General features: G+C 35.3%; 2 protein-coding genes across 4 annotated transcripts; one reads left to right on the plus strand and one right to left on the minus strand.

Annotated features, from left to right (window-relative positions):
- Positions 1 to 9,795: 9,795 nt before the first annotated feature.
- LOC127848512 (endoplasmic reticulum resident protein 44-like) lies at positions 9,796 to 36,728 on the minus strand. Of its 3 annotated transcripts, none has more exons than XM_052381013.1 (13): positions 36,576 to 36,728; positions 34,424 to 34,496; positions 30,620 to 30,729; positions 28,293 to 28,338; positions 27,014 to 27,198; positions 26,573 to 26,688; positions 24,309 to 24,369; positions 20,448 to 20,564; positions 19,959 to 20,070; positions 18,727 to 18,874; positions 17,826 to 17,937; positions 12,167 to 12,524; positions 10,028 to 10,176 (listed from the first exon to the last, which is right to left on the minus strand). In XM_052381013.1, exons 1-12 carry the CDS (start codon positions 36,636 to 36,638, stop codon positions 12,210 to 12,212), a joined length of 1,458 nt encoding a protein of 485 aa, XP_052236973.1. In that variant the 5' UTR covers positions 36,639 to 36,728; the 3' UTR covers positions 10,028 to 10,176; positions 12,167 to 12,209. The 3 variants fall into 3 exon arrangements, with proteins under 3 accessions (XP_052236975.1, XP_052236973.1, XP_052236974.1); XM_052381014.1 differs by having other exon boundaries at positions 10,040 to 10,176; positions 12,190 to 12,524; XM_052381015.1 differs by lacking the exon at positions 12,167 to 12,524 and having other exon boundaries at positions 9,796 to 10,176.
- A 2,344-nt stretch (positions 36,729 to 39,072) lies between these two features.
- On the plus strand, positions 39,073 to 50,994 carry LOC127848148 (cysteine-rich venom protein Mr30-like). The gene is made up of 11 exons (XM_052380450.1): positions 39,073 to 39,359; positions 39,890 to 39,936; positions 41,231 to 41,339; positions 41,920 to 41,996; positions 42,938 to 43,025; positions 43,477 to 43,622; positions 44,715 to 44,800; positions 45,279 to 45,376; positions 46,987 to 47,091; positions 48,617 to 48,733; positions 50,501 to 50,994. The coding sequence occupies exons 1-11, from the start codon at positions 39,314 to 39,316 to the stop codon at positions 50,731 to 50,733; spliced, it is 1,152 nt and encodes a 383-aa protein (XP_052236410.1). The 5' UTR covers positions 39,073 to 39,313; the 3' UTR covers positions 50,734 to 50,994.
- The last annotated feature ends 395 nt before the right edge of the window (positions 50,995 to 51,389 follow it).

Consider the following 51,389-nt stretch of genomic DNA (forward strand, 5'->3'; position numbering starts at 1 on the left):
ACGCTTGTATGTAGTGAGGAACCATTGAAATTCTGCAACTTCACAAAACATGAGCTGAAGTGGAGTATAACAACTCAATGACCTTTTTTAAATATATTTATTGTCTTGGCGAATATCATTTGATTATATACCAATAATAGTGAAAAACGTATTTAACAAGTTAAAAACATGATGGCAATGATGGCCCTGACACGCTGACCTGATATCAAGGTACACCTTTTACTTCTCTTGACCCTTATTCGAACATGGCATTGATATTGACAGGATCAGCATATTTTTACCCTGTTTAATCGAGATTGAGTCATGCATGTGGTTTCTGTAATGGTTATAGTGATTTTTTAAGATTGTACCTGGTGACTTCATTTTTAGTGCATATGGTCGAGATTTGAACATGGTCTACATATTGTAAAACGACATATTCTGACCATGTTTCATCCTGGCCATACATGTGGCTTCTAGAGAGATTACAAATGTTTCCTAAGATTTCATCTAATGACCTAGATGTTGGAGAAACTTGACCCTGATTCAAAATCGGTCTAGATATTGTCACGTTAAGCGCTCTGACAAAGTTTTATCAAGATATAGTTATAAATGAGATATGGCATCTAAAGTGGACATAGATTTGACCTTGTGACCTGATTATTTAATGCATGCCAACCAGATTCGTACTTGGCCTAGACATTGTCAGGATTAACAATCTGATCAAATTTCAATCAGATTAAGGCAAACATGTTGGTTACATGGTTCTGGTAAGATTTGACCCGGTCACCTAGTTTTTTATGAAGGTCACGTAGTGTCAAACTCTTAATAAATATTGCTATGATAAAAGTTCTTATTAAGTTTCATCAATATTGAATCATTAATTATAGCTTCCTCAGTGGTAGAAGGTTTTTATAAAACATTACCTGTTGATATAATTTTCGAACACACGTAGCCTGATTCGAAATCTGTCTATCTATTTTCAAGAAAAACATTCTGTACGCGTCTCATCAAGATTGACTAATAAATGAGCCTATATGGGTGTAACACGTGTTTTCTCAGATTTGACCTGGTGACTTAGCTTTTAGACGCATGTGACCCAGATTCAAACTGTGCCTACTTATTTTCAATATAACCTTTCTGACACAGTTTCATTAAGATTGCGCCGTACACGTCGCCTCGGTAGTGTTTTTCTCCAATATTTGAAATGTAACTTAGTGACCAAGGTTCAAACAGAGCCTAGATATTGTCAATATTAACATTCTGACCAAGTGTCATCAACACTAGTTAAAAAAGTGCCCAAAAGTGCTATAACTATAACTAAAGAAAAACTTTTATTACAAAATCCCACCATCGGCACCTCGTGCTCAGATGTTCTAAACACAAGATTTTTCAGTGTTTTGCTCTCTAGATACGAAATTGACTCATCAACAAAATTTATTTATTTCATATACAGATATATTAGTTATTAGATTGCAACAAAACAACGGCATGCTCTGATCACTACTGAAACATTCATTTGTATGGCTGTTACGTTTAAGTTCCCTGCTGATTTTGCACCAAAGGGTCTATAGTCTTCCCTCCATCTGTCTATCCGTACTGAACACGTAAAACACCTATTGATATAACTAACTATACTTAACTACACTTCAATAGTGATAAAATTAAAAAGCAGGACAAAAAGCATGTGACGATGAATATACGGTATATGTTCCCGGCTAAAAACGTCTGATATGTCAACATACAGCAACCCGAGCACTACTACAGTTGGATGCACACTTGGCCACTTTTTTCTAACGCACCGCGCACTTGGACTTTTCATTTCTCACACCTGAGACATTCGTGTTTTGAAAAATTCGTGTTTGAAAAGGATTGCGTTAGAAAGTTTAAATAAAAATGCAAAGCACAATCAATATGCGGCAAGGGTTTTTCATTTATACATTAACTGTGTTTACTAATAGCATGCAATGTTTAAAAGTGCATAAAAACAGTAGATACAAAACGAATGACAATCATTTTCATTGCTCCAATGGAAATACTTTATAAAGTCATGTATACGTCTTAATGTGCATTCTTAGCGCATGCTCATTTGCACAAATTTTAAAGATGTGCTCCATTCATTGATCTTGAACCAGTTAATTCCTTTCCCATTAGGCATGGAATCTTTTTCCTTAAAGTATTTACCGTTTAGATGTGCGTTGAAACAGTCATTAAACCACCAACCTCCCACAAATACGCATGCACAACAATTACTGTCTCGGTCATTATCTCTATCGAAAGTTGAAAACGACTGACCGCTGTGAACATGACCATAACCATAACAAGCCGATAATAAACAGTCTCCTGCGTCCCCAGTGTATCCAGACAGATGGAGCTTATATTTCTCGGACTCTGATGATATCTTGAACTCAGAATACAGCGCATATCGCTTTGTTCCATTAAACATCTCCATATCAATCCTCAGCTGTCTCGGTTTGCCCTTAGTCAGCTGGTAGATATGTTCATTGCCAAGCCAGAATTCGCCACTCAAGTCACCGAAGCCAGCTTTGTAATTTGCCCAAGTGCGGTTGAAATCTACAGACCCGTCTTTTCTCCTCTGTATAACCATCCATCTCTTGTTCTTGGAGTCCACATCACAATAAACGTTCATGCCCTGTGGATACTCCTCGGGATATATTGTAGATTCACCACTCTTAACTACACTATCACAGGATTGGGGAAATAAGAGACTAAGATGCCGATTTGTATTATAAGATTTCATTCGACGTTTTCAGATTGGCAGTATCTGATGTAATCTGAGATATTTCCTGTAATGCATTCAAAGAACGATTCGTCAATGACTCATTTAAATGAATTAACCCGTCGTTGAAATAAGCACGCGTGTTATTTATATCTTTTTGAAACACGGCATATCTGTGGGTAACCGCCATGGTTTCACTTTTAATGGTGTCTATATCTGAACGTAATTTCTTTTCTGAACTGTTTAATCTTGATTCGACTGTATAGCACTTTTCGCTGACGTTTTCAATTTTAAAGTCCTGTAGTTTTCTCATTTTGAAATTCCAAAATTGTGACATATTTTATGGTGTTTATTTCTGAACGTAATGTCTTTTACGCATTGTTTAATCTAGAATCCATGTTAATAAACTTTTCGCTAACATTTTCGATTTGAAAATCATGTCGTTTTCTCATGTCGTAAAATTCCTTTCGAAGCACAATATTTTCAGATTTTTCTCACTTAAATGCCATCATTAAATTTTCATAATGACTCACAATAGCTCCACAATCACACGACGCCTGTTGTGGTTTAGAAACTTGTTCTTCGTCATTTCTTAAAACCTGTCCTGAAGATCCCGTACGCCTGGTAAAAAGCTCAGATATGTCCTCTTTTATAAAATCCCTTTCTTCGTTCAGATCCTTTTGTAAAATTCTTTAGTCTTCAATCACATCATTTTGCATCATGAATACCTTTTTTTCAAGTATATCCAATCTTCTAACAATTCTAGATGTTGATGTTTCACTTGACATTTTTGAAGCAACAGTTTGAAACAATAATAAGTATAGAACGTACAAGACCATTTTGTTTTAAAAATACATAACTTCTAAGAACCATATGTGTAAGGCACAGTAGTGAGACGAAGCTCTGTATATGAAAACACAAGAAACGCACGGCTTCAATATATCCGCCACTCCGCTACCTGGCAAACATTTATAACGGAAACCCAGACGCTGAGCTTAAACGTCTGCCGCTATCTCTGTTTTGCATTATGTTGCTTAGCAACATTCATTCACAAAATACGTGGTTCTAGTAATTGATATCAACGAATAATGTTTTCAAACGTGCAGCGCTACATATTTTCTATTACATGAACAGACAGATAGTGAAAGAGTTTCGCGTTTTAAGTGGCATATCAAAGTCGACTTGTACCTCTGAAATACTAAGTTAAACAAGGGCTGTTTGTAAAACATGCATGCCCCCCATATGGGCTGTCACTTGTAGTGGCAGCCATTGTGTGAATACGTTTCTTGTCACTGTGACCTTGACCTTTGACCTAATGACCTGAAAATCAATAGGGGTCATATGCCAGTCATGATCAATGTACCTATGAAGTTTCATGATCCTAGGCATAAGCATTCCTGAGTTATCATCCGGACACTATTTAACTGTGTCGAGTCACCATGACCTTGACCTTTGACCTAGTGACCTGAAAATCAAAAGGGGTCATCTGCGAGTCATGATCAATGTACCTATGAAATTTCATGATCCTAGGCGTAAGCGTTCTTGAGTTATCATCCGGAAACCATTTAACTGGTTTGAGTCACCTTGATCTTTGACCTAGTGACCTGAAAATCAATCTGCGAGTCATGATCCATATACCTATGAAGTTTCATGATCCTAGGCATAAGCATTCCTGAGTTATCATCCGGACACTATTTTACTGGTTCGAGTCACAGTGACCTTTACCTTTGACCTAGTGACCTGAAAATCAATAGGGGTCATCTGCGAGTCATGATCAATGTACCTATGAAGTTTCATGATCCTAGGTGTAAGCGTTCTTGAGTTATCATCCAGAAACCATTTTTCTGTGTTGAGTCACTGTGACCTTGACCTTTGACCTAGTGACCTGAAAATCAATAGGGGTCATCTGCAAGTCATGATCAATGTACCTATGAAGTTTCATGATCCTAGGCGTAAGCGTTCTTGAGTGATCATCCGGAAACCATTCGGTGGACGGACCGACAGACCGACGGACGGACCGACCAACATGTGCAAAACAATATACTCCCTCTTCTTCGAAGGGGGGCATAAATATCAATAGCACATCTCAACATTGAGACATTGTTAAATATGACAATGTTATTAACAAAAAAAATTCGACAAAATAAAATTAATTGTTAAGTGCATTTTCTTAGGTTCATGTAAATAACAGTTATTATATTATTTAAAGAGGACTTTAACGCAGCATGTACTACATGGATAACTATGTATCGACCAGACTACATTTGTAAAACGATTCATTTAAGATGTATTTTATAATTATCATGCAATTAAAATTACTTTAAGATTGAGTACTAGTATTATAATTACATGTTTTGCTCTATTTAGAATTAGAAAAAAAGATATTTATTTGGTTTTTTGGAACAGTCATAATATTTTCAATTATAGGGAATATTTTACGGCATCAGCTCAAATATTGCCTTTTACTTGTTTAATATGAATCAATAATTATTAATAATGGCTTTACTGTGCCCAAATGTAATTATAATATCTGTAAAATATATCCTGTGTTTATGCCTCAAAACGCTTAGAAAACGGTTAAAAAATGCACGTACAGCAGGTTTTTCGTTAAAGAAGAACGACAAAGAAAATAACAGAATTTCTGTTCGGTATAAAAATTGAATACCATCCGAATATTTTGGGCTATAGTGCGGGGTATAATATTGGGTTGCTCCCGATTGTAGCACATTCAGAAATCCAATACTACGTTCAAGTAGGTGTGAAGAGGGGTGTGGAGGAAAAGTTATAGGTCGGTTCATGAATGGCAGTCCACAAGTATTGGACAAACTTGCATGCGTTATTAACATAATTTAAGTATTATAAAACTGTTATTTAATATTAATGTACAGAAAACCAACATATTCAGGGTCATGGTGTTGTAAAATATTCATTCGGAAGGGTTAGTGTCTGCTTAATGAAGGCAAATTATAGGAGCATTCGTACTCTTGGTCAGTACATCAAAACAAAACTAAAAATGTGTTTCAATCATATTTATTTAAACACTTTAAATGTACAAATCAGAAAGTTAATTTATGCGAACCATTAACAACTATGTACACCAATATACACGAGTAATTTTACTTATAACTGCAAGCAGTCGGAATAAGAGGGTAATATATTATAAAATGTATAATGACTGAACATGATTCCAAACTGTTTGATAGCTTCAAGTTGATAAATGTTTATAAAGTAACATTCCTATTCTTATAATTCTGAGAAATCAATTTTTATTATGCGCTTAAAAAATGCCGAAACAACGCCAAACAATTCCGAAATGTGTCAAATGAAAACATTTGATTCCAGGTTTAACAATGGTATTAAAGACACGCTATAAGAAGCAACCTGAACAATGCACATCCCTGGTTATTTCAATCACAAACAAAAATGTACTTTAAGCAATCACTATCTTTAATAATATGAAGGCACCAACATTTTCAAATCAATTAATTAATAAATCACCAATTACCATAATTCCAGTTAGTAACCATACATTTAGGGGAATATCACGGTTCAGCTCTGCTTGCAGGTTTCTCATATTAATTATAATGTGTTTGATTGGTTTATTTAGTTAGATTTTCACTTTTATAACTGAATTTCGGCAATATAATGGAGGTCAGTTAACCAACTTTAACCAGTGTCCAGGTAAGTGGGTTTACTAGGCTAAATGCATATATACATATGCCATTACTTGACAACTGACCTACTTTAATCAGTTGGTTGGGTGAGAAAGGCTGTACAAATGATTTCACAATCAATATTAGCCGCACTCTGTGAAAAGGGGGTTTAATGCATGTGCGAAAAGTGTTGTCCAAGATTAGCCTGTGCAGTCCGCACAGGCTTATTAGGGACAACACTTTCTGTCTTAACTGGAATTTTTGCTTAGAGACTTTCTTTAAAAGAAAAATAACAAAAGTGGAAAGTGAAGTGCCTGATTAGCCTGTGCAGACTGCACAAGCTAATATGGGACGAAACTTTACGAACATGCATTCAACCCTCTTTTTACAGAGCACGGCCCATACGTTATGTTGCCAGGCCATGGATTCTACACCATCAATCCTCTGATTTGTTATCCAGTACTGTAACCACTGAGCAAGCCAATGAAATATATACTCAAAGATGAAAATCAAACACAAGTTGAACAAGCGATGTGTTTGTGAAACACTATGTCCCCATATATTTGACCTTTGACCTTGAGGGATGACCTTGACCTTTCACCACTCAAAATGTGCAGCTCCATGAGTCACACAGGCATGCCAAGTATCAAGTTGCTATCTTCAATATTGCAAAAGTGTACATTAAATGAGCAGTTTTGACCCATATATTTGACCTTTGACCTTGAAAGATGACCTTGATCTTTCACCAAATGTGCAGCTTCATGAGACACATGCATGCCAAATATGAAGTTGCTATCTTCAATATTGCAAAAGTTATGGCAAATGTTAAAGTTTGCACAAACAAACAAAGCAACAAACCAACAGACCGGGCAAAAACAATGTCCCCCACTAGAGTGGTGGGGGACATAAAAACTGTTGTATCCACTGAAAATATAAATAGTCAGATACAATAGTTCCATGCTCAACTCTCCCAATAATATTCAATAAAACTGTAACAGTATTTACAATTTCACGCTGTTTTTGCTTGTTTGTTTGCACTTAAATGTATTTATATTTATACCAGTAAAGTAGTATAAAGGTTGTGGTTCTTGTGTGTTTTTATAATCAAATGTTATCTCCAACATATAAATTAAAATGTTTTTATTTGATACAAACCGATTATTTGAATAGATTAAGATTTTACTGTTTATTATATATTGTAATAGAAGACAAAATGCTCATAAAGATGACGTGACAGAAACACTGCATGGAATGTACATGAAAAGTGCATGTTGTTAATAAAAACAAAATTAGGCAAATTTACTTTAAGGACTCCATAACAAAAGAAAGGCTTTTCTCTTAATTACTGAATATAGAATTTAACTTAAAATACTACAAATTATAGTGATCTTTATGAAACTGTTGTTATTATTATTATTATAGATATTAAACATGATAAGGTGACCATTAAAATGTAAACAAAATTCAACTAACACAAAATCAACTAATATGGCGTCTTCACTTATATTTCATTAACATCAACAATTCTTTTTTTGTTATGTCAAAAGTCATTAAAAATTGTAAACAATATCAACTAATATGGCCTGTTCACTTATATTTCATGAACATCAACAATTATTTTTTTCTTATGTCAAAAGTCATTAAACATTGTAAACATATTGCAAATTAAACGTTTAACATAGGCACTCAATACATGTAACTACTTTTTGTCATGTTATACATACTGAGAATTCTGACAAATCCTTCGATTGAACAGCTCTATCTTTTTGCTTTATTCACACAACTATAGCAGACAAATAGTAACCAGACACACTTCACTATTTCATACATTCATATGTGAACTTTACAACAAATTACTATTGCAATAGCATAACAGTACTTGAGGGGTAGTCGCAACTCTGGATGGGAAAACATAAAACATAATTGGTGTTAGTTAGCGATAAACAGCAAAAATCAGTATCAATATCATTATCAATCATGTGGCTTAAATTATCATTGGTTAGGAATTTATTATCCAGAAAAATTATTACAATACCAATTATTCCCAATGTGTAATTTTTTTAAGACCAAAATACCGTATACAAAAAAGTCATTTTTATCCAACATAATCCACACACATACATCCTGCGTTTGTTTTGCAATCTAGATAATCTTGATACTACACTTTATGAGATTGCAATACACTGTGCAATCTAGATAATCTTGATACTACACTTTATGAGATTGCAATACACTGTGCAATCTAGATAATCTTGATACTACACTTTATGAGATTGCAATACACTGTGCAATCTAGATAATCTTGATACTACACTTTATGAGATTGCAATACACTGTGCAATCTAGATAATCTTGATACTTCACTTTATGAGATTGCAATACACCTTGCAGTAATCAGACACTCAACATTTCCTGGAAAACACAAACTATGAAGACCATAACAAACAAACATTTTAAATCAATATTATCAATAAATAATAACAGAGGAGAAATGATTGAAACATTATGAAAACCATATCAAAAGTTCAAATGCAGCAATATTTGCAAATCAAATAGATTCACACTCATTCTTAAGGAAAAAAACAACCAACAATAAGCACACAAATCCCAATATATTTAAAACACAGACAATATCTTGTTTTTTGTCTAACAGAGAATTCTGGTATTGTGAGAATATTTGGTTAATTATCGATATTACTTTTCAATATCAATCAATAAACTGACATAAGTTTATAGAAGTTAAGATGCAATTAGGTCCACAAAATTCAAGGGTTGTGGTATTCAATACAATCTAACATATATAGTTCCTTGTCTAACAGAGAACTCTTGTATTGTGAGAATATTCTGTCGATAAAGGTTGTTACTTTTCAACATCTATAAACTGACATAAGTGTATGGAACTTAAGATGCAATGAGGTCAACAAACAATTATAATGAGAAGTAAATTACAATAAAAATAATGGATGATTCAATTTATAAAAAATACACATTTATACACTTACAAACAGAGCCATACAAACAAGCTGATAGAAAACTGGGAAGCTTCCATTCCATACAATAGAACACATACAAAGAATTAATATAAAACTGTAAAGAATTCATTCAACAGAACCCACAGACAAGCAAATTAAAATAAAACAAACACTTTCAGACTCCATCCAGACATAGAAGTTGCTGTAAAAAACGATTCATTTAACAGAACGCAGACGAGCAAATTAATATATATATATATATATATATATATATATATATATATATATATATATATATATATATATATATATATATATATAAAACATTAACACTTTAAGACCCCATGGAGACAACAAAATGCAATCAAATTAATATAGGCCTTGCTCTGTGAAAAAGGGGTTTAATGTATGTGCGTAAAGTGTCATGCCATATTAGCCTGTGCAGTCCGAACAAGCTAATCAGGGACGACACTTTCCGCTTCTATATCTTTTGTTTAAAGATAGTCTCTTCTTAACAAAAATCAATTTTAGGCAGAAAGCGTTTTCCCTTATTAGCCTGTGCAGACTGCACAGGCTAATCTGGGTCAACAATTTACGCACATGCTTTAAACTCCCTTTTCGCAGAGCAAGGCTCATATAAAACGGTAACACTTTCAGACGCCATCCAGACACAGAAGTTGCTATATAAAGATCACAGGTTCTACAACTCATCTCTCTCTCGTAAGACGGTATATCTGTTCTCCGAGGGGGCGAGCTTCCTGAAGGCGGACTCAGGGGGGCTTGTGAGCGTGTCTGGTTTGTCGCTGTCATGTGGGATATGGCCTCCAGTGCTCTAGAAAACAAATAAAATATGCAAATGATTTGTTTATATCTGAGCCTTGCTCTGGGAAACCAGGGTTTAATGCATGTGCGTAAAAAGATACTTTTCACTTCCATGGTACTTTCCGTTTTTTCTTAGCAAAACAAAAAAAGTTAAGGTGGATACTACTGTCATCCCATTTTCAAAGTGCGCATTTCAAATCCAAGATAGCTTAAGGATGTTTCTTTTTGTTTGTGTTTTTCTGTTATATAATTACTTGAATTGGGGAGATAATGACAGGGCTTGACACTAACTTCTACAGATTGGTGTCCACAGGGAACCCTGCCTATTAAAATTAGAGCAAAATCCTGGGAAAAATTGGTGTCCCGCACCAAAATTTGGGGGTCTCGGGTTCCCAGGACACTGTTAGTGTCGAGGCCTGAATGAAATATTTTTCATGACCAATAAGCTACATGTATGGATTGGCATATAATCAAGCTAGAAATGTGGAAAAAACAACAAGATTGAGCAAATTTCTTCAGATATAAATTTGTTTTTGTGTGTGTATGTTTGAGTAATATTGCATTTACTTATCACTGGACATTAAGGGAGACTAATGTATATTTTTCATAAAAATACTTGGCATAAAATTTAGCTAGCCGTGTTCAAAGAACAAAATGCCCTGCAAAATGGAAACGAATATGCATCAAGTTTTGGAGAGAAGAATATGTGGATCTACAGTTAGGGGTAAGAGTAACTTCCCCTTCATTTTATAGGAAACGGCTAGGGCATAATAATATGTTACCGTAGTTTAGATACTTCTTAATTTGTTTTTTTACCATGAATATTACTTAGTAATCTACTTGAATTAGTTAGTATGCTCTTACATGGTTGGTTAAACAAGTTGTCTGTGCTTTATTGCCTCAGAGTATATAATGTAAAAGAAATTGTGAGAAAATAGGAAATAATTTAAAGAACATCATAGTGAAAAATAAAATAATAGGCCAATACATAATTTTAACACATGCACTTCAAGAAATACTGAAGGAAATCAGTTTGTATAGAGAAACATTCAAATGTGTTGAAGCCTAGTTAATAGAATATTTTTCCCCCACTTTGGGGTATTTCGCTCAGTGTCTAAGAATGACCAGATGTCTAATACATGGGACACTATGGTTAGTGCAAGGTTGAACTAAACTAGAAAAGGTGGCGGGTAATTGCGGTTACATACACATTTTCTAGATGCAAAATTAGTGCAGTAATAATAGTTAGTGAATTTATAGACCACTTAGAGTACAAGTACAGTAGTTTCAAAAACAAAAATAAAAACATGAACAGACTTAAACATCCATACAATTCAATAGTTGAAAACACTCAGAGCACTTATTTTTCTTAGGTATAAGGCACATTACACACAGCACCATGCATACTAATCTAGCATCATTGCAAATGCGACTATATTGCACCATGCATCATCCCACTATAGCAGACACACTACATGATAATTGTTCACAGCAAACATTACTCAAACAAGCATCAAACACCTTAACATACTGGGACATCTTAATCACCCGCTGCAATAATTTTATGGTTTTGACATCCCGGGGAGCTGACTTTTGACTTCTATAAGCTATTACCCTAGTTTGCTTGCATTGCATGAACCATTTGTTTCTGCATGTCTGATTTCATTGAAAGCCTGTCTCGAGTCCATTTTAAGGGTAGAACCAGTACTTTCCTAGAGACCATGACTGAAAGAGCTCCCAGAGTGAAGATCAAGCCAAGGCCCAACTGAGTGCAAGACCAAGAACACCAACTTCACTGTTCCAACCCTGTGATCATACACAGTTTTCATTTAAGATTGCTAATGAAAATTATCTGAATGAATGAATAATCAATTTTGACACAAACAATTAAATCTTAAGAATTCTTAACAGATAACAGCCGTTTTATTGACAAGTTAAGCTATGCGATAAAACAATAATTTATTGTTATCTTAAATACAAATAACAATTACATAACTCACAATAAGGCACACAAGCCCCTGACCTTTGACCTTCAGCCCTCCACTACAGTTCATCATCAAATTTCAACATAGTGTATCTCTGACCAGAGGGCTTCAAGTTTTTGAACACCGACTCAGGTGGTGAGGTGAGCACTTCCGCCTTCACCGTTGGCTGGTCCTTATCATGCGGCAGATGACCTTGACCCTCTGGTTGCCCCTGGTTACCATCTGGTTGGCCTTGGTTACCGGCTGGTTGACCTTGGGTATTGTCTTGTTGTCCCTGGTTACCGTCGCTAGCGGCAACACTGGCTGATTCCTTTCCCTCTGAAGGGGCCTGGGTTGGTGTTGGCACAGGATAATCTGTGGGGGAGGCAGCCGGCTAGCAGGGGAAATTATATACCTTTAGTTCTTAAGATTTCTTTTCATCTAAGAGATAAAAATAGCCTAGTCCTCCATAACCTTGGAAACCCTTGCCACTAATGCACCACAACCAAACAGAATGATGATGCTTGAAAGAACTGGCCCCATCTAAGCAGAAATAGGACCCAAACCTAAACTATTCCAGAGAAAAACATGAAACACCGGAAGCATACAAGGTAAATATATACTCAGTTCTATACAGCCAGAAAAATGATTAAAAAATTTGGAACTCATTATAAAAAAATCTGTGTGGTTAAAGAAATATCACAACAATTTACTGTATAAAAATTAACCAGTAGGAGGAGTGTTCAAATATTGATGCTTCTTAGCATTAAAATTTATCTTTGATGGATTTAATGACATCTTTACAGGGTCCCTCTGAAGTAGACACTATTAACAGCTAAGCACATTTTCCATCTTCTTATGCAATTATAAGAGACTTTTTCATAGTCTTTTGTAAGTATTTTTAGTATGAAGACACTGAAATATAGCAGAACCTAGATGTTTGCACTTGACAAATTTAAGACCAGAAGGTTGTTCGAGCCTTGACAATATCATTTGGCGGTGCTTCATTTTTTAAAACTATTGAATGAGTTTTCGTAAAACCTTAGTCTTCAAAAGCTTTCAATTCAACATATTTTTGTTAAAGCCACCTGAATAGACCAACCCTGTTTTGTAAAGAATATGGAATACATTACCTTCTTGACACTTAGCAGGGCTTCCCCTAGCTCAAAAATGTATGTAGCCTAATTCGCCTTGCTATGGCACATTCTTATTTTTTTGGCTATTTTATAAGTTTTAATGAAGAAAAAGTTGTAGCCAAATAGAATTTTCTTTAGCCAAATAGGTGAATTTGTAGCCATTGGTTAATTTGGCGAATGGCAGAGTAAGCCCTGCTTAGGTCTGCTTTGCAATTCACAGTCATTTCCCAGACTTTGTTGCCCATATTTTGTTTCGAATCTTTTTTTAGGCTCAAACAAGATGTGTTTGTGAAACACAATGTCCCCCTATATGACGTTTGACCTTGAAGGATGACCTTGACCCTTCACCACTCAAAATGTACAGCTCCATGAGATACACATGCATGTCAAATATAAAATTGCTAGCTTCAATATTGCAGAAGTTACATTACATGAGCAATTTTGACCCATATATTTGACCTAGAAGGATGACCTTGACCTTGACGTTTCACCACTCAAAATGTGCAGCTCCATGAGATACACATGCATGCCAAATATCAAGTTGCTATCTTCAATATTGCAAAAGTATTCATAAAATTAGCGATTTGGGCCACATATATTTGACCTCTGACCTTGAAGGATGACCTTGACCTTGACCTTTCACCACTTAAAATGTGCAGCTCCATAAGTTGCACATGCATGCCAAATATCAAGTTGCTATCTTCAATATTGCAAAAGTATTCATAAAATAAGCGATTTGGGCCACATATATTTGACCTCTGACCTTGAAGGATGACCTTGACCTTTCACCACTCAAAATGTGCATCTCCATGAGATACACATGCATGCCAAATATCAAGTTGCTATCTTCAATATTGCAAAAGTATTCATAAAATGAGCGATTTTGGCCACATATATTTGACCTCTGACCTTCAAGGATGACCTTGACCATGACCTTTCACCACTCAAAATGTGCAGCTCCATGAGATACACATGCATGCCAAATATCAAGTTGCTATATTCAATATAGCAAAAGTTATTGCAAAATGTTAAAGTTGGCGCAAACCAACCAACAGACCAACCAACCAACAGACCAACCAACAGACAGGGCAAAAACAATATGTCCCCCACTACTATAGTGGGGGACATAAAAAGTTAATCAATGTCTTATCACCACTGACTACATTTGTTCATTGTAGTTTGAAAATTGTTTCAGCAACATTTGAAGGCCTTACCCGCTTACAATTTTCTGCTCATCTGTCACAAGATGGGAAATCCATCTTGCTAAAATCTTTCCCAGTTCCAAATTATGCTTGAGTATTGTAAAAACTGCATATGATGAGATGCCAAGAATAAATAAACATTTGATTGAAGGCCTTTCTTGCATCAGATGCAAGTATTCCTTTCACTCTAGCTAACCAACTTTGAAGATGTTGCTGTTTTCGGTCCACGACCATTTGGTGCATCTTGTATTAAAACTAAACTGCATTTGAAACCAGCAAATAACTGCAGTGTTTTTTTTCACTTATAGGGGAATGGTGGCGGGGCCCGTCGAAAGGGGAAAAACGTGTCGTTTTTTAGGAAAAGGGGAAAATTAAAAAATCACTCTTTTATATGTAATGATATTTATTATATGAATACACATGTATGTAGGAATGTAATATTCACAGCTTAATGTCTCTGTCCTTTTTCTTAAATATATATCAATGATTTTTTCATCATTAGTTTCAGACAGTTCAGCCGTCATGCACAGTCTCAGTTTTCCTAGCCAATTTGAGTGTAATTGGAATTTTTTTATTCGATAAAATGGCAAATTTGAACATTTTTTATCAATAAAATGGACCAATTTGGAATGTTTTTATCAACAAATATTGACACAATATAGATACATCAGGCATTTTCCTGGCAATTTTGGGAAAAAATGCAATTCATGTGAAAAGTCCACTGATTTGGGAAAAACTAATTTAATATAACTCTTTATAATAATAAAAAATCATATTAATTATAGTTATATACTTTGTTAGTTGTTTATGAAATAAATTTGAGATAAATTTATCATTAGACAGTTTTTTATAAAAAAAATAATTGTTTTTTTTTTTTTAACTTTTGGAGGGGATTTTTTATACAAAATTGGGGAAAAACATATACTCTTTTTTGAGGGGAATGGGGCCGAATATCGGCCCAGAAATTGCCATAAAAAAACACTGAACTGTAGGAAATACATATTGTAGTATGTTTATGAACATAACATACTTAATCAAATTATCTTAACACTCTTTGTAATGAATACAACATGTCTCCTAATATAGAACTGTATGTCAATGTAGGCAAGTTATAGCGAAAGATAAACAGAACATATTTTAATGGGAGTGTTATGAACTTATAACTAACATCTATATCAACCAACTAACGGTTTGCTTGGGATTTGCGCACTATTGTCTTAGATACCGTTCTACATGCATTCATACTTGAACACTCCTTGTACATGATCTTACATAAATATCATCTCCTTGTACATGCACTTACATGAATTGCATAAAATAAATTAAGCTTCACTCCAAAAACAGGGTTTAAAGCGTGTTCATTAACTGTCGTCCCAGAATAGCCAGTGCAGTCCACACAGGCTAATCAAGGATGACTCTTCGCTTTTATGGTATTTTTTTGTTTACGGAAATCTGTTCTTCGAAAAAATCCAGTTTAGACGGACAGTGTGTTTTCTGATGAGCCTGTGCAGACTAAACAATCTAATACGGGACAACACTTTACACACATGCCATGAAGCCTGTTTTCTCAGCGCAAGGCTCTAATGCATGAAATGAACATGGTACTAGCACAAAGCATGCAGATATGAAAAACAATTTAAGCAGGAATGTTAATACTGGTGCACCATAACCGGCAGCCATGCAACATTGTGCAACACTATACATGATGTCACTAACAGCAACTTGATGTAAAGTATGAAACTGTTGTATAAGAAAAGATCTAGAATCACAAAAGGTATAGGGCACTGCTAAAAAGGGCGAGAGTGGAATCTATAAAAGTCTGGTGAAATTTTCATTTGCTATACTGTGATACTGTGATAGTGATATGAATCATTGAACAGAAATGTTTGGGATGATTGTTAATCCATGAAATCAATTGTTCTACAAATGTTTACATTCCAAAAGCTTAAATTAGATTTTATACAAAAAATCCAAAAAATGTTAATGCAGCTATTGTTCCGGAATTTACAAATCCATGAAATTTAATGTGAGCATTATACAATATATCTACAATATCAAATTAATTTCTTGTTCACTAGTTAATAAAAGTCCAAGCTTAGTCTTTTCATTTTTTAAATACAAAAATTGTTAAATAGATGTTCACACATTTTACATTGGCCATTACTGATGGGCAGCAGAGGGGAGGGGAGGCCAAAATGGGGGCAGGGGGGGGGGGGCAGCATAAATTCAAGTCTAATGTATTAGTTTAAATATTTGCAAGTGACATGAATGAAAACAACCAAAACAAGTTAAACAAAACATGAACCAAAATCAAATGAAAGTGAAAAATAACCATTTATTGCAGCTCACCAAATGCAGAATTGGCTACTTTATTAACACCAAATAAGTTATCATGTCCTTTTTACACTAATACATATTCATGCCATACCTATCAATATCACGGTGCCTATACCACGTGACTTTTTAAGATATGTGTTGGGAGAATAAAGCGCGACCCAGATAACATTTTTAAAGGTGTCTTTTAAAATATTTCACTATTTTTAATGGAATAAAGTGGAGAGCCCGCTCATTCGTGAGAGTTTTCTATAGGTGTCATGATCTTTATAAACAAATAAGTATTTCTTCAGTAAAGTGCAACCGCGCATTTGTAATATGAAGTCCCCACACAGATCCGACATTTTTCTAACCGTCCAAACGCGCGGTTGCACTTTACTGAAAAAATACTTATTAGTTTAAAAAGATCATGATACCTATAGAAAACTCTTACGAATGAGCGGGCTCTCCACATAATCCCATTAAAAATGGTGAACTATTTAAAAAGAGATCCTTAAAAATGTTAACTGGGTCACGCTTTATTCTCCCAACACAGATCCGAAAAAGTCACGTGGTATAGGCACCGTGAATATAGGTCACATAACATTAAGTCCTTTTTACACTAATACATTTTAATTCTATATCTATCAATCTAGTTCACAGAAAGCTAACAAGCCTTTTCCTGGCATGTCTTCAGTTTCGTTAAAGGAAGACAGTGCCCTTTTCCCAAAGCAAAATCGTAAAACAATTCCCAATTTGAAAAAAAAAAAAATTGTTTTCAAATAAGTGTCTAATGATCATTATATCTCAATATTACTTCAATAAAATCTTAAAATTATATAACTATAATTTACATAATTTTATAAATTGAATTCTTATAAAGAGTTATATTAAATTATTTTTTACCATGTGAACTTTCCTCGCGAACACCCCCAATCCCGGAACCGAATTTTAAACTTTTTCCCGAAACGGCCAGGAAAAGGCCGGAAGCCTACCACAACATACCCATATACGGTCACACTGTACTGGTGAGGATCAGCTTACCTCTTGGTTGTCTATCTGCGCAGGCTGCGCAGGGTCCGGTCCATGGTGGAACTCTCGGTGCAGCTTGCCACTGTGCAGGTCATCAATGAACTTCTTCAATAGGCCTGGAGTGCTGTAACAGACACATGGGAGTTGTAGTCACAAATGTGGGTGATGAAACAGACATGCGGGAATTGTCACAAATGTGGGGGATGTAACAGACACGTAGGAATTGTAGTCACAAATGTGGGGGATGTAACAGACACATGGGAATTGCAGTCACAAGCGTGGGGGATGTAACAACACCTGTGAATTGTAGTCACAAATGTGGGGGATGTAACAGACACGTGGGAATTGTAGTCACAAATGTGGGGGATGTAACAGACGCAGGGGAATTGTAGTCACAAATGTGGTGGATGTAACAGACATGGGGGAATTGTAGTCACATATGTTAGGGATGTAACAACACTGCGAATTGTAGTCACAAGTGTGGGGGATGTAACAACACCTGCGAATTGTAGTCACAAATGTGGGGGATGTAACAGACATGGGAGAATTGTAGTCACAAATGTGGGGGATGTAATAGACATGTGGGAATTTTAGTCACAAATGTGGGGGATGTAGCAGACATGGCAGAATTGTAGTCACAAATGTGGGGGATGTAATAGACATGTAGGAATTGTAGTCACAAATGTGGGTGATGTAACAGACATGGGGGAATTGTAGTAACAAATGTGGGTGATGTAACAGACATGTGGGAATTGTAGTCACAAATGTGGGGGATGTAACAGACACGTGGGAATTGTAGTCACAAATGTGGGGGATGAAACAGACATGAACAAATATAAGTGACAAATGTGGGGACATCAGAAGCCCTGAGTTTTCACTAAGAGATCTATATTGCTTTGCCCATGAGACTTACTCCAAGTCCTTTTTCACATCATGAGGGAAGAGGTACATGTGCCTGAAGCTGTCAATGGCAAGTACAGGCAGGTCGTTGGACGACTTGCCCAGGTGGTGTAACGGGTGGGTGAATTTTGACCCATCTGCTATCAGGAAATTGACAGCATCTGAAACAGTAACACCATATGAGCCTCCCTCTGGGAAAATGGTGCTTAATGCATGTCTGTTAAGTTTCCAACTGCACAGGTTAATCAGGGGCAACACTTTTCACCTAAAATGGATTTAAGACAAAGATTTCTATAAATGAAAAATATCATAAATGCCAAAACTGTCTTCCCTGATTAGCCTACGCAGACTGAACAAGCTAATCTGGAACAACACTTTACGCACATGTATTAAGCCCCATTTTCACAGAGCACTTCTCATATACTACAACTGAGTGGGGTGCACATATGACCAGAGTAACCCTTACCCACTCTGAAGCAAAGAGAAAATGGCTTTTGCAACCAGCATAAAACCAGAACAGCCTGCGAGTAACTTCGCAGTCTGTTCAGGTTTTATGCTGTTTGCTGCTTATCAGTATCTAAGGGTTTGAAATGAAGTCTTTAGAACTTGACTCTAGTAATAAAGGTCTTTAATTAAATTTAACTTTCTAAGAGACCACAAATGCATCAAAATACGTATCTAAGTGGTAAAGGGTTAGGCATTACTTGCTATGTTGGTGCACGAGTGGATGAAATCTGACCAAATTGTATCACTAAAAGGACCACATGAAGACATGTCTAAGTTTGATGGATAATTGCAATACTTCGCTTTCACAGTGGATGGGGGGGGAGAGACAGATTTACCCTTTTAAAAATTAATTACCATGCATTAGCTGACCACTGCTCAAGAACGACATGTTCAAAGTGTACATATGATTCCTGTTTCAAACAACAAAGTTTCAGCCCTAGTTACTTAAAATGTGAATGTTCGATACAAGTATGCTTTCATTGACGGCAGGGGGGATTTTGGGTGAGACAATAACTATCAAACCAAAAAAGACTAAATTTATAAAGGGGTATATAAACATAACAATTTAACTTAATTGGATTTACAACTATGCCAGCAATGACAAAATCTATTGAAAGCTGTTTGGCTCCTCAATATGACTTCAATTATTTCTTTCATTTGGATATTCTTATTCTAATAGAATGTACTATTTGGATGATGAAAGCAATAACAATTTAACAAAGATACTGTCCAACTTACTTTTATCTCCCAACAACTCTCTCTGCACTGCATTGTTGAATCTCTCTACAATTTCTGTATCTTCAAGCTTGTGAAACAGAATCAAGAATGGCAAACCCTCCTCTGTTAATTCCTGCAATATGCAACACATTACATAAATATAAGCCGTGCTCTTGGAAAACCTGGTTTAATTCACGTGTCAAGTGCCCAGTTTAGCCTGTGCTTATGACACAAGCTTTCATGTGACGACAATTTCAGCCTGGACTAGATTTTCGTAAAGGATAGACTTATCACAGATTAGCCTGTGCTGACTGCACATGCATAAATTCCCCTATTCTTAGAGCATTGCTCGTGAAAAGCAAACTTTAAAAGCAAATAGTAGTAATATTATAAATATTTCCACACTTCTATGTTAAAAGTGTTCACAATTAAACTAATTAGCACATGCACAACATATTAAATTTCAAAACAACAGACTTTCTATAGACAAAATAGAATATTAGAGCATACCTCAGCATTTTCAAAAGTGATTTCACGTACTAACGGCACACATCTGTCGTGCATCCACTGCGCCATGAAATCAAAGTTGTGGGTCTCCCCAGTGTAGCCTACGTCCTCATGACGGGTCTACATACAAAACAATCGTATATTTAAATCTGAGAAGCTACGAAACAAAGAATGTACATGTGAGCATTTAGTACATGGTTAAAGAATAAAGCTGGGATGTCAATAAAGTTTGAACAAATCGATTTGTATAATAACCTAGGCAATTTTATGCAAATCATTTTGTTAAAACTTTAATGATGACTTGATTCAATATATATTGAGCTATGTGTACAGTTATGTTTTATATGTTTTGTTTGTATGACTTTGTATTCTGTTAATATGTCATTAATGTTTCATGTTTATTGCTAAAGTATTTTTTAAAATCAATTCCAGTTTTGTATCAAAGTGCATTGAATAAATTAAAATATCAAATCAATGTGTGCATAAAATTTATAAGATTCAATTTAGCCAAAGATCTGTTTTCTCAAGTGAATTGATTTTTTAGATGCACCATTCACATGTAAATTTCATGAAAAAAAAAAGCCTAAAGGACTATCTTTTGTTCACAAGATTTAGTTTTACATAACATTGTAATTTAACATAATATATAATCTACTGTTTTGACAAATAAGACCAATATACATTCTTTACAGTAAAATAAATGAGAAATTATTCAATGTAACTGAATACTCCGGATAAGTGAATAACTGTACATGACCAAAGAGCTTTTAAATGAAATGAAATCTACTGTAATACAATTGTGACAATATCTTCCCTGTATTTGTATGCACAGTTTGTTACACTTAAAAACAAGAGCTGTCAGAGGACAGCGCGCTCGACTATTCGAGTGCTTGACTGTATAATGTAAGCCATCATGGGGAAATTGTTCATATTCAATAATTTATTAGACGATCTTTCAAAAATAAAAAAAGGAAAAAAAAAAAATTTTTTTTTTTTTTTTGGGGGGGGGGGTAGGGGGGGTTGAGAGGGGGGTATAATGTGGGGTGTAGTCATTTATTAAACGATCTTTCAAAAACAAGAGGGCCTAAAAGGCCCAAAGTCGCTCACCTGAGATAACAAGATATTATTGGGACAAATCTTCTGACCAAGTTTCATGAAGATCGGAAAATAAATGTGGCCTCTGGAGTGTTAACAAGGTTTTACTATAGCCATATAAGGAAAAATACCCCGCCCTTTGGAAGCCATTTTTTTCAAGCAAACATAATTATTTTCAAACTCATCCAAGATATCATTGAGACCAATCTTCTGACCAAATTTCATGAAGATTGGACAATAAATGTGGCCTCTAGAGTGTTAACAAGGTTTTACTATAGCCATATAAGGAAAAATGCCCCGCCCCTGGTGGCCATGTTTTTAAAGCAACCAAAACCATTTTCGAACTCATCCAAGATATCATTGGGACAAATCTTCTGACCAAGTTTCATGATGATCGGAAAATAAATGTGACCTCTAGAGTGTTAACAAGGTTTAACTATAGCCATCTAAGGAAAATAGCACTGCCCCCGTAGTGGCCATGTTTTTCAACCAACCGGCATCATTTTTGAACTCGTCAAAGATATTATTGGGATTTCATGCGAGTTTCATGAAGATCGGACTATAAATGTGGCCTCTAAAGTGTTAACAAGATTTTACTATAGCCTAATATTGCCCTATAAGGAAAAATGCCCCGCCCCTTGGCAGCCATGTTTTTCAAGCAAACGTAACCATTTCGAACTCATGCAAGATATCATTAAGACAAATATTCTGACCATATTTCATCAAGATTGGACAATAAATGTGGCCTCTAGAGTGTTAACAAGTTTTTACTATAGCCATATAAGGAAAAATGCCCTGCCCACTGGAGGCCATGTTTTTCAACCAACCGGCATCATTTTCGAACTCGTCCAAGATATTATTGGGATGAATCTTCTGACTAAGTTTCATGAAGATTGGACTATAAATGTGGCCTCTAGAGTGTTAACAAGATTTAACTATAGCCATATATAGCCATATAAGGAAAAATGCCCGCCCCATGGCGGCCATGTTTTTCAAGCAAAGGTAACCATTTTTTAACTCATCTAAGATATCATTGGGACAAATCTTCTGAGCAAGTTTCATGAAGATCGGAAAATAAATGTGGCCTCTAGAGTGTTAACAAGGTTTTACTATAGCCATATAAGGAAAAATGCCCCGCCCCGTGGCGGCCATGTTTTTCAACCAACCGGCATCATTTTCGAACTCGTCCAAGATATTATTGGGATGAATTTTCTGACCAAGTTTCATGAAGATTGGACAATAAATGTGGCCTCTAGAGTGTTAACAAGATTTTACTATAGCCATATATAGCCATATAAGGAAAAATGCCCTGCCCCTTGGCAGCCATGTTTTTCAAGCAAAGGTTACCATTTACAACTCATCCAAGATCTCATTGGGACAAATCATCTGAGCAAGTTTCATGACGATCGGAAAATAAATGTAGCCTCTAGAGTGTTAACAAGGTTTTACAATAGCCATATAAGGAAAAATGCCCCGCCCCCTGGCGGCCATGTTTTTCAATCAACCAGCATCATTTTCAAACTCGTCCAAGATATTATTGGGATGAATCTTCTGACCAAGTCTCATGAAGATCAGACAATAAATGTGGCCTCTAGAGTGTTAACAAGATTTTACTATAGCCATATATAGCCATATAAGGAAAAATGCCACGCCCCTTGGCAGCCATGTTTTTCAAGCAAACGTTACCATTTTCGAACTCATCCAAGATATCATTGAGACCAATCTTCTGACCAAATTTCATGAAGATTGGACAATAAATGTGGTCTCTAGAGAGTTAACAAGGCAAATGTTGACGCCGCACAACGCACGACGCACAACGGACAAAAAGCGAGCTAAAAAAAGGAAGGGGGGGTAGGGGGGGTAGGGGGGGTATAATATGGGGTGTGGTCATTTATAAGATGATCTTTCAAAAATAAAAAAAGGGGAAAAAAAAAAATTTTGGGGGGGGGTGGGGGGCAGGGATTCTGGGTTGGGGCATGGAGTTTTGTTTGGGTGGAATCCATTGTGGTATTCAGGTAAGTGTTGTTTTGTCAAAGTATTAATGAAATCTGATCATAAATAAAGAAGTTATGGCAATTTAAGCAAAATGTTCAATTATCTACGTATAAAAGGGGCCATAATTCTGTCAAAATGCTTGATACAGTTGTCTGCTCTTCTTTATAGGTTGGGGTCATGTTGGTAAACAAGTATGCAAAATATGAAAGCAATATGTCAAGGTACACAGGAAATATTTGGGGTAGTACGCACACTTTAACATAGATTTATCAATAATATGCATATTCTACATGTAAGTATAAATGGGGCAATAATTCTGTCAAAATGCTTGATACAGTTGTCTGCTCTTGTTTATAGGTTGGGGTCATGATGGTAAACAAGTATGCAAAATATGAAAGCAATATGTCAAGGGACATTGAAAATATTTGGGGTAGTACGAAAACTTAAACATTTGCACGGAAACGGAAACGCCGACGCCAGGGTGAGTAGGATAGCTCCACTATATATATTTCATATATAATAGTCGAGCTAAAAATCATGAGTTTTTTTTACAATTGCAATACTATTGTGATAGTGTTTTTAGCTATCACAATAGTATTCTTCCTTGTAGATATATTTATTATGGGTCAAATTTTATTTAACTGATGCAATTACAATAATAATATTCTAAATAATTGACAGATATCATAATAAAGACGGGTAAAAGCAGTTTTAAAAAATCTGGGAAATTAAAAAAATGGACATTGTCATTTCATAAAAATTTACACCACTCACATTTGGTGGACGGAACACAATTTTTGATTCAGCCCCGGCCCTCTCACCATCTGATATAGGACTGGAAAGTTAAATAAACAGTCATTTAGTTTACATAATAACATCTATTGAATCTTATGCATGTGTGTAAAATGTTGTCCCAGATTAGCCAGTGCAATCAGGGCCAACACTTTCTGATTAAACTGAGTTTACTAAGAAGAGACTTCCTTTATATGAAAAATTCCATAAAGCATAAAGTGTTGTCTCTTAATACCCTGTGCTGACTGCACACACTTATCTGGGACCACACTTAACGAACATTTGTTAGGCCCAGGTTTTCCCAGATTGAGGTTAAATTTACAGTGGAGCATGACCCATCATCTAATATAAGCACTTTCTCATTTTCAAACCTTATACAACCCACTGAAATAAAACTAAGTGCTTTAGGCATGTGGCACAATACAATCATGATATTGCCCATTGTACAGCATTGAGTACAAACCTTAATTATCTGAAATGTTTCCTAGATACCATTGTTTTACTCTTAACCCTTTACAACTTAGATACAAAGTTTGACGCACGTGTTGTCCCTTAAAAAGTTAAGTTAAATTAAAGACCTTTCTTACTATATTCAAGTTTTAAAGGCTTCATTTCCAAACCTTAGATACTGCTGAGCAGCAAACAGCATAAAACCTGAACAGCCTGCAAGTTACTCACAGGCTGCTTTGTTTTTCTGCTGTTTGCAGATAGCAATTTTCACTCTGTGTCTGAGTGGGAGAGGTTAAACTTGTTGAGATCCAAACACAATGCCGTAATGTCTGAAAAATAACCCAAGCATTTGATCAATAACAGGTGCTCCACAGGACTAAAAATGTGGTAAAATTGAAATGGCGATTCTGTCTTAAATTGTGTTTATTTCCTGGATCTTTTTAACCAACCAAAATTATTTGAAACTTAATAATTTATGAAACTGCCCTGTTCTAATCAGTTGTGAATTTCAAATTAAAGTGGTAATAAACCTTACAGTTCGCACATTATTTATATGGACAAATTGAAAATTATATCAGCAATATTTGTACATAGTCTGTTTACACTAGGTAGGAGGACAAAGTCAATATATTAATAAACAATCTTCATTTCAAATTTACCACCAATTGGCACATTATGCACATAAGAAATCTATTCTGATAATTATGCTTCACCAGACAAGCAGCAACATTTAATGATATGCATGATGGTAAAACTACTTGTAATACCATATCATGCTTGATTATATCTGTTCCAAATATCAATAGTTGTACATTGTATATTGTTCAAATCATTACAGCACTAAAACACAATTATACACCAGATGTTATATTACCTCAGGGATATTTAGTGAAACAGCTGTTTAATGAGAAAAATAAGTGAACCATATGCAATAATGTTATATGACAAAACATTAGGCCCAAGTTCATATTATCAACTAAAGCGAAAACAGACAAATTCATATATAAAGTAGTTCTCACATCTTTTGATGGCAAATCTTTAAAATAATGAATCATCCACGTCACCAAAACAGAAACTACTTTGGACACTGTTGTTTTTGAAAAACCCGTTAATAAATATTTGTTCTGTCATACAAGCACCAATTGCAACCCTTAATTGGGATATAAATTAGCCCCAGCCATTAGCCCCTTAAATGCGTGCTTTGCATGTGAATTTCAGAGAAAACTCCTATATCATCTTTGCTACAAAATACTACTTAAGGAACCAGTAAGTTATCATGCCTGCCTTATAAAGTGCATCACTTCCCAAAAATGTTATCATTTGAGCCTTGTTGTCATATATTGAGTTGAAAACTGGTATTAATCCTTTAACCTTTATAAATGCACATTGATGCGTTTGTAGTCTCTAATTACATTTAAAATCTTCTTTATAAGTTAGAGTTTTAAAGGCTTTATTTCCAACCTAAAGATACTGATGAGCGGCACACAGCATAAAAGCTGAACAGACTGCGAGTTACTTGCAGGCTGTTCTGGTTTAATGCTGGTTGCTAAAGCCATTTTCACTTAGCTTCTGATGGGGAAAAGGACAATTCATGTGTCCTCCCTGACGGTCCTGTGCAATCAGGACAGGCTAATCTGAGACAATACTTTCTGCTTAGAATGGATTTTTGTTAAGAAGAGACTTCATTAAAACAAAAAATCTATAAAAGCAGAAAGTGTTGTCACTGATTAGCCTGTGCAAATTTGGGACACCACTTTAAGCCCAGTTTTCCCGGAACGCTGCTGATACACACTCACCCAACAGCTGCATGGAACACACAGTCATCCCGAAGTTGCATTGCTACACGGCGGTATGTCTTGTAACTGTCTGTCTCCTTGTCTGAGAAATAGCCGATCATGTTCCGCTTCTTGTCCTATAAACACAACAAAGATTCTTAAAGTTCTTATTACACATACATAAGCAGAACAAATCTACATTTCAGGGGCTTTCATAATGCCAAATTACCAACAACTTATACTGGAGCAATTCTTTAATTGGTTCATTAATGGACAAAGAAATAAAATAATATAGCAGTTAAACCAGATAAGGAAAGGGAGGTCATGGGTTCCATCCAAACTGTGGGGGCAGCCTTAGATCTCCACAAAAGACACCAAGGAAATAGACTCTCAAACATTTCAATAAGCTTTACACTTTCGATGCACTTGAGTTTAAATAACTAGGTTTTAACTTAACCATACCTGCAGTTCATCGAGCTCCTCCAGCTTGCCATGCTGCTGCACTGTGTCCTCCAGCTGCTTGCGTACAAACTCCGTGAGGGCCTCCACCGACCTTTGACCCCTGTACTCTTTCTTCACAGCCTGACCATTACGGAAAAGCTTCAGTGTGGGGTACTTGGAGATGTGGTACTGGGTAGAGATGGACGCTGCAAGAGTTTGTGTAAAGTTAATCGACTGTTCTCATTATAGACAGCTTGACTGTTACGGAACAGCATCAGTGTTGGGTACTTGGAGATGTGCTACTGCATTGACATGGACGCTTGCAAGGAGGTTAGATACACATAGTAAATGGTCAGCGCTTTATAAAATGACTGTGACCATGGGCTCCTTCACAACTGTGTTAAGGTTCTCTTCACATTTATATTTTGAGTTCCAGTGCACATTTCATCAACATTTCTTCTTTAAAGAGACGGGTATGTGAAAATGTGGTACTGGCTTTAGATGGCTGCTGCAAGTTCAGACTCAAACGGTCAATTGAGCATGCAGTATTTGTGGGGCGTTCTGAGGAAACTGGGTCAATACTGAAAGCCGATTTTGCCACCTCGGGCCCATATTCAATTTACTAGCTAACAAACTATTAATTAATTTTTGACCTGGATTATTAACCATCTATAATATTACTCAAGAAAAATGTGTAAACAGTGCATACAGTATAACATCAAAGTTCACAATTGGTATTATTCTCTGAATATTTTCTGTTTTCAATGTTGGCAATGTTTACTTTTTCTCAAATTAAGGAATATGTAACAGTGTTTTTCCCAATCCAAAGTGAACCGGCCCCATTTCCAAATAGGTGAGAAAAAGAAACACTGTGTAATGTCATTCTAACATTTAACAAAACAAGCTATACAAATCATTATTGTGATTTTATATAGAAAATGCTACTTGTTAGCACGGAGAAATTTTATGCCAAAGTTTACCAGAACACTACAAGCATAATCAGGGTTTGTTTTTTTCATTCTTGAGCAAGAGCCTTATATTTTAGGCCCCTTCCCCAAAGAGATAAGCTCTTCCCTAATAGAATTTCCTTAAAAAGATGTAAATTTCCCCCAATTTCAAGCTTTATTTGGGAAATGTCTTCACCTTTTTTCAGTTTTGCTGATAATTTCTTCCCATAAATGGAAGGCCAGGTCCTTTCCCCAAATCAAGAAATAAGCCCTGATACACGTGTAATACAGATATTTGACAAGACTATCATGAGCAAAAATGCAAGTGTGTCTAGCCAACAATGTCTACTTACTTTCCCTGTCACAATCCACCTTCCCAAAGGCTACCTTTCCCTGGTCCTGAAGAAAAAATCATGAAATAATAAGAGAAAAAGTTGAACTCTCACTACTATTATTCTTTACTATACTGTTGTTTATTGACGTGTTAGATGACATGAATCAGGGCTTTAGATAACAAGCCTACATGTATCTGCGTTATTACGCAATTAAAAGAACCAAAAACCTAATTAAATTCAAAATAAAGTGTACAAAAACGCAAATAAAAATTTAATAACATAATTCCCTTAAAAAAAAACTTGTGTCACGAAACGCAATTCTTACAAACACCGGGCGTATTTTTTAGACTGGTTTTTTTCCCCACAAAAATGTACAGGATAGTTTATATTCCGTCCTATGAAAAAAAGCGGTTATCAATCTTTGGGGTATTTTTGTAATTATTCGTAGAACCGTCCGATTTCTACTTTCATTTTCAAGTTATTCAACTCAAAATGACCCCAAAACGGGGTGCATCGCTTTGAACAGCCATAACTTCATCAATTGTGCAGCAATGTTCACGCACTCGGTCTTATTCAACGCAAAAAATGAATGAACTTTGATCAGAAATTCGGTAATTGTTTGTTGTTATGTACAGGTACCTTTTTGAATTCCATTTGTATAAATAATATAGTATTCTTAGTAGATTTTTATTATATTATATATGTCATTCCCTAAATTACCCAATTGAGTTAAAAAACCGGGGATGAAAAACCCAATTATAAAGCTCAAAAGTAGGGGGTGAACATTTTTGCTAAAACTCTATTGAATTTACAAAAACCCTATTGTTGTCAAAAACAGGGGTTGATTACCCAACATACCCCAAAAGTTATCTATAGCCCTGTGAATTCATTTTCATGCATTGAAATATATAGTAAATTGGATGTTTTTCAAATCTTTGGAAAGTAATTTATTCATGACTGGATAATATATATTTAATTAGGTTCAGAGGAAGACAACTGACAATTGGTGGAAGTTACATCACAGTGCATGTCATGTAGTAATTACTATAGCATAGCCAATACAAGCTTTTTTTAATGAATCCTTTGATAATATCAACTTTACTAATGTAAAAAAATCATTATAACCATTTTGAAGACCTTCAAAAGTGTATGTCTCATAAAATGTTTACAATGAACAGGGGAAAAAAAAATATTTTTAAACTGCACTCGTCCTGCAGGACGAGTGCATTAAAATTTTCACTGGTCCTGCAAACACATGCACTCGTCATTCAAATATGTGTTAAATAAAGATTGCTAAGGGCTGATGTGACTAATAAAGTTTCCTATATCACTGCTAAAACCACGCATTTTGGACAGTTCGGGAACGTTTGGTCTTATCGTACACCGACTGCTGTGTTTTCTCTTTTTCTAATGCTCGGGTGCTTTCCGTTTCGGACGTTTTAACATCGCCTCTGCCCCCTTAAACCCTTTACCACTTAGATACGTATTTTGACGCATTTGTAGCCCCTTAGGAAGTTACATTTAATAAAATACTTTTCTTACTTAATTCAAGTTTTAAAGGCTTCATTTTCAACCCTTAGATACTGATGAGCAGCAAACAGCATAAAACCTGAAAAGACAGCGAGTTACTCACAGGCTGTTCTGGTTTTATGTTGTTTACACATAGCCATTTTCAATGTGCTTCTTATGGGGGAAAGAGTTAAAGAACGCTCAAATGTCAGACATTTTTCAGACAAAATTCAGACTGGTTTAAAACTGTACTTCGCCGTTAAACAATTCTTTAAAAATCAATATTAAAAATGAATGCAGTGGGATGGTTCCTTGTCAACATTGACGCGCAAAGTTTTCACCAAAAAGCCAATATTTGCTCGGGACACAGTCTTGCATAACAACGCGCACCTGCTGTATGAAATTTACAATTACAATTTCCGGTTCATTCGCGTTCTTCTTTCGGAGTAGATATGCTTTAAGAAAATGATTTTATTTAATGAAAAAGAGTCTTACTGATCAGAAAATACATATTTAATATAAGCTTTTTTCACTCGTCCTGTAGGACGAGAGCTTTAGGGTAATTCACTCGTCCTTTCAAGATTTCACTCATCAATACGAGCGGACGAGTGGAATTTTTGTCCCCTGAATGAAGCAAAGTTTAAATGGCTATATGCTGTTTGCTGCTAATCAGTATTTTATGGCTGGAAACGAAACCATTAAAACTTGTATCAGTTAATAAATGTTTTCCATTTAATTTAACTATCTCAGGGACAACAAATGGGTCAAAATGCATATCTAATGGTATAGGGTTAAGAAACATGAAAGTAGTTCCCTCCACAAAGAAGACTACTTACTGGAAAGAGTTCCTTGACCTTCTTGGCTGCCTCATCAAACACCGGAGCCAGGATCTGACTAAACCTGCACCAGTCGGCGTAGAAGTTCACAAACACCAACTCATGGGTTGCTGTGAACAGTGAAAAAAAACAACATACAGGTACAGGTTTTGCTAGTAAACATTGCAACAACAAAGTGAGGTACAAGCATGCAATTGTTGTATCTGCTTAATGTTTCTTTGTCATATAACAAAATTTAACATTCAGCCCAATAGACTGAGACCAGAAATGAAGCCAATAAACATTATTATTATATACCGATTTTATCGTCAAATGAGGGGCCTAGGTTAATACCTTGTTAGTGGCCATATTTTTACTGTATTGTATGCATGTGCGTCCAATATATTGCGTATTGGCATCATGTTAAATTCTATGAGAGGATGTTGTCAAGGATGGAACATGACATTACACAGTTAATCTTGGATAGTGGACAAGTCAAGTCATGTTAAATACTATGAGAGGATGTTGTCAAGGATGGAACATGACATTACACAGTTAATCTTGGATAGTGGACAAGTCAAGTCATGTTAAATACTATGAGAGGATGTTGTCAAGGATGGAACATGACATTACACAGTTAATCTTGGATAGTGGACAAGTCAAGTTATTGTTTCTTGTTTGATGCACTACAAAAGCATAAGTATCATGAATAATCTGGATGAAACAATCCATGAATCTCAATCATACCTTGTGTGAGCACCTATGCACAAACAGGCAATAAGAGCGTGCATTATTTGATTGGTTGTATGCAGACTGCAAAGGACAGTCAGATCAGAGCTTGCAAGCGCTTGCCAAGATTTCAAGCACTGAATACAGTACACTCCACGCGTTTTCCCCAAAAAACGCGCTCCCTCCGCGTTTTTTTTTCTGCTAGCGAGTGTTCACGCGGCGTTGAGAGAGCGAGGTGAACTCGATATAACGCTCGGCATTACGCCACGTTCGCTAATTCCCGCGTCGTGTATTACTTTAGCCTAGTCGGTAAATGCAGACAATTTCTGTTCTTATCAGTGACCGCCGCGCAACGCCGCGTTAGTAGTGTGCTACTGGGCATGCCAAAAAAATAAAAACATTGTTATAATAAATTGTTTAAAAACTATAGTACATGTACATCAGGGATGTATAATCTATGATACATCCCTGTGTACATGTATAAAAAAGATAATTGTTTATAGAAAATTCACAGGTACGTCTACAATATGAATGAATATAAGACATTTGACAAATTAATATTTAAATCATAACACATATAAGACAATAATAAATGTTCCGTAAAATTTCCAAATGAGAATAATAATTAGTAATCCGAAACACACTACGATTTTTAATGTTAACACGACGTTTACAAATGCTTCCAATATACAGTCATCATGTATATTTCCCGACAAAAGCGCGAAAATTATGCTGCAATGTACAAGGTCAAGGTATACTCCTGCCGCGTGTATTGATTTTTTTATACAAACTTTGTAGCGCAGAGAACATTGAATTTTGTTGATTTTGGTTACAAAGTTTCTTTGGTATTTTTTAACAAAATTATATCACGAATAAGTTGATATTTCCTCCAAAATAATTTCAAATCGAACACGCCGACTCTTTATTGTTACGGTATTTTAGTAGAGTAATTATTTTAACAGTAATTGTACTGTAAACTGATTAAAGAGGACATCTGGGCGGAACTGGATTTTAAGTGTTTGACGTAATGAAAACACGCAAAGCTTGTCTACTGACCTATTGTGTAGTCTGCTGTCTGCGGTGTTTTGACAAAAGGGATTAACATGTGTGAATGTCACTCTGCCGATTTGGTCCATAATTACTGGTAAACATTGTTTTGAATGTCGACGCAACAAGAATACAACTGTGAATATTAAATGCAACTATCAACTCAATAGTTACCACCTTCTTTTAGCAATCAATGGAATAACCTAACTTTAAAGAGAAAATAAATGCATTAGCGAGCAGAGAATTGACTTTGTTCCGACAATTAAAACTATTCCTTATGCATTCGTTGAACGTGTTTACTTGAGTAAGTTATGCCTTTAGACAGGAAGCAGCTTTTCTTTGATTACGTCAAACTGTCAATTCACACAGATTTGCGAGATTTTTAGGGTCCTTGGTCATTTGTTTACATGTTCAGTATAGAAAATCACCTGCTAACATGAAAACTTTGGATTAAATTATCAAAATAAAAACAATGTTGCAAACTGTGTTTATATTAATTGGTAAGTATTAGTTAAAAGACGACGTTTTGTTTGTCGTAAATCAACGAGTTTTCTATACAACAACCAGGGATCATATTTGTTTCGGTTTTGTCGGTCCTAGACCGATTGGGGTCATGAAAGACCGATTGAAAATCCCAAACAGTCGGTCCGATTCTGTTTGCTAAGATTCCCATGTTATGAAATCGAATACACAGTGCACATGCAAACACACCCAAATGACATTCTTATCTCGATTATGTGTGATTAACCATTCGCTGCAGTCTCTAAACCGGTCAGGAACGGTTTATTGCATGTCAGGCCAAGAATCAAAAACTTGTGAACAGCGGATTAAAGACGCGTCCGGACCTTATACACTGAAAGCACGCTCTGTACCTAAACAAAACATGCCGATACATTTTCCGCCAGCGTAATAATCCGGTAATTATGAATGAAGGTCGACCGCGGATCTGATCGACAGAACAGCCAAAAGTTATTTTTATGGGCGGAACTTCACATAAAATAGTACACAAGAAAAATAATATAAATTGTATAAATCTTTAGTAAAAAACGTGTTAGAATCGAAATAATTCGTGTACTTTGTAGTTTGTTGTTGAATAACCCACGACCGGAAAATTAGATGCGTGGTTTCAAATCACTCGTGCTTTGCACTCGTGATTTAATCCCTACGCATCTAAACTATCGGCCGTGGGTTATTTTGACAACAAACTATAACGTACACAAATTATTTCTTAATTATTTGGTTTTGTTATTGTCAGTAGCCAACCTACGCACAGACATTTGTTTGGTTCAATGCATGTTTGTAAGCTATTATCGAGTCGACAACGATTTAAAACATTGGTATAGACTTACACAGATTAATAATGTTGACAACGTTCGATGAAAAAAGTGTGATAAAATAGCACACGAAACAACGATGAAATAGCAAATGATAAAACCAGTTGAGAAAACTCGTATGTTCCGTTTTTAAAAAATGCCTAAGGGAATTATACTTGTACATTTATTATACCACCTTAATGAATGGCAAAATCAATGGTATATATTTTAACGTAATGTGTGATGATTTCCGTCATAAATTTTCGGATACTTTTTCCCCATTTATATCCAGACCGATTGATGTTGCGGGAAAATATAATCCCTGACAACAACTACTTCTACAACCACGTCGGGATCGATCTATCTTGGTTTTTTTTTTATTGTAAATATTATACTACATGTACATGTATGTACTTGTAATAAATGTAATTTTATTTGAAAATCAGGAAGTCAAACAAAATTAAATTGATCGTTATCTCGTAAAATGCGGAGTTTCCCCAGCGTTGCCAACGCTGAGGGTCGCCGTGTCGGATTATCAGTTTTGCCGATCGTTAACGCCGCGTCCAAAATCATGCAAACGCCGCGTCTCGCGGGATTTTCTTAAGCTCCCTCCAGGTCAATCCCCACGGAGTATGGAGGGAAATTGGGGAAAACGCGTGGAGTGTACTGTAATAATGATCAGAAAATCAAGCATTTCAGTGACACTGATTTGGAAGCTGAGGCACAGCATACTTACAAACAACATTGTTAAAGGTACTGGTTGTTAGAACCTGTGATTCTGCCCGTGTTCCAACGCTCAGTAGGCAAACCTGCAAGAAAAAGAAACAAACTGAGAATTTACAAATATTATAATAGGACTGAGTACGCCTGAAATCTATTGAAAAAACTACAAACTAATTAAGTCTTTACAGAATAAAGTTTTGACACATTCATCATTGATTTGATTTCTTATCATCAAAAATGGGAGAAAACCAGATAAAAATATCATCATACCTCAATACAATCTTATCACTATCAAAAATTTCCCCCTTTATGTAGTGTTTAAAAAGTGTTATTAAAGAACAAAAAATTGTTTATTTATGAGTATTTTCCATACTACATAGTCTGTTGACATTTTTTCACAAGAGGCAGGGGTCGGCCGATAATGCAACTCGGGTAAGAATTTCGCCAAAAGTCGGCAAATGTTGCTTTATTTTATGAGCTTTGATGTAGTGTTTTTTAGATGAATGCCAAGGATAACATCTGTAGGTTTGCCATTCAGGTAAATTTAATGTGCTTTTGAAGTTTATTCATTTCTTTCCTTAATTGGTAAGTTAACAAACGACGTCTGTTTAGTGCCACTGCTTGGAACGAAATCTGTGGGCAAAACTGAGATTGTGTTTATGAAGGGCAGCATTTGTACTCCCAGAGCCGCCATAGTAAAGAAGGGCTCTGGGAGTCTGTTTATATGGACAAGCCCTGTCCCTTTCTGTTAACTATTCAATTATTAATTTTTTACTTGAGGAAGTTGAGCTTTATTAAAATAACCTGTCATAAATTGATTCAAGTAGGCTATATTTTATCCAAACAACGTGGAATTTAACAGCATGCTCTTTCAAAAGGCTGACAAAAGAAGATAGAATTGTACTGAAACAGCGATGCACTGTTGCTAATAGTCCAAATTTTTGACGCTCTTAAATATTAAGCTACTTTTTATATGGGTAATATTTGGAGCGTACAAAGGGTGAAAGACCAATTATGTGGTGGGAATTTTTTGTTCTTTGTCTATATTGTTGCGCAAGGATTTTGTGCGCAACATTCAACCCCCGATATAAGACACTTAATAACAACGGATTGCAATAATATTTACATACCTGTGTAGATAATTTATTTCTCATTAATGTTCCGTAAAAATTATGTAATGACACTTTGAATTTTGCACGCCTGAGCAATTTAAATCCAACCACTATTCAATTTTTCAATATCTCTCGATTCGCTCGCTGTGTAGATATAAATCGATAACACGACCTCGATGTTAAGCATCTGGTTTAAAGTGGAAGAATAAACAGCGTAAAATACAGTTTGCGTTCGTCTGTTGTGGTGCAGCGCGTTACATAGTAAACCAATGTTATACTTTTCTGGATTAATTTAGCATTGTTTTTTTTTTTCTAAATTGACAATTAAAAAGTTCTGAAATATTACATCTTTTATTTTTATACTGTACATAAATAATATTGATACAGATTGTACAGTATACCGTCCTTTGTAACGTAGAATGTAAGTACATAAAACAACACAGACAGAGGTGCGAAAAAGACATGCATAAACACTTCCTGAAACTTAGAACAGTGAATAGAAACTGCACCATATTTGTTTTGAACATATGCTTATTAAATCGACAAAGATTAGCATACTAGATCTAGTTAGGTAAAAGTCAGTGTTAAAAGCTCATGTTAAATAAAATTACGCGTACACGTTACACCGTAATGCCTTCTTCTGATTGGTTCATATTTAAATCAGTTTCATGACATGGCTACAGGTCAGTGATTGTTTTGCGATTTAAGCAGAAGTTTAACTGAAGAATTTATGCCTTTCTAACTTCGAAGCGACGATATTTGATGTAAAAATGAACTTCTGAATTAAAACTGAATGAGTTGGTAATGTTATTTTGCAATTTTACGCAAATTGATGAAAATTTAAACTTTCTGGTTTCCACCACAAAAAAGGTCCTTCAACGATGAGACGTTCCAAAGAATTTAGCCCATATAAAAAGTATCTCTAAATTCTTTGCGCGTCTTATAAATGAGACTATGTTGCTATCAGTCATGTTTGTATGTCATGAAATCACACTTTAACGAGTGCACACATGGGTGCATGTTTGTAAGGTATTTCTCAAGTTTTGAACATACCATAGCCGCCAAAAGGCACGTCGACCTGGAAAATAATATCGCAAAGGAGTTTTGAGTCACCATTTTTGTCAAAAAACTATTTTACAATTTTTAGATCTGAAAACAATGTTGACAGATTCGCTTTCCGGTTCGAGCAGACAACTTCCAAGATGGCTGCTGCGAACGTGTAATCTCGCGAGATTATCATTCAGTAACACATTTTTAGAAATCATCATTTCTGTTTTGGAAAAAAAATGATTCATAACCATTGAGAATGTTATAGGTTTCACAATATAAATGGTAAAAATACGATTTCAAAACTAAATAAAAAAGTAAGGAGATAAGGTTACAAACCACCATGTTTAATAATCAAATAAACATGTCAAAATATTGATCTTTAAATGTGCGTTATTGAATGTTAGAGTATCTTAAAACAAAACTTGTTTACTTCTAGTGTTGATATAAAACAAAATGGCATATACAGGCTAAACGAACGCGTACACCGTACCATAAAGTATCAAGCAAGTATCATGTGCATGAAACGCCTACCCGATAATTATCTGTTGATTTTAGAGCGTCTTAGTATAACAACAATTCTTAAGATTGCAATATACTTGAATATTGAATAATTAACGTTTCATTATAGTTTCGTTCATGTGAAGAATCTCCAAACCCGAATAACAATATAGTGAACTCCGTCGGTGGACTTTTCATTTGCAACCATAATGAGATATAGCACACGCAATCGGATTCAAATATTATGATATACGCGAAATATTTTGTCTAAGTGTAGTGTGAATCTGAAATAATCTGATAATATAGAAAAACGTGGATCTTTCGCTATGCATATATATGAAATATTAAAGAATTTAAATAAATATCTTGAAAGATCTTATTGTTTTAACGCGAACGTAAATCCGACAATTTTACCGACATATAGAGAGCTATTTACTTATTTTTTAAAAATGTTAAAGCATAACAATATGTAGTTTAGATTGAGCTGATGAAACATGATCAAAAGGGTATTCCTTTTCTCACTTAAGCTGTAAGGCTTTTTGATCCTCAGTAAACTAGCGTTATTGATCACGCAGAAAATAGAAAGATGAATAGTTCAACGTACGCTACTTTATTAATGTTATTAAATTGAAAAAATCCTTATATGTAAACATAAATGGATTCATTTCTGCATTCTTAGTCAACTATGTGAAATAATTGTATGTTCTTAGTCTCAAATAATCTATCCGATGTTAATAAACCAATAAAAAAGTGAAAACACATAAAACTAGTTTGGATTATGTACGTGTAAACGTTTTTTTCACCTCATAATTAAAGGGACCTTTTCACGTTTTGGTTAATTGACAAAAGTGAGAAAAAGATGTTTCAGATTCGCACATTTTCGTTGTAGTCATGATATTTGCGCGGTAACAGTAATACTGAGCACTAACCATGCTCTAACATATTCATTATATGTGCACCTTTTGACGATTTAAAAACCTGAAAAATATTAAGCGTTACGAACGATTTGGAGAGTTCTGTTGTTATCGCTATATTATGTGACATTACTAGGATTGCTTCAACCAAGTATATACAATGCACGACTAATTGCATGAGCACGGATGGCCGAGATGTATAAGTGCTAGGCTTTTACTCCAAGGGTAAGTGGTTCGAGCCCGGTTGAATTTGTTTTGCTTCCTTTAATTGTATTCTTGTTTTTACTGGAACTATTAAGTTCAGATGTCTACAAGTATCAATTTATAGCATTTAATGACAAACTTAAATACATGAAAAAATCTGTTAAAATGTCCCTTTAGGCGTCCGCTGGATATTCCGGACATAAAAAGCAATTTTCTACAAAGAGTCGATTAATACAGATCTTTATGTAAATGCTTAAGTTGTTAGTTGTCACTAATTATATTGCTTAAATTTTATTGACTTATTGTCTTGGGTTATAAGGCGTTCGGAGTCCATAGGTACGTAAGCGAAGAGAATATTTCTTCACATAGAATCACAGCAGGTGTTGTTATTCAATTTTTTATTCAACTTGTATAAAATGAAATCGTAGTAATTCAGTTATTTTGTCAGAACTACAATCAAACATTTTAACGATAATTCTCATATATTGTCATCAATTTGACCACATTCCTTTATCGACCGACACATTTAATTTGGGGGCTTAACGCACGGCTTATTGTTCTATATCAAATAATTCGTTGTATTGTGTCGCCAATCTTCGATAAATAAATCATTTTATCAATATCTCACAAGTATGAATAGAAAATGAACGTGAAATATTAAAGTGGGTCTTGTACCACTTATGTCAAACATAGCGGCTTTTAACTTTATCGGTCATCGTATTTTGTCCGGCTGGAGGTGAAGATAAGTGGGATGTGTATTGTATATTAGGGGCTCTAGTCGTCATAGTGATCCGGGGTTAGATAAACATCCACGTGTTTGATTTTAAGCACGCTAGTTTCTAGTTTTGAACGCCGAGTGCACAGTGTGCCTATCACATTTGAGGCATCTATATATATTGCATTTGCAGTTCATTTTATTGATAAATTGTGAGAAAAGTCACATTGACTTATCATTGTTGCGCATGTTTTCTTTTTAATATTTTTTTTCAACACGCTGCTTTTATTATATTTTTTATTTTCAAAAATAACTTCTTCATTCAAGCCCAGAAGGCTTTATTCGAAAATTTAAATTGAATACGGAAGTCTTTTATTGCGCAGACAGTGGCTTACTCTGTGCTCTGTAAAATGGAAAGAGTTGCTGTTTTGATTTTAACTCTCATAAATATTGAAGGTACGTATGATGCATCATTCGAAAACACATTTAGCGGTATGACTATATTAAATTCCATTCTAGATTAAAACATACATGTTATAATACATTTAATGTAAATGTGTAATTTATAACTCGTAGCCAAAAAATGTAGTGGTACGTGTTCCAAACGGTGCTTTCGGAAATAACAGTCATTAAGTTGTGAGTTTTTTACTATTCCTTTTACTAACGGAAGGTTGCAGATGTTACATTTTATTGTATATATCCATTGAATTTGTCATGGTTAAAACTAATGACGAGTTAATGCGATCGAACGCATGGACAACGTAAGTTGATCGATTTCTTAACGAATTGGTATATCCAAAAAAGGCATAACTCATTTTTTTTTGTATTTAACGTAACATCATTATATTTTATGATGTCATACTCATTTATATAAAAAAAATCACCAATAATTGCACTTATAGAAATGCGTAAACATAACTTTGTGGCTACGACCTTTGTGTTGTTGTACATAGACATGCCATCTTTTTATTCTGTTTTTATTTCAGTTTTCGTCCAGTCACAAACACCCCCCAACCTTACTTGTTACTCACCTGTACGTATTTCTCTTCAACTTTGTACTTTAAAATGCTTGTCATATTTTTAAAGAATATAAGATAGGAAATGTATATAATTTGGAGAGATTTTTAATTATCCGTTGATTCATCATTGCAAAAAAACACCGAAAAACAACACACTTAAGCTCATTTCGTAACGTAGAAATTCTGTAACATGATGCTTATTAAAACTATGACTTAATTTATTAGCAAAGATTTGAAACCACAAAGTCGAGAAGTGTTTTATTTAATATGTAAAATTGTCCAGTAGCCATCAACTTAATTAAATTAATCATGAAAATGGAATCATAACTGACCACACGCATGTGTTCAAACAGTTTATAGAGACTTCTATTATAAAATCGTTTAAAATGTTAGTTCAAACCGTAAATCCCAACACTTTAATATTTGTTGTGTAAGATTGTTTTGTGCTTTTCTACAATATTAAATTTTGTACTACACACAACTATCGGGTCAAAACTAGCCATGTATCAGGGTCACATTTTATTATTACAATTTGGTACCTATTACGACATGTGGCGTTGAAGCAGGGTGTTGAGTATTTGTCATTGTTATGGTAAGCTCTTAATTTATTCACTGACTAAGAACTGCAACTGTGACCATCCTTTTAGCAGGATTACGTCTCCTTTGGTACTGATAAGTTAAGTGAACGTTCAAATTCACTGTAAGGAATGCTGACAAGTACATTTCTCAGCAACTGCTACAGATAATGAATTGAAACTTCACACATGTCTATTTAGCACCAAACCCATAGTTCATGCTAAACATCTGGTGTGTATTAATTATAAGTCCGAAAAGTTTTTTTACCGTACTGAAAACTTCAGTTACGACCGTTTTGTGCTAAGTCACAAACAAGTTTAGAATATAAAGCGTTGTACACCTAAACTCTGATTATCGACCTCTTATTTTTCGGCCATCCCACTAATGCACGTGCGTTGTAAAAGAACCAATAGTATTCCTACATCAACATATAGGGATGCTACAATATGCTATAATGTTTCTTTGAAGGACACTGTCTTTTATTGTATATATTACCCATTTATGCCTAGTGGACTCTCCCATCCTTCTAAATTGGATTATTTTATTTCCAAAATTAGGGATGTCTAGTTTATTAATTTCTTTATTTACAATATTTCGTACAGAAATTCCTTTAAGCAAACAGAGCAGACCCTGATGAGACGCCGCATCATGCGGCGTGTCATCTGGGTCTACGCTGTTTGCCAAGGCCTTTTTTCTAGACACTAGGCATAAATTGGTTAAATTTCTTTTTAGAGACCATTTAATCCATCGTGTACCGACAAGTACGCCGCCTTTCCCGGCCACCTGAACTGTGAGGACCAAAGTCTCTTGGTTGGAAGTAAGATGACACTTACTGACAAAGGTAAGATAATAAGTTAATTGCCCATCGATACGTACAGCTTTATTTATAATAGTTATTTCAAAATGATTGCGATTTAATATAAAACAAAACACAATCATCTTCAAACGCATTTACTTCTGATAGCATTTCGAAACTCTAAGCGAGATTACATATTGCATGTCTTCATTAGTTTCATGCTTTATTAACTTGAAGCCACAGATCATGCTTTGTCATCGTCGAAGGTTAATTAAGCATATTCACTTGAATGATAATTATAAATGCATTCGTGTGTTTAACTAATTTGTAGCAATACACAACGCGATCATTTGAGTCTTGTTCTGAGAAAACTGGGCATAATGCATGTGCGTAAAGTGTCGTCCCAGATTAGCCTGTGCAGTCCGCACAAGCTAATCAGGGACGACACTTTCCGCTTTTATGACATTTTTCGTTTAAACGAAGTCTCTTCTTAGCAAAAATCTAATATAGGCGGAAAGTGTCGTCCCTGATTAGCCTGTGCGGACTGCACAGGCTAATCTGGGACGATACTTCACGCACATGCATTATGCCCATTTTTCTCAGAACGCGACTCATTTTGTTTCAGAATTGACAAGCATAGCGGACGAACACAATCGAATTCGCTCGAATGTCGTACCAAAGGCAGCCAACATGCTTGATATGGTAAGATACGTCGTTTGTGGGTTCAGAGCATTAATAATTAACCCATTCATGCCTATCGTCCTGAAAAAAGGACATTGCAAACAGCGTAGACCCAGATGAGACGCCGCATAATGCGGCGTCTCATCTGGGTCTGCGCTGTTTGCTTAAATGAATTTCTTTATGAAATATTCTAAATATAGAAATAAATATACTCGACACCCCTAATTTTGGAAATAAATTGATCCAATTTAGAAGGATAGGAGAGTCCACTGGGCATAAATGGGTTAATCGTGTTCGTAAATTGATTAGAATAAATATAGATATATGGGCTAAAGCTTCGAATTTGAACATCTGTTTTATATACCAGTAAACATAAGAAATTATTATACTAATATACAAATATGATTAATTAATATGTGCTTTTAATTAATAATGATAACAGACAATACAATTTAAGAGTTAACAATTTGAGTTCAGATGAATATAAGGTTTGTGTTCTCTTAGTTATGATAATGTTAAGGCTAAAAACTAGACTTTTTATTCAAAGGATTTTAATACGGAGGGAACCAATATGAAAAAAACATCACCAGACACGATTATACTAATATAAAAATATGATTAATTGATATATGCGTTTAATTAATAATGATAACATATACTACAATTTAAAAGTCAACAATTTGTGTAAAGATGAATATAAGGTTTGTGTTCTCTTAGTTATGATAATGTAAAGGCTGAAAACTAGACTTTTTATACATAGGATTTTAATACGGAGAGAACCAACATGAAAAATACATAAAAAAAAACGAGATTTTCACATTTACCATAGAATTGAATTACCGAGAGTGCGTGAAGTTGTAAGTTGCAATCACATGCTGAAAGTTTGTTTCACACAAACTCCAAAAGAAAGACGCGCACGCACAACCAGAGATTCGTTGTAAATTTTGTATAATCAAATTCAGCACGATAACCAGGGCCTTGAGACGGCTGCACTGCGATGGGCAAGACGATGCACAGCTGACAGCACTTGGTACCAGCGTTCCACTCCAGGTATTATATCAACTATTCCCAGTTTAAGAAAAAAATGTATAAGCATGATAAACAAACAGGACTGTTTACCGCATGCTGTGTGTTTGTTATGGGAAGAGGAACCCTGACCCTAACCCTTACCTTAACCCTCTAACCCCAACCCCCACACACATGCGCATTACAATACCATGCCTCGCTCGTGGTCGTTGTCCACTTCCCGTTTGTTATAATGTTGAGCAACTTGTGTTGAAAAAAGTGGCTTCAAAACCCGAATCTACATATATTGAAATGCAGAAAACATTCTAGTTGTTGAACAGTCTAACTGTCGTTATCATATATAAGTACACATGCAAAAACAGGAACGTTATATTTAAAGTGATGTCAACAGAAAATAATCTGGAAATTATTGTTATCATTGTTTTATTTCCGACAGGTAATTATATAGTCAATTATTTGTGCGTCATTTTTCCAGGTGCGTTCATTCCCGGACAGAACTATTTGTTCAGCAAAACTCCATTGAACTGGACAGACGTTTTAGCGGTTTGGGAGGCGGAGAATACAAGCTTCACTTACGGTGGACCGGGAAATGACGCGACTCGGGTTGGAAATTATACACAGGTGGGTGCCCACTGCGCATGCGCATGTATAGGAAGTTACTAAAAGTGGTGCTGTGCTGTACTGTCATTACCGATTATTATGCCAATGCTATATTTAGGTTATTATTTTCTACTTCAACTATTCATAGTACTTCCGAATCGCCGTGCATTTACCTTAATGCTGCACACAACACCCACTTTTTTGTCACAAAAAATGTGAGGATAACGATTAAGGTGAAATAACCATTTGTAGTTGTTTTGTCACTTCTTATTTGTATACCGGTAGATGAAATCATTAAAAAAATATCTTACACTCCTTTGTGAAAAAATACATGTGTTCGAACTGGCTATTACACCGTTTAATATAGTTTGTTGGTTAAATGGTCGAGTGTTTTGTTAACCAAAGCAATACTCGATAACATGTTAAACATTATTTTATAACCGTTAGTTCTCAAAGATAGTTAGTAAATCATATTATTTTATATGTTATTAACGTAAGGATGGCACGGAAGCTTAATAGCACCCTGTCATATTTTCGGATGTTGATATTATTGCTGCTGATTTGATAGCTTTATCTGCTGAAGACACACGCGGGTTTAAAAAAAAGTTAATGATTATTGCAAGTTGTTGATAGTAGAAGTAATGCATTAAGGAAGTTATTTTCTGAGAAAATTATGGGCATTTATATTTTGATTGTATCGGATTGGATGTTGATGTCGTCGATACGGATTTGTTTGCTTCGTCTGATAATGGCACGCGGACCCAACAAACAATAGTGAGTATTGCAAGTTGTGGGTGCTACAAAATGCAATAGGGAAATTATTTTTGAAGGAAGTTATGGGCATTTATATTTGATTGTATTTAATTAACATGTTGTTGATGAGAAAACATACGATGGCAATGTCGGTAAAGCTCTCGAGCAAGCAAATCACACGTGATCAAGCGAGAAAAGTTCGTAACTATAGGAAAATGTTGATCTGCTCCATTTATTTACAGCAAAAGTTGTTTCAAATATCCTTTTTGTTTAGTAATCAGCTTAAAGTTTAGATACATTGAAAAGAGCAATCGATCGTAAGTTAGGTCAAATGTGTAACATACAGTAATTAATTTTCAGATGATTTGGTCAGAGACGGCGTCTGTTGGTTGCGGCGCGGCGGACTGTGGTGGGCGTTACCTCTATATCTGTCTTTATGCCCCCATGTAAGACTACTAGTTTTATAACATCTGCAGAAATACTGAATATTATGTACATTTCATGATCGATAGCTGCAGTATCTAGAAATTGATTCAGTCAGTAAACTACATGATTCAGTCAGTAAACTACATGATTCAGTCAGTAAACTACATGATTTAGTCAGTAAACTACATGATTTAGTCAGTAAACTACACGATTTAATCAGTAAACTTCATTATTTTCATTTGCCTAACTATAAATAATATAAAGGTATGCATGTGTTACTTATTTTTAAGAAGTATTATTTATGGCAGTAAACCAGCAACATGTGCGATTTCATTTATAATAAGAATATAAGTCTGTTGCGCTATTCTGCGTGATACACGTGGGCGGCATATACGAAAACTGCCATGTTGTTATTTAAGTAATCTATTACTAGCTGCTGTACAACTTAAAAAGCATCTCGTGATACTGTTGTATGTATGCCATTCCATACTGGTACAGATTGGATCCCTCTAAACTCGACCAACCGTATAAGCCTACTTCTTCTGCGGGTTGCGATGACTGTCAACGTAACTGTACTGCAACCACAAAGCTATGCGGTAAGCGATGACTGTCAACGTAACTGTACTGCAGCCACAAAGCTATGCGGTAAGTGATGACTGTCGACGTAACTGTACTGCAACCAAAAAGCTATGCGGTAAGTGATGACTGTCAACATAACTGTACTGCAACCACAAAGCTATGCGGTAAGCGATGACTGTCAACGTAACTGTACTGCAACCACAAAGCTACTAGTATGCTGTAAGCGATGACTGTCAACGTAACTGTACTGCAACCACAAAGCTATGCGGTAAGTGATGACTGTCAACGTAACTGTACTGCAACCACAAAGCTATGCGGTAAGTGATGATTGTCAACGTAACTGTACTGCAACCACAAAGCTATGCGGTAAGCAATGACTGTCAACGTAACTGTACTGCAACCACAAAGCTCTGCGGTAAGTGATGGCTGTCAACGTAACTGTACTGCAACCACAAAGCTATGCGGTAAGTGATGACTGTCAACGTAACTGTACTGCAACCACAAAGCTCTGCGGTAAGTGATGACTGTCAACGTAACTGTACTGCAACCACAAAGCTCTGCGGTAAGTGGTGACTGTCAACGTTACTGTACTGCAACCACAAAGCTCTGCGGTAAGTGATGACTGTCAACGTTACTGTACTGCAACCACAAAGCTCTGCGGTAAGTGATGACTGTCACCGTTACTGTTCTGCAAGCATAAAGCTCTGCGGTAAGAAACTCAACACATGTTCTTTCTAACTGTACTGCAACCACAAAGCTCGGCGGTAAGAAACTCAACACACGTTCTATCCAAATGCACTGCATCCACAAAGCTCTGCGGTAAGAAACTCAACAAATGTTCTATCTAAATGCACTGCAACCACATAGCTGTGTAGTAAGAAACTCAACAAATGTTTTCTTTCTAAATGTACTTCAACCACATAGCGTTGCGGTTAACAACTCAACAAATGTTCTATCTATATGTTCTGCAAGCACACAGCTGTGCGGTAAGAAACTCTATAAATATTACATATATACAAATGTATAGTGTATTCTTTCTGAACGTATAACAAATTATTTATAACATCCATTAGCTGAATTATGTCAGTATTTAAAACATTGGACACAATTGGGATATAGGGATGAAAATGCAAAACGCGTTGTTTTATAACAGTTTATGTATACTTGTATGGTTTTAACATTTGTAAGCTGAATTGTACCATTATTTTTAAAATATTATATGTATAATAAATATATAAATGTATATATCTATATACTTATATAATAATATGAACATCAATATTGCGCGTTCCTGACTATGATTAGTTACATGTACGCTACTAGGAAAAATACATATGGGCCGTGCTCTATGAAAAGAGGATTTAATGCATGTGCGTAAAGTGTCGTCCCAGATTAGCCTGTGTAGTTCGCACAGGCTAATCATGGACGACAATGTATATGCGAAATCATGATTTTTGCTCCGATGAGACTTTCTTGAAACGAAAAAATATCATAAAAGAGTCAAGTGTCGTCCCAGATTAGCTTGTGCGGACTTCACAGGCTAATCTGGGACGACACTTTACGCACCTTTATTAAACCCCATTTTCACAGAACACGGCTCATATGGTTCGATGTTTATATGCTCCAGATTTCAAGGGACTTCTATGTCTGGGCGGCTCTAAAGTCAACATGACCACCGGCTCATCGTGCGACTGTCTTGCCAATGATCACTACAACGGAACAATATGTGAATGTAAGTCTAAGTTTGCATTGAAGTTTTCAATGCCTGTATTCACCAAACAATTCATAGGCTTAAGTAACAACAAATACATGTTGATACAAATAAATAAATGAATAAGTAAATAAATAAATAAATAAATAAATAAATAAATAAATAAATAAATAAATAAATAAATAAATAAATAAATAAATAAATAAATAAATAAATAAATAAATACATAAGTAAATAAATAATAAATAAGTAAATAAATAAATAAATAAGAAAATAAAAAAAATAAAAAAAATAAAAAAGTAAATAAATAAATGAATAAATAAATAAATAAGTAAGTGAATAAATAGGCTAACACTAGTGACAATGTCTTTAACAGAATGTTCTTCATGAAAATGATGTATATAGAAAAATTTAATGCAAAATTTGCTTTCAAAATTAGGAAATTCCTGAAATCACAAATGGACTAGAACCGTGTTGGTTCCAATGTAGAAAACCGGGCCCTTGTTACTAAGTTTATAGTTCACGTGAGTTAATGTCTCTGACCGAATAAGTGAAGTGACTGCATTAAGAAGGCTTGCTACTTGAGATACAACCCGTGACGGGTATCATCTTTAGTCGTTAAATACCAATTTTATGCACATTAATTCGTGTAAAATATAACAAAAACTGACACATAACAATTGAACAAAACAAATGTCCGTGCCTATACAAATATGTATGACAATGCACCCACATGCTTTTCATCTCACATTTGAACAGAAGAAACATCACATTACTGGATGACGAAACTCACCAAAAAGTCCCAAACGATAAGAGACATTACAATTTTGAAAGGTCAAACTATTTGAACACACATACGCTGCATAATACTATGAGGAGTTCGTTTTTTTCGTGAGAGAAAACTGCTTAAAACGACTGTCTTTTTAGTCCCCTTCCGGTGAAACCGGACAGGGACTAATGGTTTGCGCTCTGTGTTTCTGTCAGTCTGTCACACTTTTCTGGATCCTGCGAGAACTTTAAAAATTCTTCATATTTTTTATGAAACTTGAAACATGGACAGATGGCAATATGGAGATTATGCACGCCAGTTCATTTTGTTCATACGTCAAGAATTTTGGTTGCTATTGCAACAAATAGACTAGAACTATTGCTGAAAATGGTGGCTCCTGCGATAACTTTAAAAGTTCTTCATTTTTTTGCCATGAAACTTCAAACATAGACAGATGACAATATGGAGATTATGTACGTCATTTTATTTTGTAGGTAGGAAGGGGACTTTTATTGTTTGGCAATAGTCTTGTATATTTATGGAGTTTTTGTGCACATCCTATATGCACGGTTATCTTATATTTACGCAAGTTTGCCATGTTTAATCCACGAAGAGCGTACTTTGTTATCATATCTTCATCTTCGCTGTCAGATCCTAAATCGTAATTGTGAAGCGCTGTTTTTTTTAACAAAGTTATTTTTCTCGTAACCAATACTATGGTTACGGATATTTTTTTTGAGGTTTGCACCGCTTCTATATTTTATTTTCTTATTTTAGTGAAATGCGTTGGCACAAACGACACCGATCCTGAATGTTTTAAGACGCTTCGAGGCACGTGCAGCACGAATTTAACTACGATGTTCCGGTGTCCTTGGATGTGTAATGTCTGTCCATGTAAGACAATAATGGTATTTTTTTTCTGATTGTGGAATTATTCACTCGGCGTTGTTTTTATTTCTTATTGTTTTGTTTTAAGAGCAAGCGCATATAATTTATAATCAAAGCGCTGTAGGCACTGAAGGCATGGGGTTACATTTAGTGTGTTTGGGAAGAAGTATTGTCCGAATTTATAAGGATTGACCCTAGCGGTTGAGTGCAGAAGCTCAGTGACTGTAAGAAAAGACACTATTTGTGTATACTAGTATACTACAGTGTACAAAGACGGCGGAAAACTACACGATACTGATGGTGGGAACGATAACCTTTTGTTCAACTGTAAAGATCAAGTAGAGGTTCGTCTATATAGGCGTTGAATATATACAACAACAAAAACAACAACAACATAGCCGCAAAAAAACTTTTATTGTTGGCGTCAAATAAATAACTTCCAATAGCCTAAAATAGCGTTTTATTACATTATTAACAGATCAGGAAAACACTCATACTTCCTTTGTAATGTGTTTACAAAAGAAAATCCACTTACCGGTACTCTGATAAAGAACGGTGTACAGATAGTGTAATTTGTCTAACGTAGAACTTTTCGCGCTCGATTTGCGCGCTCGATCCGCGGAGTGAAATACCATATCCAGTTACTTCGTCTATTTTCGAGAATGATCGTGAATATTTGATTGTTTTTTTCATTTTCTTTTTTCTGGAATGTCTTGTTAACGCAAAATAAAATAACGATATTTTAAAATGTGTTTATAAATACCAAATATATAATGTCTTCAAAAATGTCTCAGAAAAAAATTATTCTTACTGTCTTCGTAAACACTCGTATCTTTTCGGCCTAGACCGTCAAGTGAGGAACTTATTCTCGCATGAATATGCAAACAATAATAACTGTGTCGTAGCCAATGCTTAGCAACACTGCTATGTTATATAGTGATGTTCTGTATTTACATGGCGGGTTATTAAGACCTGCGAAGAACTAATTTTATTGCGCATGAATTAAGTGGTAAATCGGACTTTTGGGAATTTGGTTTTTGGCAGCCAGCCAGTACGGATAGGCTCAGAATTTTTATCACTACGCCCCAGGCCAAAACAATATTACACAACATTTTATTCAATCATATTGAGAAAATCTCAAAATATACAATGCGTCGCATTTTAGTACAAATGAATGTCAATTAAGCAACTTGGACACACATATGGACAGTTATGTTTAATCCTTGTTTTACAACATAATAATTTATTCATTATTATCCGTCTAAATTTTTCATTTTAAGTGCGCTAGCAAAAAAATAATAATAATTTGGATGATAAACATAAGTTACTATGCAATCAAAAGTACACATAATTATATTGCCAAAGCATTAAACTCTTTCACGTTGACATTCGAAAATGATATTCCCCGCCCCCATTTTGTTCAGTTGAACTAAAAATATAAAACGTGTTAACCGTAAAGGATCTTTACAAAGATTTCTGTGTAACCAAATACATATTCTTCCGTATAGTTCACACTCGTACGACGGAAATTAAATTACGTTCTGTCCTGTTCGTCTGTTCTGTTTATTATTACCAAGAGAAGACCATGATGTTGATTTACTAGACTATTAATTCACTCGGCAAGCTTAATATGACCTCGTTGTTTTGTTTGCACGCCGCATTATTACAAATAGTTGTTCTTCGGCAAATCGGCCAATAAACACTGACACAATCAAAGAAATAAAACTAATATAAAACCCCGTTTTACAGTGTATTTTATGTGTTTGCTTAAAGATGCAGCTTCTAGCTGGGGCACCGCATCCAACTCCAGAATGCCATGGGAGAAGGATCTTCCCGCTTGCACCACCACCACCGCGGCTACCAGCCGTCTGCCTAACGTCGTAAGCTCCTCCACATCCGACCAGGGGCCGGGCCAGGATAACAGCGGGGGAGCGGCTGCAGCGATCAGCCTGTGCGCCTTGGTGGCATGGGCAGCAATGGCAGTTCTCCTGACTGACATGTTCTAGAGGCATTTGGAACAAGACTTACAGATAAAGTCTCTTCTTCGAACAATAAACACGTTATTTCGACACATTGTCCAATGCCAGTATATTTTTGTGGCTAGACATTTGCTTCATTTTCCATGAGTCTACCTGATAATTAAGGTGTAAAACAAGATACAAAAACACACCGTTTTCGTTTTGGAAGTGTTGAACACTGAATTGCATATTTTAATTTGAAATGAAAGCCGAATAAATTTTCATAATTATATATTCCTTGCAATAACTTTAGCGTTTAATTTTTGATGCAATAAATCATACTAGTGTGTGTATGCTGTCTGTTTTTCTTTCGATGTGAGATGAATTAATGTAAAGGTTGATGTTATATAACATTTTGTTTCCAAAGTTCCTTACTGACAACTTGCCTGAATGCTGTCCCTTTGATTTTTAAATTGTATGAAGCAACTTTAAATCCTCTGAAATCGTACATGTTTTATACGAGTTAGGCATGTTTATTGAACAATACATCCAGAAGTCCAAAAGCCCAAGCGGAAAAAGTAAACGTGCAGTGTTTGCAAAGTAAATAGTCATGATTTTATAAAGATAATGATATGTTTAATTGTAACAATACGTACATATACCGATATATATTCGTTTACTTGTTTAATAACTATCAGTATTGT

The sequence above is a fragment of the Dreissena polymorpha genome, chromosome 10 (assembly GCF_020536995.1).
Source record: "Dreissena polymorpha isolate Duluth1 chromosome 10, UMN_Dpol_1.0, whole genome shotgun sequence".
In the NCBI taxonomy this organism is placed as follows: Eukaryota; Metazoa; Mollusca; class Bivalvia; order Myida; family Dreissenidae; genus Dreissena; species Dreissena polymorpha.

Excerpts from the sequence above, each read along its gene's own strand:
- LOC127848148 (XM_052380450.1), top strand. The coding sequence starts at position 39,314 with ATGGAAAGAGTTGCTGTTTTGATTTTAACTCTCATAAATATTGAAG. Across the intron at positions 43,026-43,476 it reads GTACCAGCGTTCCACTCCAG|GTGCGTTCATTCCCGGACAG; the intron begins GTATTATATCAA and ends TCATTTTTCCAG. Across the intron at positions 43,623-44,714 it reads GGGTTGGAAATTATACACAG|ATGATTTGGTCAGAGACGGC; the intron begins GTGGGTGCCCAC and ends ATTAATTTTCAG.
- LOC127848512 (XM_052381013.1), bottom strand. The coding sequence starts at position 36,638 with ATGGTGACTCAAAACTCCTTTGCGATATTATTTTCCAGGTCGACGTGC. Across the intron at positions 30,730-34,423 it reads TACCTTTAACAATGTTGTTT|CAACCCATGAGTTGGTGTTT; the intron begins GTAAGTATGCTG and ends CACTGTTCACAG. Across the intron at positions 18,875-19,958 it reads AGAGTTGTTGGGAGATAAAA|ATGCTGTCAATTTCCTGATA; the intron begins GTAAGTTGGACA and ends TTACTGTTTCAG.